Source organism: Desmodus rotundus, chromosome 3, assembly GCF_022682495.2.
Source record: "Desmodus rotundus isolate HL8 chromosome 3, HLdesRot8A.1, whole genome shotgun sequence".
NCBI lineage: Eukaryota > Metazoa > Chordata > Mammalia > Chiroptera > Phyllostomidae > Desmodus > Desmodus rotundus.
The window spans coordinates 182156401-182228489 of NC_071389.1; the positions used below are offsets into that span (position 1 = coordinate 182156401).

Genomic DNA, 72089 nt, shown 5'->3' on the forward strand with positions numbered 1-72089 from the left:
GGGGGTCTAACCTGCATGATAGCAACACGCCAGGGGAGGAAAAGTTGGGGGGAATCCAAACTGCATGACCAGCAACATGAAAGTCCAGGGGGACCAGCAATAGGCAGGGGAGGAAAGGTTATCCTAGGACGAGATCCTTGTTTTCCCACTTTTGCCTGTTGCTAGGTACCTGGGCTTTCCGCCCTGGTGACCTTCCGTACCTGGCCCATTGTCCTTGCTCAGCTCCCGTCTGTCTAACTGCCTGCCACCGTGGCATCCCGGAACCTGGGGGGTTGAACAAGCCCTCAGGTGATTCTGATGAATGTTAAGCTTAGGAAGCACTGACCCAGGGACACGTTTTACCAAGCAGGTTGTGAAAACCACAGGATTGGGACTAGCGGGGAGTCTGGGGCTGGCGAAACCAAAGCTCATGGGCCTGCTGGGTTTGCCATGAACAAGATGAACGCACACTGGAGGGCTGGGCAGCACGACAGTATCAAAGGACGGGGGCACCTAGAGGACTGAGTATTAATAATTATATTAATTTATTAATATTGTTATTAATAAAATTTTTTCTGAGGCTCAGACTTGACTAGCCCTTCCTCAAAGAGAAGAAGTAGGAGACTCTATTTAAAATGAAATTTGAGGGATACCAAAAACTCCTGTTATATATTTAAAAAACCTGAAATATAAATATTTCTATCTCATTGTCCTGCCACTGTTGCTAAACATTCTACTTTGAGTTATGGGGTTCAGAACAAGTCACCCCAAGATGTGCCTCTGTGGTAGGCAGATTGTTTTGAGCTAAAGGCAACTTTAGCCTCGGGCTCAAGAGAAACTTCTGCCCCTCCCTTAACTACCTACAAGAACTTGAATTAGGGCCTTGCCCATAATAAATTATCAGAGAGAATCTCTTTTGACCTACCTATAGGGAAGGACAAACTTATTTACTAAGCATCTGCTCTTCTTACTGTCTTGCCCCCAAGTCAGCCACCTCTTCCATAACTTCTATATATACCTCAATCCCCCTTTCTATCTCAGAAGCTCTCATGCATGTCGGGGTCTCTGACTCATGTATGTGTGTTTCCCATTCACATGTTGGTATTAAATTTGTTTACTTTCTCTTGCTAATCTGTCTCATGTCTATTTGGTTATTAGACTAGCCAGAATAACCTTGAGGGCAGAAGAAATTTTATCCTCCTCCACAGCTATAATATGATATACACATTTGTGAAAAACCACATATCCTAAAAAAATTGTGCACTAAAAATAACAGAGTTCATGGGAAAAGTAGGGTAATGGCACACCACTTAAAACTTCTGCTGCTTTGGAACCATAACACAAAAAGAAAAACAACTGTTACCTCAGGAGTACCTTAAACAGTCCAGATAGGCACCTGTGGTCAGAGCTGCTTCAGGGAGTAGCTCTGGCTGGTGTGGCTCAGTGGATTGAGTGCCAGCCTGTGAACCAAAGGGTCATCAGTCTGATTCTAGGTCAGGGCACATGCCTGGGTTGCAGGCCAGGTCCCCAGTTGGGAGCATGTGAGAGGCAACCACACAACGATGTTTCTCCCCTCACTTTCTCCCTCCCTTCCCCTCTCTCTAAAAATAATAAATAAAATCTTTTAAAAAATAAAAATAAAAACAACAAAGTAGAAATGCAAATTTATGGGTACTGAAATAATGTGAATGAAGCAGACCACTTTGCCGGTGGAATCGACGTAAAGGTGGGCATAGAAAAATAGTACCAAAGGAAAAGAAGCCACATGATTATCCTTATAGATACATAAAAAGTATTTGACTAAAACCAACACTTTTTATGATTAAAAAAAATTCAACAAACTAGAAATAAAAGGGAACTTGACCTCATAAAAGGCATTTGTAAAAAAAACAAAAAAAAACAAAAAAAAACCCCACCACAGATAAATTTTTAACGGTGAAAACCTGAAAGCTTTTCCCCAAAAACCTGGAGCAAGACAAAGACAAGGTCACTCTCAACACCTCTATTTAATATTGTACTAAAAGTTATTACCACAAGGCAAAAAAAAAAAAAAAAAAAAAAAAGAGAGAGAGGAGGGGGAGAGGAAGAAGAAGAAGAGGAAAAAGAAGGGGGAAGGGAAGAAAGGAAAGCAAAAAAGGGCAGGCCACGCTGCACCTAGCAGACCCCACAAGGTGGTGGCTGGTGGCCCCACATTCACGCACAGATAAACCGGGAGGAATGGCAGGGGGAACGAAACAGACTGCGCAACTCAGGGCTGCAACCCAGGGCTCCAGCTCGGGGAAATAAAGCCTCAAACCTCTGATTGAAAACACCCGTGGGGGTTGAGGTGACAGCAGCCTCACAGAAGAGTTCGTTGGAGAGACCCACGGGGGCCTAGAGCGTGCACAAGCCTACCCACTCGGGAGCCAGCATCAGAGGGGTCCAGTTTGATTGTGGGTTAGCAGAGGGAGTGATTGAAATCCAGCAGAGAGCAGAGCAAGCGCCATTGCGCCCTCTCGGCCCCTCCCCCACATACAGCATCACAGCGCAGCGACCAGCCCTTACCCCACCCCGAGGAACACCTAAGGCTCCACCCCTTTAAGTAACAGGCACGCTAAGACAAAAAAAAAAAAAAAAAGGGCCCATATGAAAGAACAGATCAAAGCCCCAGAAAAAATACAACTAAGCAACGAAGAGATAGCCAACCTATCAGATGAACAGTTCAAAACACTGGTTATTAATAAGCTCACAGAATTGGTTGAATTTGGTCGCAAATTAGTTGAAAAAATGAAGGCTATGCTAAGAGAAACAAAGGAAAATGTACAGGGAACCAATAGTGATGCGAAGGAAACTGGGACTCAAATGAACGGTGTGGACCAGAAGGAAGAAAGAAACATCCAACCAGAAAAGAATGAAGAAACAAGAATTCGGAAAAATGAGGAGAGGCTTAGGAACCTCCAGGACATCTTGAAACGTTCCAACATCTGAATTATAGGGGTGCCAAAGGAGAAGAGGAAGAACAAAAAATTGAAAACTTATTTGAACAAATAATGAAGGAGAACTTCCCTAATCTGGCAGAGGAAGTAGACTTCCAGGAAGTCCAGGAAGCTCAGAGAGTCCCAAAGAAGCTGGACCCAAGGAGGAACACACCAAGGCACATCATAATTACATTACCTAAGATTAAACAGGAGAGAATCTTAGAAGCAGCAAGAGAAAAGGAGACAGTTACCTACAAAGGACTTCCCATAAGACTGTCAGCTGATTTCTCCAAAGAGACCTTACAGGCAAGAAGGGACTGGCAAGAAGTATTCCAAGTCATGAAAGGCAAGGACCTACATCCAAGATTACTGTATCCAGCAAAGCTATCATTTAGAATGGAAGGGCAGATAAAGTGCTTTTCAGATAAGGTCAAGTTAAAGGAGTTCATCATCACCAAGCCCTTACTATATGAAATGTTAAAGGGATTTATCCAAGAAAAAGAAGATCAAAAATATGAACAGTAAAAGGACAGCAAACTCACAGTTATTAACAACCACACCTAAAACAAAAACAAAAGCAAACTAAGCAAACAACTAGAACAGGAACAGAACCCAGAAATGGAGATCACATGGAAGGTTATCAACAGGGGAGTGGGAGGGGGAAAGAGGGGGGAAAGGTACAGAGAATATGGTAGGTAGAAAATAGACAGGGGAGGTTAAGAATAGTATAGGAAATATAGAAGCCAAAGAACTTATAAGTATGACCCATGGACATGAACTATAGGGGGGGAATGTGGGAGGGAGGGGGTGGGCAGGATGGAGTGGAGTGAAGGGGGGGGAATGGGACAACTGTAATAGCATAATCAATAAATATATTAAAAAAAGAAAACAGTGGTAGTTCATCAAAAAATTAAACATAAAGTTGTTATATGACTCAGCAGTTATATTCATAGATATATGCCCAAGAGAAATGAAAATGTATTCATACCAAAATTTATACAGGAAAGTTCATAGCATTATTCATCATAGCCAACAAGTAACCCAAATAACCCAAATGTCTATCGATCGATGAATGGAAAATGTTCTCTAATTAGATAGTGGTGACAATTGAGCACTTGTAATTACTAAAACCCACAGAATTATACACTTTAAATGATCAATTTTATGGCATGTAAATTATCATAATTTTTTAAAGGCATATCCAGGAACCTCACCCGTACCATCCTAGAGATGTCAACTTCCAGAGATCAGGTCCGTGAAAATATGAGTGCCTTACAAAGTAGCTGTCTCCTGTCCCACAGCTGCTGCCCGTTCAGACCGGAAGCATATTACAGATCTACTGGTTGTGACCTCAGAGTAACTTTGTACCAGTGTTCCTTTCAGAACCTCAAGACTCGTTGATTCCGTTCATGTCTTTGTTTGTCAGTCATCCTCAGTCTCTTCGGATATATTCTCAGTAGTACTTTTGGGGGAGGGCTTCCTTCTCGGATGGTGGAACATCAGCAGCTATGTAGTGGTGATGCTTGCACAGCATCGTGAATGCACGTAATGCTCCTAAATGGCACAATTTATAATATAAACAATAACTTTTAATACTTCAAACGAAGCCTGCCGTGAAGAAAAAGAAAACATGGAAAGAAAAGAACAAGGGCACAAATGTGAGGTAAAACAACTGGTGGGAGTGGGAGAGCTGGCTGAATAAAAATCAGCCCTAGAACGGACTCTAGTGTATTTTCCAGAGGCAGCTCTCCCACCTTGGCAGGAACAAGGGCAGGATCAATGGAGGATTCTTCAAGTGAGCATGGTCGGACCTCAGTCTGGTCAGGAGATGAAGTTCAGGCTGAACCCGACTCCAGAGCTGCGGCAGGGATGTCTGCTGGAGGTGGGACTACAGCTGAAGATGGCACCTCTCCAGAACTGGAATGGCCTCCCCATCTGCCCCAGCATTCAGCTGAGATGTGCTACATAAGGTGTTGAAGCAAGACCTGGCTCAGCTTCCTGGGCTCCTATTAAAGTTGTGAAATGCAAACGATAAAACAGGTGCCTGCATTTCCAACTGTTCCTCAAAAGACAGAACATAGCCAGAGCCTTCCAGAGGAGCCTAGGCTCAGACACAACCCAGGACGTCCTCCCCGCAGACAGTCCAGCAGATTTGGTGGTCTGAGGCCTGTCTTCGCTCCTGCCCAGCTTCTGCAGGTGCTCCCTGAGTATCTGGCACCTCCTTTTCCTGATGAGTTTGCCAGCAAGTCCTCCACCATCCCACCACAACCTCCCCCAACTTCTAACTCTTTGGCACTGAATTCTTAATCTGTATGTCGTCAGGTCTGGTTTCTTTAAGGTTGGCGGGGAGCTCTGTGTTGGCTGGGGAAATCTCCCTCTTCCTGGAGGCTTTGAGGGTGGTGTCTTTTTCTGGGCTGGCAAGGGACCTGCTTCCCCAGACACCTCACTGTTGACAGTGACATCTGGCTTGTTGTTGCCTTCGGTCATTTGGTAACCTGCCCCTCACTCCTGGTGATGGGCTGGGATCTTCACTGATCAGCTGTTCCATCTGGCCAGATGCTAGAGTTGGGATAGGAGAAAATATCACCCGCATGCCTACATTTCCAATGGCCCAGCAAAGACAGAACACAGCCAGAGCCTTCCAGGGATGCCGCAGCTAATGTCCCACCCCAGGATTCCCTTTCCATGGCAAGTCCAGCAGATGGCTGGTTTGAGGGAGTTCTTGCTTCTTGGTAGCCTTTCTTGGTGTTCTGACACCATCTCCTCACCAAAACTCACCTCCAGGCCACTCCCATCCCACTCACAATTTCCATGATTTCCTTGTGTTATTTTAATGCAGTATAGCAACATTCTACATGTGAAGAAGTCACTCTGTGGTTACTTAATTTAAAATTGTTTTATTTTTAATTATGAAATACATGCTCATTAAATAAAGTATCAATGAAATAAAAAAAAAAAGAAAGCAAGTATTTATATTTCTACCAGTGGGAGATAATTACAGTTCACATTCTGATGTGTTTTTTTTTGTTTTGTATAAATAATCGCATTTTATGAATTTGAATTGTAATTAAGCTGTATACAGTTTTGTGTCTTGCTCTCTTTTGCTTACTAGTCGTGTAACTATTTTTCTAATATCCAGGAAGTAAGTTAAGTCACAAACAGTACCCTGGCTGCCTGCAGTGGTAAAGATACTGAAAGTGTAGTACTCTCAAGAAGCTAGTTATGCATCATGAAAGGAGGGGGGAGCTGTGTGTAAATCCAACGTGCTTCCCAGGGAAACTCCTTAGATAACATTTAGAAAAAGCAGTTTCACGTGCCGCTTCAAACTTGCTTTGTGTAAACAAACTACTAGATAGAAAAAAGCATTCCCTATACATGCAAAAAAGAAGAAGAGGAAACAACTTAGGGGGAAGTCCTTTGAGTCGACTGGGAGGCCTCCTCCGTGTGTATGGATGTGGTTTCTGGTCCCCCATACAGGGATGTGCCTGTCATTTATGAGCCATTAAGTTATCAATGAAATTCTGTTCAAAATCTGTTAGCTGCTCTGAACAATGACTCACTCGTCAAGTAAATAACTCCATCAAGGATGTGAGATCCAATATAAAATGTGTTAACTCCGTCTACCCTGCTTTACGTGACAGCCCCTGGCTACCTCCTCTTTCAGAATCTTACTCCCATTCCAGACAGGAGGTTGTCTTTCCGGTTTCCTAGGACTGCTCATTCAAATAATCCCATTTCACCCACTGGGCTCCCTGGGGATAATAAAGGAACTGAAGGGCTGCCTTAAAAATCTCAAGACCCTACTACTGTAATTCATCTTTTTTATCCACAGTGGTACCCAACGTAGACTGGCTGAACAATTCTCTCCTCCTGGATTCATACCTTTCCAGAACTTCAGAGTAATTCCTTTTCTTTCTCTCTAGTGGCCATTTTGAACTGTCTAAACTGTTGCCCATTTTCCTTGAACAACACTTTCAGCAGACGAATCCATCTCTTATTTTATAGAGAAATGGATGAAGGGGTCCTCAAATTGTTACTGTTTATGGAGTTGAACAGTGGAATAACTCTAAGCTTTAGGCCCTTGGGAAGTTGGGCTTAAGAACTCTGTGAATGATATAAATAGGCTCTAAAGATGTAACTTTACAAGAAACATACCCTTTATTAATATTTACGTTATTCTGTTGTCAATTATATGTTTTCTCATTTGCATAATGGTGATAATATTTATCTTTTAACATTGTGGGGAAGAATAAATTAGATAATGCATACAAGCCTTACCACAAAGCCTGATACATATCAAACACTAATAAATCATAGCTGAAAAAGATCCACTAAATACATGCAAAAGAACAGTGTTTCTTGGAGTTTTGGATTAGTTGACTGGAGACAACACTATACTGCAGACTTGAGTTTTCTAGGTATTTGGTAACGTGACGTTCTCAAGAAGTGACTTTAGAAATAATTGCCTTCCTGGTTAAAATACAGACATTTGAACTCCAAAGTTTATATCACTTTATGGATTTTCCCCCTATGCTTCATTATGCATAATTTTTTACAAAGTGACTTGTTTTATAAGCATGCAATCATTGCACAGTGTAGCTGACATATATCTGTTCACTTTTGGCAGCACCCACATTATTAAAAAGGAAACACTCTTTTCTTACTATGCAATGAATAATTAGTAATTCTAGAGAAGTACGCAAGTGATTGTATTCTTTGAGACATTTTCACCAAATTTTTCACATGTATTTTACCTTCATACAAGACCAAAACTGCACAGCTCTTTTGATTTCACTCTATGGTACTTTTCACCCACAGGCATGAGCCCAGTCTTCTTTGCCTCCTGATAAATGTTGAATTGGTGGGTTTGAAATTGTTACATCAAGCAGAAAAACATTGTTTAAAGTAGTTAATAACTACTGATATATACAAGCATTCACTGTGTCATATTTGATGACAGGGTCTAGTAAATAATTCCAAAGTGTATTTTATGATTGCAGTGGGAGAACAATAATATGGAAACTGAAGTGTGTCTAGGGCTGGTGGGGAGAGGAGTGAGGAGGCAGGATAATGAAAGGGAGAGTTCAAAACCATTGAGAACAGAACTTTGTGGGCGGACAGAGGGAGGGATGACAAAGCTGAGTTTAAGTTGGGTCACTGTGGGCTTTGTAATCACACAACTTGGAACCTGCAATGTGGTTATGTGGCCCTGGTAAAACTGTTTGACCTCAGGGTCTCAGTGTCTGTATTTATAAGCAGAGTATTCATGTTCCGAATAGCAAATGAGCATCCATGCTGCTAACAATAACTATAGCTTACTGAGTGTATCATATACCAGTTTTATACTAGATATTCAGACGCATTCTGAAAGATATTTTAAAGTATGTAAAACACAGAAAGTTTATGTTCTGTCCTTTCCCCTGTATGCTTTATAATGGGATACTATCTAACAAAGGAATACAATGCGAAAAATACATTGACAATAATTTTATTATAAGATAGAATCTGTATTTCTATTGAATTATTTTTAAAAGTTATGTTTTTTAACCAGATGCCAAAATAGCAGAGTCGAAAAGAGCAAGGGTTTTGGAGCCAGAATCCTAGCTGTGCTTCTGAAAAGCGGCAGTGCAGTTCCGAGCGTTCCTACCGCCAGCCAGCCCCGCCCCACCTTGGACCCAGCCCTGTCTACTGCTGGGATTCATGCGTGACCGGGGTTTGCAGGGAGACTGCTGGCAAAGGTTGTTAAGGTGTGCTCTGGGAATTGTCAAGTCGACAAGCCTGGCTCTGTGTGAAAGCTTTAGTATCTGAAGGGTGGATGCTAGAGGGACACATGGGAATACCTGGGTCTTAGGGAGGGGGAAGTCTGTGAATAAAAATGGAAAGAACTATTTTCATGAAGAACCTTGTAAGGCATTGGTGATGCAATGTAATAACCCCTGTGTGTTCCTCTAAGAGATTTATATGAAAAGGAGATCGAGGCCATTCTCTCCCACTTCCTGGAGCAATGCATGGCTTTGGCAGCTGAGAAATCCCAGCTGTGGTGAGTGGCCCATGTGGTGGTACTCAGGAGGCAAAGCAGGGGAGAAGTTCAAAGCAAGGTAGATGCCATATGCTAATTCACTGGGCTCCCTAGAAACATATAAAGTGTTACTGAGGATGCACAGAAATGGCTGAGAGCTTTGGCACAGAACTGAGGGCTCACATCCCAGCTGAGGTCAAGAGCAAGTAAAACTGAAGTTAAAACTGGTGGACAGCACTTTTTTGCATTTCTCAAAATAAATACTTTTGCTATATTAATAGAGACATGGAGCATATTGAGAAAAATTAAAATATTAAAACCCTTTTTTTCCCCTCATGGCTTTCTAAATTGAATCAGCTTTCCTGTCAAACTTGCTTATATGATGATCATTACTATCAAAATAGTTACTTATCCACACATTAATTCACATTTCTGAAAATTTGGACTGTGGGTAAGTCGGAGTTTGCTATGCATGGAACACAGTTTTAAAAACAGTATTACACGTGTTCAAAGTATAAATGGGGTGTATTTATGCTATAAGTATAGACTGGAGGAGAAATTACTGCAGTGATTTCTAATCAGTGGCCCATGCATGTATGCAGGCCCAACATTATTCCAAGCCATTAGAACATTTATAGACTTAACAAGCACATAATCTGCATGCATGTATATTTACTACTGTTTTGAATAATACACAAAGCTTGAAATACTGGTAATTAAACACAAGTTTATTTAAACTCTCTTGAATTGTTAATGGCTCTTTGTCATGAGGTGCTGAACTACATCAGTGAGTCCGAGAAGTTTGTTGATATTGGAGAAGGGGGTGTTACACTCAAAAAGTATAGAAACTAGTGATATTGTTGGGACTTGTACATCTCAGCTGTTGACATTATGACAAATAATAAAATGTCAAAATACCTTTCTTACTAAATTAGAGAAGTCTTAATCTCTCTCTGTATATATGATTATAGTTTTATGTTTCATATACACACACAAAGTATTGTTTATAAAACTATCCCAAATATTTAATTTCACAAGGCTTTTTAGAAGTAACTAAGTTTTAAAGATACTAAAAAATATGAGGCATTTCCTTGTCCTCAAGGTGTTTATAACACACTATAAGAAAAAAATGTGTATGACTAAGGACTAAGTGAAAGGTGACGAGTGCAGCATAAGAGTCCAGGAGGACAGAGTGGTTCACAGAGTCCACACTGATCTGAGCCTCACAGTGAAGGACAGAGAGGCTGAGCGCTGCCTGAGCTTCATCTCTGAAGTCCTCGGGACCATTCCCAAAATGACAAGCTGTCTGATGTGACTGGGGAATATGGCTAAGTATGGGACAAGAAAAGGGCATGAGCACTTAATTACTGACAAAGATGCAAAAGACATTCACTAAAAGAAGAATTTCCTTTCCAACAAAGGGGGCTGGAATAATTGGCATCCATAGACCAAAAAAGATAAACACCAACCTAAACCTCACACTTTATTTTAAAAACTCAAAGTAAATACTGTACTTAATATAAAATGTAAAACTAAAAAGCATTAGGAAAACATATAGGAGAAAATCTGTAGGACTTAGTGTTAGGTGAGGAGTTCTTAGACTTGATACCAAATGCACAATCTATAAAAAGAAAAATTCATAAATTGGACCTTCATCAAAATAAAAACTTTTACTCTGTGCAAGACCCTGAGAAAAGAATGAAAAAACTAGCTACAGAATGAGGGAAAATATTTGCAAACCAAATATCTGATGAAGATCTAGTATCTAGAATATATAAAGAACTCTCAAAATTTAACAGTAAAATGCAAATTATCCAATTAAAAATGAGCAAAGACTTTTCACCAAAGAGGATATACAGATGGTAAATAAACGCATGAAAAGAAGTTCAACATTATTTATTGATGTAAATGAAAGTTAAAACCACAGCAAGATATCACTCTGTAACTATTAAATAAAAAATAGTGATAACACCAGATGCTGGCAAAGATGAAGTTTCTACTGGGTCACTCATGCACTGCTGGTAGGAGTGTAAACTGGTATAGAAAAGTATGGCAGTTTCTTATAAAACTAAATCCGCCATTACTGTATACCCCAGTAATTACACTTTGAACACTTATGCTAGAGCAATTACAACTTATGCTCACACAGAGATCTATACATTAATATTTACAGCAATTTTGTTTGTAATAACCCAGATGTCCTTTAATGTGCGAATGGTTAAAAAGCTGTCCATGACTACTACGCAGCAGTGAAAAGGAATAAACTGTTAACATATGCACCTCCTTGGATGCATCTCTAGGGAATAAAAGTGAGCAAAAAACAACCCCAATCTCAAAATGTTCCAAACCGAATGATTCCATTTATGTAATATAAATGACAAAAACATAGAAATGGAGAACAGATTAGTAGTTTCCAGTAGCTCACGAGGTTGTGTTGGAGGGAGGGAAGCATCTCGGGCCATAATACAGTATGATATATTAGGGTGGCACCAGGAATTTTTGTGATGGGACTGCTCTGCACCTTGCCTGTGCTGGTGTCACACAAATCTATGCATGTGATGAGAATGATAGAACTAAACACACACATACACACATACACAAGAGCACACGTAAAAATGGTTAAATCTAAATAAGGTCAGTGGATTGCATTAACGTCAGCTTCCTGCTTGTGATACTCTACTATGGTCATGAAAGATGTTACCATTTGGCGGAAAATGGTTAAAGGGTATTTGAACCCTTTCTGTATTTTTTCTTCCAACTGCATGTGAATCTATAATTATCGCAATGCAATTTTATTTTTTTTAAAAAAGCTTATGCTCCAACAGAAAAATTAGAAAAATTATTAAGTCAAGTTTTAAGGTCTATGAATGTCATGTTTAGGATTTTTGACATTATACAGTAGGTAGTGAGGGACCTTTAAAAAAATTAAACAGGAGATTAATAAATATGAGTAGGTTTTGAAAGACATTTTAGGTAGAAATATGAAAGATCTCATCAAAAAACACAAGACAGGAGTCAGATTGAAGACCATCACAGTAGCCAAAGTCACAAGAACTTCAAAGAAAGAAAGGTAATGAACCAAGAGGAGGTGATAGGTTTAAGAGGCAGGAAGCCACACAAGTAGAACTGACCAAAACTGGTGGCTATTTGGACATGTGAGTGAGAGACAGGGAGATAGCATTAGAAATTATCGTTTCAGATGGTAAACAGAGGAGGAAAGCCAGGTTTAAAAGAGGCTAGGAGACATCCGATGAGCTCTTCAGTGATCAGGCAGAAGTGCAGGTCAGAGAGTTTGGAGAGAAGCCAGAGCTTGAAGAGTAGATTCAGACGCAAACTAAATATAGGTGATAAATGAAAATGTGTGGAACACAGGATAATCTGAGAGAATATCAAGTAGAGATAAGGGTAGACAGATGATGAGACTCCAACAAACAATACTATTTTAAGAGGAAGAATGTAAATGAAGAAAAATGAGGAAGTGGTTAGAGAAGATAGAGGGGAATTAAGAAAAGTTTGGACTCAAGAAACAAAAAGGAGGTCGCAAGAAAAAGGGCAAAGTCGACAGTGTTGCTGTGTAACTTCAGGGGAGGAGCGCCTGAGGGCTCATTGGATTTAGCAATTCACCTGTAGATACCACTTGAATAAAGCTCCATCAACTAAAGTCAGAATCCACACTGCAAAGGATTGAAGGGTGAAGAGGAGATGATGAAGTGAGTGCAGGAAATGTTAATTCTGTAAAAGTTTGGAGATGACAAGGAGGGAAAGAAAAATTGGATGCTTTAAAAACATTGAATTTGAAACATTGAGTTTAGAAACATTGAGGAGGTTGTAATGTGTGTGTGGGTTTTTTTGTAAGATTTCTGAGTCAAGGATTCAATGGATGAGACAGCCTTGAGAAGAGCAAGTAATCAACTGAGCAAGGTACAGAGAAATGGGAAAGAATGGAATCAAGAGAATAAATATAGGATTTGCCTTAGAAAGAAGTAGGGGTTTAGATGTTCAAATTGTATAATACAGATGAAATAGCTATTCTAGTATAAATGAACTCTAATTTAATTTGTATTTTGACTTATTTTTTTAGGTTTTTCAAATGTGATTTTATGAAATGTATTTTTATATATAGGTTAGACTATGATAAGATTATTTGGCAAGGAAAACAAGGTAAAGGAAAGGTTAGAGAAAATAAGATGAAGTCAGTGATAATATTAGTATGTGAAATAAATGCTGTATAGTCTAAGGCTCTTAATGGAGGCTAGCCACAGTTTGAAAATTGGTTCATAAACACTTTGAAAACAGTATCTGTATTTTCCAGTTTCCATGGCACCTAGAACAGTGATCGGCACACAGTGGCTATTTTGGGAAATGTCTACCACTTATGGAATAATACTACCAATTACTGCAAATTTTCCATATTTCATTGTTAGGCTGAAAAACGGTAAGAAAAATACAAAACTACTGAACAAGAGATGAATCATACTCACTGTAAGTGGGGTCGGTACATTTTGAAACAGATTTTGTTTTCCTCCTATGGACTTCACTGGCATGTGGTAAAAGATAAAATTGAACATGTGCACTGGGGATGGAGCCGTCTGGGAGATGCTGCAAAGGAAAAGGATCCTAGATATGAATGCATGTTGCTATCAAAGAAAACAAATATGTAGCTACTGAATATCTAGACCAAAGGCAGGATCAAGATTTATTACCATCACTCTGTTTATCAGAAAACGAGAAAACAATAAAAAAGAAACACATCATTGTTCAGAAACAATTTTAGAGTGCAGTTTAAAAGAATAAAATTGTTGTGCTCGAGCTCTGGCTGTGTGGCTCAGTGAATTGAATGCCAACCGGTGAACCAAAAGGTTTCCAGTTTGATTCCCAGTCATGGCATATGCCTGGGTGTCAGGCTGGGTTCCCAGTTAGGGGCATGTGAGAAGCACCCAATGGATTTATCTCTTGCAAATTCATGCACATCCATGTGTCTCTCTCACTTTTTCTCCCTCCCTTATCCTTTCTCTAAAATAAACAAATGAAACCATTAAAAAATTGTTGTGGCAGAGAACTGTATTTAAAAGCCCATTAAATATAACTTCCTTTTTATAGTAAAAACTAAATTTGCATTTTTGGCAGAAATGGTCAAGAGCAGAAATAATAATTAAGTGCTTCTGGATAACGTATACCATTTAAAAATTTAAAAATTCAATTTAACACACAAAATAAGACGTAGCATTCAACGACATGCATACGTACATTATATAATATTGCATTTTCAATCAGAATTTAATTAAAAGGTCTATTATACCTATAAGAGAGTCTTTTGCCAAAGCAGCTGTCTTATCAATACTATTTTTTTTTCTATTCTTACTGGCACCATATTCTGTTCCTTCAAGATCTCAGCTAATTTATTAAAGAAATCACTAGCTGGCTCTTCCTCAATACTTCTCATCTTACCCTTTGCTGTTATATTTATGTCAATTAAATTTTACTTTAAAATGATTATATAACCCCTACTTGCCTAAATGTCTCACCCTAGGATTTTTTACTCTTACTGCTTTTAGACCTTTATAAAGACTTAACACTTTGACCTGGAGACTCATAAGTCTTGGGGATACAGAGTTAACATTCTAAGCAACCAGAAGTTCCCTGTGTCGCTCAGAGAACTTTCTCGTTCACGGCGGACTGAAGTTAAGCAACACCACCACTTTCTTCCAGAGCTCTGGTAGTGTATTTACTGTGCTCAGAAGATAGCGTGAGGTCCTGTAAACTTAATTTTGTTGCTTATACTAACTTTGAATTATATATTTTTAGATTTTCTGTTAAAATATTGATCATTTTGTATGTTTTTGAAATAGTTCCATAAGTGTGTTATCTTCCTTATGAGATTAGAAGTTCTTTTCCATGCCTCCCTCTCCATATCTCCTTTGAGTTTGCTCTGTTGGTTACCCTCTACCCTGCTACCCCTCCCCCACACTCAGTTCCTTTCTCCTAAGCTTTCGATGTTTTTAAATCTCCAGTTAAAAATATAAAATCTTCACTTGAAATTGGGCTTTCCTTTATCATATTCTTTTTTTCCGCTTTCATAGCCATGTCTTCCTTTTCTGGCTTTTCTTTTCTTTTTCCATAGACATCCTGTCTCTAACAAAGTACTTGGCATAGAGTGAACACTAAATAAATGCTTATCAAATGACTGAATGAATGAGGTATATATCCATAGTATCTAGCTTTTTGGAAGTACACCATAGCTATTGGTTGAATCATTATTGATAACGCTATATAAAAAGTAGAAGTCTTTCTAACATTCTAAGATTTCATTTAAGCAGTGCTCTTATCTATTGCAGTATTTGTTGTTGTAATTCTAAGCAGTAAGAACCCACAGCAGGGTAAAGTGGATGTATCTTGGGTTGTGTTTTAAAGGTCTGTCCCAGGTGTTTAGCTTGAACACTTAGCAGTTTGAAGGCATCTCTCTGTTAGAGCTGATCTTCTCATGCACATTGTGGGGTTTTGTGGCTGATCAGGAGTGTTTGTGTGAAGGTCTGCTTACTAGGCCAATATTTCAATGTTCTGCTTCTAAAACTTTATCTCACCTCTTAGATCACATTAAACAATTAGATGCTTACTCTCCTTCTGTACCTCTTTCTGCCCCAACAGGAGCTAGACTGGATTGGTAACAAAATTATTTGTACTCATTCTCAGAATAAAACCCTTGATGACATCCTTATTTTCACCTGGGATGTGACCTCTAATTGCTGTCCTTTCTGAAGGCTTCCTCCCCTGTGGTGTTCTCCCCCAACTCTCTGGACTTCTCCCATTTAACTCCTTAAAAATCTTGACAATAAGTACAACAGGATATTAAAATCTTATAGAAGCCAATGATGACCTGATAATTTCCTGGAAGCCTAATAAACTGTGGAATATGATCTAAAGTCATATTTTTGTGCTGAATTCCCATATACTCTCTTTTCCTTATACAAGTTTCTCCCCCCATGCGCCCTTTTTTGGCATACATGGAAGAAACAGGAATAGTCCATTGAAATTAATTGGAGAAGTATTTTTATGGGAACCTTTGGGTGGAGGCAGGGAGATGGTCATTAGTGCAAGTCTTCCCTTGAGGTCTGTCCAAAAAGTATCCAGCCATGTACTATGAAAAATAGAGGCATTTATCGATGAAGAAACATTGTACATAAGACAATGATACCTCAGTCCCCTTCAGAGTAGGCACCCTGGGACCTCACACAGTTCTGTCAGTGTCATTGGTAGTGATTTGAATTAAGTCACTAACAACTGCAGTATGATGTTCCTTCTACTCTGGTAGCAGAAGCCGTAGAACAAACTTCGCCATGACATGTTTCATGACAAGATATTGTGTCACAATATCGGACACAGTAGTTTTTAGAATCCCCAGATCAGCTTCTAGCTCTCACACCATCAGTTGTCAATCTTTGTTGGCTGCAGCCCGTACACATTCAACATTATCAGGTGTTCTGCTTGTTGCAAGCCTTCCAGAATGTGGATCACTTTCAACAGATTCTTGACCATCTTTAAAGCATTTGTGCCACACTTTTATCTGCACTGCACTCATTGCATTGCCCCTGAAAGCCTCCGAATCATCTGAATAGTTTCCATAGAGGAATGTTCGAGCTTAATGCAAAATTTGATGCAGATTTGTTGCTCTCCTCGTGCAGTCATTTTGAATGTGACAGCCACATACATGCTCACTCAATGATGTCTACCACCCCCACTGACTAGTACAGCAAAGTTATCATTCTGGCATGTGATTTCAGTCCACAGTCTTTGGCTGTCAGGTTACAGGGATGGCATGCAAACCATTCTTGTTATATTAACAATGGTTGGACTTTTTCAGGACAGACTATAAATATATATACACATATATATCCAAATATATATATAATATATATTATATACACCCAGATACAGTCACATTGTGGATTAGGCCTTCAACGCATGAATTTGGGAGGGAAAACAATTCAGACTATAACAGACATTGCCAAATGTCCCCTGGAGAAGGGATCATGGAGAATTGCTCCTGGTTGAGAACCACTGGCATAAAGGCATGAAAGAATGTGATATGTTTAGGGGAAGTTCTTGCTGAGGAGTAAGTAAATTAAGACCAGATTGTAAAGGGCCTTCTATGTTACCATAAAAAGTGTGCCTTTTATTGTAAGGCTTTGAGGTGATATGACAAATGATATTTAAATTTTAGTATTTAAGAAAATGCCTAAAATAGAAGACCACAACAGACATGTCAATAGCATGTCAACACAATGCATACTATGTGACCATTACAAGACAGTAAAGTATGATGCATGTAGATTTTGTGGATAAATTTAAATGTTTATACAATACAAACAGACTTGCAAGCTAGGGAAAATAAGTCATTTTTGCTTTGCGAAAGATAACTCTAAAGGCAGCCTAGACTCCAGAACAGTAGTTTCCATCCAGCAAACTGTGTTTCATTTAAAAAGCCAAGTATATTTAAAGAGTTGTTTTCTATGGTGAGAATACGGTACTTTCCATTTTTTGAAGTTGATCAGGATTTTAAAATTAGTATTATGAAATGACAGTGAGAGTAGAAATGTTGGGTTTTTGTGCCCTGACAAAAAAAAATTTTTAAAGGCTTATGTCAGTTCTCAAAACCAATTTTTGAACTTTTCTCTATAGTGAAATCCCTACATCTAATGTCCTTAGCAAATAGGGGAGAGTTGCTAAGATGTTACTGTTGATAAATATATTGATAAGAACTTAGGTGAAGGCTTTTAGGAGGTTAGAGAGGACAGATTGAGTTGCAGAAACATTTCTAATGTAGAATTAAGGAAACTTACTTGTCAGCTGAGTGTGAAGAGGGAGGAGTTGAGGATGATACCCAGGTTTCTGGCTTGGGTTCTTGGGTGGATAGTGGTACTACTTCATGAGATAGGAAATAGAAAAGGAGGAGTGCGTTTTGGAGGAGGTGGAGGGGAAGATAAGCTTTGGGTATTTTGAGTTGAGATGCCTGCAGAGAATCCAAGCAAAGATATCTACTAGTCAGTTAAAAACATGGATCTGGAGATAGTGAGGATTATTAGGGCTTGCTTGGGTGTGGGGGAAGGCTATCAATGAGGTAGCTCAGGGAGAAAAGGACCAGAAACAGAACACAACATAGGACACTAATATTTTAGGGATTTGTTTGTCTATAATAAATAAGGGTGGGAAATTCTGTTAAGGAAACTACAAAGGAATCATAGAACAAGGAGAAAGTGCTTCAGAGAATGACCACATGAAAGTGAGAAGAAAAGTTTTACAAAAGTTTGTTCAGCTATATCAACGGTTGAAGAAAGAATAAATAGTATGAAACCTCAAACAAGACCATTTTCAGCCACTAGGAGCCCTGTGGTGATGTTAGTGAGAACAATTTTACTAGAGGGCACCATAAAAAGGATTCTCACAAGATGTTGGGATATACCATCCCAGGCACCAGCTCAAGGAGCAAAGGATCCTTTATCTGAAACCCATTTCCTCAATGACTCTTGAAATGCTCACTTCTTCTGTTCTTCTGGAGAGCACATTTCTTGATATTAAAAATGGCTCTCTTACCACATTCTCTTCTGTGATTCTTTCCCTATTTCAGTTATGTGCAAAGATATCCTAAGTTACCTAATATATCTTACAATATATTATTCTCTTCTTTTGTAACTGGAGAGTAGTTGGATAATAATACAACTTGTTTACCTTCCCCCAAATCTCTATGTAGCATCCATGTATTTAGGCTAGACTTCAGGAAAGACATATATATCACACTATCTCTATATTTAAAAGTTATATGTATAGCATTTTTTAACCATAAAGACATTAAAAAATCCTTGGTATTTCCCTTAATGTCAAGCAATCGAGTTTCCCTAATTTTTTTCTTAATATTTTTCTTGTTAACCCATTGCCAAATGTTATGTAATATATGTGTGTGCCTTAAAATATTTAGAGCATCATAGAATCCACACAAATGGAAAATTGTCAAGAGCATGGCTTACTAACAATAATGTTAGCTAACACAACACTATTGTGCCAGACATTGTACTGTCATAGGTGCTTTCTCTCCATTTTGAAATGTAATTTCCTTATCCTATGATGTGGCACTATTATTATTCTCATTTTATAAATTAGTAAACATAAATTTGGAGAGATTAAGTGACTTGTCCAAAGCCATACAATCAGCAAAGACTTCAGAGAAAATAAAGCTGGGGGTAATTCTGTTGTCCATTTTAAAATCAAAATTTTCTTGGCAAAAATATATTTTTGGACAAAATAATAAACATGTTTTATTACAGTGCATTGATTTTATGGTAGGAGACTATCTTTCTAATAATTTTTTTCTGTCCAATTACCTAGTTAACCATCTGAGACAAAATGACTTCATATAATTAGCTAGAAAAAATATTCCAGCAGGTGCTGGTATTGAGTTAAGTTATTACAGGTTCTTTTAGAGTCTTACTAAGTTTTTCAACATTTCTCATTCTTTTACCCCATTCAATTTTCTCTTGCAGAGAAAACCAAATGATGAAAATAGGAATGTCACAGGCTGCTATTTTAAGTATAGTTAACTTAGTAACCTCAAATGCTTTAGTCTCTGGAAAAAGATCACCCAGAAAATATCCATTACCAAACTGTTAAGATATGTATTGGTTTTTTTTTTACAACTCTATAATCATGTTTATTAGCTACAGTTTTGTCTGCATGTCTTTTGATCAACTCTTCGTATGACAACAATTTTATGTCAATCTTTCTTTTTTTTTCAGTTACAATTGTCTGCATTTTCTCCCCATCCCCCCACCCCACCCCAGCCAGTCCCACCTCCCTCCCCCACCTCTACCCTCTCCCTTGATTTTGTCCTTGTGTCCTTTATAGTAGCTCCTATAGACCCCTCTCCCCACTACCCCCCTCCCCATTCCCCTCTGGCTATTGTTACATTGTTCTTAATTTCAACGTCAAATGAGTGGATCCAGAAACTATGGTACATTTACACAAAGGAATTCTACGCAGCAGAGAGAAAGAAGGAGCTTATACCCTTTGCAATGGCATGGATGGAACTGGAGAGCATTATGCTAAGTGAAATAAGCCAGGCGGTAAGGGACAAATACCATATGATCTCACCTTTAACTGGAACATAATCAACAAAAGAAAAAAGCAAACAAAAGATATGTATTGTTTTTTATTACTACCTTAAAGTTTTCGTTTCTTGCCACTTTACAGCAGAGAGAGAGAAGTACAGTACAATCCCTTTGCAGCAAAGAAACAGTAATTTATTTTACTATTGCATTTTGGCATCTTCCTTTTTTTACTGAACAAACTTTATTTTGACATTGATAATTCTGTAGATCAATTTACACTTCACCTTTGTCAAAATTCATCTCTCAAGCCTATAGGTTTCATCCTCAGATCCTGTGTCTCCTCGAGTGGAGTCTAAGGCAGTATCCATGATTCAAGTCTTCCCAGAACTTGCAGAGGAACTGAGGAGATTCACCACAAAGGCTGAAAGCACTTTTGATGTAGCAGGTCTTACTTATAAGGATGTTCATAGCTTCTGGCTGCACCTTTGCACCACAACAAAAATGAGCTTTAATTCCTCCTGATGTTGACCAGCTACATCTTGCCTTCAATCTGACAATCTTTTAGACCCTTAAAAAAATCCCTCAGCTTTGTGATAGACTAATGTGGAATAGAAAATAATAATGTAATGAAAGTATTAGCACCTCATTTTATTATTTCTTTACATATATATTACATTGAATGCTAAACTTTCTTGATAGTAGAGATTTGTGTGTCCTTTTTTTTTCATCTTCCACCAGGAAAAATTACTTCTAGTCTACTGTCAATATTTACTGAACTGATTTGAAATTTCAGCTGGGAAGGCAGAATACAGAATTATTAATTTCTGGTGCCTGATGACCTACTTGGGTTCTAACTCTGTTTACTTGCTGTATGACCTGGTGCAAATTAACAAAACCCTCTAATTTTCTGAACTCAAAAGTGGGTTAAATGAGATAGATTGTAAAGTAGTCAGCACTTCACAAGTGCTATTTATTCACACAATGTGTATTTACTAAGCTCTTATTACGCTCTAATTTAGAGGTAGGTGCTGGTGATAAGAGTATAAAATATTTAGGATTCTTGTCTTCATGAAGCTGGGGAGATAGACATAAAACAATCACACAAAGTTAATTACAAATTGCCAGGAAGAAAGGGTTAAGAACTCAGAGATTCTAAGAGCAAGGCCTGATTTCGGTTATTGAGGAAGGATTCTCTGCAGGAATGGCAGTTAAGCTGGAACTTGAAGGATGAGGAGATTCTCTGTTTCCTCATGCTCCTTAACTTTCTTTAGTCTGTTGCCTATACACGAGGGGGCGACCTGCCCAAAAGTGGAATTTGGCGTGGGGGGGGGGCAGGCCCTTTGTAGTACAGGCCTCCCCTGCTACGTGTGTTCCAGGAACCCATCTGTATCAGTGTACCCGCTGGCATTAGTGTGAGAGGCTGTGTTCCGAATCAGTGAGTTTTTTTGGAAGACTCTTTCATTTCAGGAGGGCTGATTTACCAGCGCACCTGCCCACACTGCACAGTGTTCAGCAACTTTTGACCAAAAAAAATGGCATGACGCTGTGCCCCACCCTCTCTATACACCCGATCTCTGCCCCCCCAAATCCCCCGGCAACTAGTTTCTCCAGATGAAAAAAAAAAACCCTTAAAGGAAAACATTTTGCTGAAGCAGAAGTGGTGAAACAGAAAACGGCAGAAGCGCTAAAAGGCATTAAAATCAACATGTTCAGAAACTGTTTTGAGCAGTGGAAAAACATCTCGATAGGTATATTGCATCAAATGGAGAGGACTTTTAAGGGGACTGAGTTTAAACATGTAAGAATAAATACACAATTTTTTATAAACAAATTCCTTTTTTTTTGGACCCTCCCTCTTAGCTCTTGCTAAGGTCATCAACATCTTCCAGGTGACTATATACATCTGACATTTTTCAGTCCTTTCATTTGACCTTTCAGCAACACTCATCGCAGCTGATCACTCCCTCTTGAGACGCGGTCTTCCCTTGTATCTTCCCTGATCTTCAGTCCCTTGGCAGGTTTGTGTCCTTGACAGCCTCGCGGGAGCTAATTGTGAGTAACAACGCAGTCCTTTTGAGCCATAAAAAAGGAGTGTGTACAAGTGAGTACATTTGCAACCCCTTTCCTAGCTTCCCAGACGCTTTATAAAACCTTAAATATAAAGCTTTCCGGTTGCAACAGACACTCCCCTCTCGGGAACGCCGCCTGTCCGCAGACACGGGCATTCAACACAGCGCTAGGAGGGCAGTTTTGCGCCCCGAATGCCAGAGGCGCGGGAGGAGGTAGGGGTCGGGTCGCGCAGCAGCAACGACGGCCAGGCAGACCTCCGTGCGGGAGACGAACCCGCCACGCAGCCGCGAGCGGTCCCCGCAATCCAGTCCTCCGCGGTCCCAGCATTCCTCGCGTCCCACCACCGAGAGCGACTTCCGGTGTCGCTGGTGTGGGTGGGTGAAGAAGGAGCGGGCGCCAGCCGCTCGCTCTCACTCCCTCGCGCGCTCTCGGGCAACATGGCGGGCGTGGAGGAGGCACCGTCCTCCGGGAGCCACCTGAATGGCGACCTGGATCCAGACGACAGGGAAGAGGGAGCTGCCTCCACGGCTGAGGAGGCAGCCAAGAAAAAAAGACGAAAGAAGAAGAAGGCTAAAGGGGCTGCCACAGGTAAAGGGAGTTTTACGGCTTTCCACGGATGGCCAAACGGCTCGGCTCAGGCCCGGCGTGGGTGACAGGGACCGGGGACTCGGAGCCCCCGGGCCGATTCCCAGGACTGAGTGTGCGGCAACGCCGGGCTACCGATTCTCGGTTCCGGGGAGAGGCGACGTCTGTGGGACTCGAGAGTTGGTGGCAGCGGGGGTGGGGGAGAAAAGGGCACCTCCGCTTCTCGGGAGGTGGCTCTGGGGTCGGTAGGCCGGAGCCCCTGTACGGCCACGGGCTCAGCTCCCACAGAGGCCGTGCGCGGAGCCGGCCCTACCTTCCTCGTGCTGTGGCCTCTTCGAAAATCTGTTTCTGACCCCTACAGCCGCCTCTTCGCCGGAGCACCCTGGGGGGCTGACTTTCGACGAGGGTGGCGGAGAAGTGACCAAGTCCAAGTGCCCGGACCGCACCTTACCCCGCCATCCCGGGTTACGGAGGGATTTTTGTGACGGGCTGCGCTTTTGGGGGTGTGTGTGTGTGCCCACGCGCTCGTGTCCCTGAGTTGTAATTGCAGAGTGTTGGGTTGGTGGTGCAAATTCTCACCTGTGTAATCACACGGCATCGTCAAGCTTTAGGGGTTGTAGGCCAGAGTTGGGATGCCATTGCGGGCAGTCCAGGTGGGATATTCTGTGCTCGGAGTGGAACTTCTCCAAATCCTCTAGTAAGGCAGGGAAAACAGCTAAAAATCTATGCTTGGATTGAGCTAGGAACGTACACGTTCTGTTTTGACAAGTGAGTGGTGGTGTTGCATTTTAGGAAAAATTATTTCTACCTGTTAAAATCAGCCACAGAAAGAATGGAAGCTTTGATGAGATGGGAGTTGTAGGTGCTGGGACAGTTCCAGAATAAAATTTAACCCCAGGACATAGGCTAGTGGCTCTTTCTGGCTTTCAGGTGAAGAAGTCCAAACTCTTCAGTTTGGCCTTTCAGATGGTCGGCAGACTTTAATGTTTTTCTCAACTGAAAATGAATATGAATCTCCATATGAATCTTGTACAAAAAACAGAATATCACTTCATTGTGCACTATTTGGTGATATAATTTCTTTCTACACACACATATTGCTCCTCTAGCTAGATTGTTAATCACTTCCAGAGCTTATGCTTAGCTCTTCAAGAATTTTGTTTTTTAGTAATGGAATATATTTTTCTATTTGTTTTGATTTTACCTAGCCCAGCTTGACAACTTCTTTCTTCCTGAATCCCTGAAGCTCCGGTGTCTCATAGAAATCCCTTCTTAACTGAGGCCTTCAGCATTTTATTGCCTGTCTTAAGTACCCGTTTGGTTACTAATGTGATTTTTGTAGTCAAAGTGTTAAATACTTTAGAAAGTTAAACTACTTAAGGGTAGGGATCAACTCACACTTCATTCAAGCTTTCACAGAGAATGTGTAATAGATACGTTGTTGAATGGCCAATACTACTTAGATTTGGGAGACTTCTCTGTCATTAAATACATTTTTTTTATGTTCATAATAATGTCTCTGGGTTTTTTTAAAGATTTTAAAGATTCTATTTATCTATTTTTAGAGAGAGGGGAAGGGAGGGAGAGAGAAACATCCACTTGTAAGACAAACATTGATCGGTTACATTGATCAGTTGCTTCTTGCACGTGTCCCAACTGGAGACCGGCCTATAACCCAGGCCTGTGCCGTGATCAGGAATTGAACTGGTGAGCTTTTGCTTTGTGGGGTGATGCTCAACTAACTAACTGAACCATGCCGGTCGGGGTATAATGTTTTTGTTTTGTAAACACTTATCAGGAAAGGACTTGTGTGCTGTCCAGTATCCTTACAACTTATGCTAAAGGGGAAAGTATATTTATTAGAGTTGATTTATGTTGTTATATTTCATCAGCAGGGCAACAGGAACCTGATAAAGAACCAGGAGCCTCAGTTGATGAGGTAGCAAGACAATTGGAAAGACAAGCGCTGGAAGAGAAAGACAGAGATGATGATGATGAAGGTAAATGGTTAATTTGATGTTTGTGGTTAGAAAAGCAAGAAAATATGACATTCTTTGAACAAAATCTACTTACTTGCCCGTATGGCCTATTGTTTTCTGACTTTTTTCTTAATTGACAGTATAACCTCAGTGTCCCAGGTAAAAAGGAAAAGGAATTTATTAGCAACTCTTTAAAAAGTTGGTTATGTTGAATGATGCTCAAGTAACACAGCTCTCAGTTTTAAAAATGTACTTGGTAAGAGGCCAAGTAGTGGGTGAGTGTTAATAAGATAAAATGGAAGGGCTTGTTTATTTAACTAACATTTATTGAACAACTGATATCTATTAGGCACACTCTTAGGGTACTTTCACATGCATTCTCATTTTACCCTTGCAAAACCAAATAAAGTAGGTACTCTTCTCAGGAAATGATAGTTAACGGGATTTTCCCAATGTGACACAACTAGTATGTGTAGAATAGAACCAGAGTTTCAAACCTAGCTCTTGATTCCATCCAAGTCTACTGCTTTTACTCTCTGTACCAGAGCTACCCTTTTTTATTCTCAAAGGAACACATTGGAGTCCTTCTGAACTCTATTATAAATTCCCTGATCTTAGCTCTTTGTGGTTTTTGATGCTATTAGATTTCTGTAGAGATGGCAACCCTTAGAATCCTAGGGATCGATGCTATCAGTGGGTCAGTGGGGGAAGTGATTGAGAGAACTACTCTACAGCATCTTTTGGCAGAAGGGGAGATGGGGATTTCCCATTCTCAATTATCTGCTGCTTTGACCTTCTGCTCCGCCATAGGCACTGCCAGCTTGGGCTCTTGCCTTTCAACCCTTAACAACAATTACATGCTGTATTAATTATTATATTAGTAGTTGCAGAGTAGTTTTTCCTTTAGAAAGATGAATTTTGCCTTCAAGAAGTTTACAGTAAAAATTTGGTTTTAAAAAAAGGTACTAAGATTCAAGGGAATAATTAGCTTTTTGACTTCCATAAGCAAACCTTGTTCATTCTACCTTTGGTTATACTTCAGATTATGAACATATTTTGAGCTCTTAACAAGAAAGGGGGTTATGAATTCAAAGTAATGTAATAGGTTTCTGTAGACCTATGGGTAGACCATCCAGAGCAAAGACTATCTTGTTTACTAGTCTGTCTTGATTACCTGGAACTCAGCAAACATTTATTGGATGAATGAAGAAGGTTACAGTAAAAATTAGAGTGCAGAATATATGAATTAGATTATATGACACATGAGGAAAATGAAGGTTGCGTTTTCCAAAATTTTTTTCATATTATTTTTCTTTGGCTTTTGAATCTAGAAACCAATAATGAGTAAATCAGCAATATTTGTTTCTACTGTGTTCTTACTCTTTTATAGAGTAAGGCTCAAACAAAAGAAGTTGGCAATTTTGTGAGTCAAATATTGGCAATATCCTATCACTCAACCCATTTAAAGCCCTAGATCATACTACCTCCCTCTTTGTTAAATTGCTGTTTTCCTATTTCTCCTTTAGGTAAAAATAAATAGAAACAAGATAAAATAAACTAAAAGAATATTTATTTATTGAATAGACTGAAAATATTTACCACATGCTTAATTTAAGAAATGGTTTCTCTGATCCTTGAGGAACTTAGAGATGAGTAGGGGTCAGTGTAAACTAATGATTATAAATTTTTGTGATAATTACAATAGAAGAATATAGTAGGTAGCATTGTAAGAGAATTTCTGTTATGGCTCCTGCCTATCATTCCAGAAATAAAAATGGAGCTCTTTGAGCAGAAAATGTAAGCAGACATTTGTCATTATTTTATGGGTATGGATTTCACTATCTAAAATTATTGGTGCTAGCTGTGAGTTATTGCCACTAGGTGAAACATTTAAAGAATACAATATGGGTATCATTTTATTAAACTGTCAACTTCTAATTGTGACAGCATCCTGTTCACCTGTTTCATAGTGGTGTGATATGTGGGTAAATTAGTGTACTTGAGTAATCATTGTTGAAATTTATTAAGTAGCAGTTTTAGAAATTCAGACACTTAGGTCTATGTTTGAAATCTTTATTTAAAATGTTTTGCTCTGGCTGGTGTGGATCAGTGGGTTGAGCACCAGCCAGTGAACCAAAGGGTTGCTAGTTTGATTCCCAGTCAGGGCACATGGCTGGGTTGTGGGCCAGGTCCCTAGTTGGAGGCATGCAAGAGGCAACCACACATTTATGTTTCTCTCCCTCTCTTTCTCCCTCCCTTTCCTTCTCTAAAAAATAAATAAATAAAATCTTTAAAAAATAATAATAAAAAATTTTTTTAAATAAAATGTTTTTAAGTCTCTATTTCATCTTGGTGATGATAATATCTTTTATCACCCCAGTTGGTGGAGCATCTGTGTTGCAGACTGAAAGTTTGCTGGTTTGATTACTAGTCAGGGTATCTGCCTGGGTTGTGGGTTTGGTCCCCCTTCTGGGGCACATACAAGAGGCAGCCAGTCAATGTTTCTGTCCCTCTCTCCCTCACTTCCCCTCTCTCTAAAATAAAATAATAATAAAACTATCATTTCTCAGATGTCAAGGGTATGGGCATGGGCTTCATAGAAGATTGTTCTAAACATGGAGAAGCAGATCTTGGCTGCTTTGGGTACTCTTCTGCCAACTATTTTTCTTTCTTTTGTTTTTTGTTTTTAAAATTTTATTTATTTATTTTTAGAGAGGTGAAGGGAGGGGAACATCAATGTGTGGTTGCCTCTCGCATGCCCCCTATTGGGGACCTGGCCCGCAACCCTGACTGGGAATCAAACCAATGACCCTTTGGTTCACAGGCCGGCACTCAATCCACTGAGCCACACCAGCCAGGGCTGCCAACTATTTTTCAAAGTAGTTCTTAACCTTCATTTTTGGATATCAGAGAATCTGAGAAGCTCTGAAACTAGGAAAAGTATAAAAATGCCCTTCGATTTGTGCATACAATTTGACCCAGAAAGAGAACACTTTCTGTAGTAATAACTGTGTAGGAGGAAAAGATATTTTAAAATGTGAGACCCCCCCAAATACCCACACTGGTTTAGGGATCACATAACATATTCTTAGTCCAATTCTGCCATATACCAGTTGGGATTATCTTGGACATGTCTCTTAAATACTCTTTGTTAACTTACAGGTTGCTTTGAGGATCACATGAGGTCATGAAGTACAAGAGTGTAACTGCAAAGCATATGTAAATTGTAACTAGTATTTTAGATGAAGGCACACAGTTATTGGTATTAAATTAACACTAGTTATTTTTCCTAGTTTTTAAAAAAGAATGTTATTTGATACATTTTTATTCTTTTTTAAAAAATGTTTTATTTGTTTATTTTTAGAGTGAGGGGAAGGGAAAGAGGAAGAGAGGGAGAGAAACATCGATCGGTTGCCTCTTGCACACTCCCACCCAGGGACCTGGCCCACAACCCAGGCATGCACCCTGACTGGGAATTGAACCTATGACCTTTCAGTCAGTAGTAGGACAGTGCCCAACCCACTTAGCCACACCAGTCAGGGCACATTTTTTATTCTTAAAAATATCTTTTTCAACATTTCTTTTATTAGAGTAAGTCCAACTAAAGTTTAGTAGTGCTTTTGCTTAGACAAGTAAAATTCTAAGAGTATTAAGTCAACTTTGTCCTATGCTATTCAAGATGCAGTATGTGTGTTTACAACTGTCCATTTGTGCTTGCTTCATCTCTGTTTATGAGGTTTAAATAAATAGGTATTTGAAATTGTCTTTTCTTAGATGGAGATGGTGATGGAGATGGAGCAACTGGAAAGAAGAAGAAAAAGAAGAAGAAGAAGAGAGGACGTTAGTGTCTTAAGTTAATCTTACTTGACAAATTAGAAGTGGTTATTAACCAGTAGGTTTGAAAGAGGAGGTTTGAAGTTGCTTAAGATCCTGATATAGGTCAGGGAAATACATTTAGGCTTACTAGAGGTAGGATTTAGTGAAACTCATAATTATTTTGCAAGTACTTTGGTTTAACAATTTTTGTGACTTTTTTTTTTTAGCTGGTATTTAGCTCAGGGATGTTAATAATAAGTTGGTTGCATTTTTGCAAGTTAGGGATGAGTTCCTAAAAACTTTATAATTTAAATCTTGAATAATTCAAATAAGTCCGTTGGGGATGACTAAAGTACCACTGTGTGGTAGTAGGGTAAGCAAAGTTTGCAGTTCACCTGTCAGCTTTGAAATTATGGAATTCTTCATGAATATTGAAAGAGGAAGCTCATTATTTAAAATTTGTGCATATGGTATAATTTTATTTTAAAATGTTTATATTGCACTATTTCAGATTCACTTAAAATATGATCCTACTTGTATTCTGTTTTTACAAATGGCATGACCAAACATCTTCAGGAACCTAAAACTATTAGGCAGACTAAGGGGGAAGACTTCATAGTATTGGGGACTAAAGGTTAGGTTGAGAATCAGAACAGCTTTTATGTTGGAGGCCACTTGCACTATTGAGTGCCACTGAGTTCTGGTTATATCTTCCTTTAAAATCTTTCAGGCTAAAATTTATGAATCAGAATATTGGAGGCGTGACTTCCCTTGTTATCTCTGTGTTGAGAGAAAACTTAAATTATTGTTTAAGAAAGATAGTGGCTCTGCCATCCATTTCCCTAATATGTCTCCAGCTAGAGGTGGGATAGCCTTCTTTCTATTTAGGGACCTATGTGTGTTAGATCCTTCTACTCTTAGGATTCTGTTCCTAGCATAGTCTGTAGTTAATAAACATAGGTTACTTGTGATCCAGGAATCTTCTCTAAAAATTATGATGTCATATTTCTTCCATTCAAAAATTGTTAAAAGTGTGCCTGCGAGACATGATATTACCTAAGAATGGCTTAAGAGACAACCTATTTCTCTAAATAGTCTAAAATTGTTCCCTAATAAAGGTAGATAAGCAGGGAGGAGTGTTAAGGCACTGCCTTGTATTTACTTTTGGTAGAATTCTTCCACTGACAGGTGTTCTAGCATGATGTCACCAGCCTTTATTGTGCCTCCTCCGAGGATGTTGTTGAACTTACTGTTCATTATATTTCTTTAGGAGCAGTCTCAAGAGACACTCTTTGGTCTTGATGTCAAGAATAATTGTGCTTTTCCGGACTAGTTTTAGATCCTTAGAGTAGAAGGATCTTACACAGATAGGTCCCTAAATAGAAAGAAGGCTATCCCATCTCTACCTGGAGACATAGTGTGTTTTAGCTCAGAAACGTCATGAACTATGCAAGTAAACTAGGGGTTTTTTTGGTTTGTTGTTATTTTATTTTTGATCCTGGAACGCTTAGAGCCAAATCCTTAGTTTTGTGTTGGCCTTATTGCAGGTTCTATGTTGTTTTCCATGTTTTGATTTTTTGCTCTCTAATTTACTTTGAATACTTCTTATTTACGTCTTTTAGGTATACTTGTAGGCTATTGTAAATCACTTCTGGAATAAGCCAAATAATGTACATTGGCAGTTAACTGCCCTTGTTTTCCTCATCTGTAAAGTGAGAATTATAAATAATAGTTAATGATAACTGCAGTACAGATTATTATTATAATTGTTCATAGTTTTAGATAATTGAATATAGTACATTGTAATTTTCAGAGGTCATCCAAAATTTCTTCTTGTTCTTCATTTTGTAGATGAGGCAACTGAGGCTTGGCACATTAGCCAATTGTCCAAGTCACAGCTGATAAGTGGTAAAGACTGTACTTCAACTCTTGATATGTTGATTACAGATTGTTTTTTTCTCTAGTGATCTTTTTAAGTCTTTTAATTTGTGGATGATATAAAAGGCATCTTTATCACATTTGTACATTAGATAAAGCTGAGGGCGATGAGATAATGCTTTAGTTCACAAAAAATGTTTCAAAAGATTAGTTGGCTGATATTAACAAGCTGAAATTTAATAACATATATAAAGTTAATATAGGATGAAGAATCGTAAGGATTTGGGTTCTAGTACATTGGTAACCTAACCAAAAAGCAAGGTGTCTTAACTTTTTAATAGCAGTAGGATATTTAGAATCAGCAGTATAGTCTCACATTAATTATATTATCTTGTTTGGACTATTAATATAAGACAAGTCTAGTACGAACTTAAAAGGAGCATTGACAAATCCAAGGTTGCAAATATGAGTGAAAGTGTTAAGAACAATACCTCTTAAAGTGATTTCTCATAGAAGGAATTAGTAGAAATGAAAAGTAAAATATTTTTGACTACAGAGAATAAATCTAGAACTAACAGATGAAATGAACAGGGAAACAGATTAATGTAGGAAGAGCTTTCTAAGTTACAGCTCTCCCTAAATGAATGGATTAGCTTGGAAGATAGTGACTGCCTTAATTGTCAGGAACTCAGTGCCAAATGTCAGGGGTTTAAAACAGAATTCTTAAATTTGAGTGTGAAGCTAAATTAGATGACCTCCAAATAAGTTTAAAAAAGAAAATTTAATTTCTAATATTCTCTCTTAGGAGGAACCTATAACAGTGTTTTTCAAGTTTACCTGCCCATAGAACACTTTTAAACCAGGTGAAAGTGTTAAGAACAATACCTCATGATTTTGAGCATTTGGGTTAAAGGAGGAAGCCAAAAAAATGGTTTTTATGTGAACGATTTTGCTCAGGAAACAATCACATTTTTATTTATTTGTGTAACAGCAAAATATGTGTTAAAGTTTAAGACAAAATTAATAACATAAGATCAGTAATCAAAAAGAAACCACATACTTCAACTTATTTGGTAAATGCTGCAATACGCATTGAAAGTCATAAAGTAACCTGTGCAACCTCCTGATGCTCCTTGAATACAGCATTTGTTACGAAAAGGCAGTTCTTCATACAATAAGAACTATACAACTAGTTCTTACATATTTGGGGGAAAAATTGAGAAGACATTTCTTAGGTACCTTTTAAAAGCATTTTGAAACATTGGTGTTTTAGAATATAGTTTGGGAAATAATGTCCTTAAAACATGCCAGAAATTGTTAACTTTTTTCAAGTATCTGGAAATTTGTGTATTGCTACCTAACATCTTTTAGCACTGAGTGTGTATACTTTTAACTTTTATACTTAATATACTCTTGAAATACATTTGTTAATTTGTTTTATTAATATATAATAGCTTTATATTTTTACTTTATTGCTGTAAGATTCTTTATTTTCTTGTTGCTTCTTTGATTTTTATTTGTGAAAGTCAACCTCTATGTGCTATTCCATTTCCAATATAGTAAATGAAGACAAAAACAATAGAAATGTGCTTTCTGCCAAGGTATATCCTGTTTAAATATATAATGGAATCCTGAAGAATTGAATATTTTTTTAAAGATTTTATTTACTATTTTTAGAGAGAGGGGAGGGGAGGGAGAAAGAGAGGTAGAGAAACACCAGTGTGAGATCAGTCGGCTGCCTCTTGCATGTGCAGTGTGCTGGGATTGAACCTGCGACCCAGACATGTGCCCTGACCGGGGATCAAACCAGTGACCTTTCATTTTGCAGGACAACACCCAACCAACTGAGCCATACCAGCCAGGGAGGAATTGAATATTTTTATTCCTAAGCTGTAGTAACTCTAGAGGAGGTGACCAGCATGGGGTTTTTAACTATAAGGCGACAACAAGAGGTTTGTTAAAATCAGGACATATTATAACCATTAGGAACTGAGAAAAACTGTAATGATTGCTTAGTTTTATTTTTAACTGCAGAAGTTAATGCTCTATTTGTATCTCACAGCAAAAGTTCAGACTGACCCTCCCTCAGTTCCAATATGTGACCTGTATCCTAACGGTGTATTTCCCAAAGGACAAGAATGCGAGTACCCACCCACACAAGATGGGTAAGGATCATAAAATAACCTCCAAGTTTGACTTTTGAAAGTTGTGGCCTAGCAATAAAGTAGATTTGATTTTTCTCAGAACTCGCTCCACTACCTTATAAAGCTTGTGAATTTGTTGCAGAGAAAATACAGTAGAAGCCCTCTTATCCAAAATGATTGAGACCAGTAGTTTAGTTAATCAAAAAAAATAGGTTAAAGTGAGGATCACGAAACGTAAAAACCTTTATTGATAAAAGTTAACTTACACATTTGTTTTTCATCACTTTTGAACATGAGTTTGCATTGAACTCCACTTTTTCCTTCATAAGCTATACATAATGCCTTGTCTATGAGTCTGCTTCATATTGAGTTTCTGTGAAGAACTAAGTCATCTGAGGGCTGATGCCTATCCATACCTTCACATTTTTTTCCCTGAAACCATTTGTAATTCTTCACTTAATTTGACAAGTATTTTTTGAAGACTTGCCTTTATTGAGATTTTTCTGAGTAGTGAATTCGTTTTCTTAGAGATAATTACTTTCTTGTAATATTTAATTAAATCACATAATTATAGTAGTAAATACAGATGACTTTACACAAGTTTGGGAACAAATCACCTGATTTCTTGGGAAGTGTTCTGGTCAGCAGACACTCATGGTAGCATTATGTGTACTGGTTAAAAGCACGGAGTCTGGGACTAAACTATCTGCATTTAGGTCCCAGCTCTAACACTTATTACTAGCTTTGACTTGGGCAAGAGATTTATCATGTCTCATTTTGTTTCCTCATCCATTAAAAAGGCACTTTATAAGGTTATTGTGAGGAATAATATCTGTAAGGCACTTAGAAGAGTGACACATAGTAGTCATTAAGTAAGTGTTAGCTGCCATTATTATTTAGAATAAGAACCTGTCACCCACCAGTACTCAGAATACAGTGGGCATTGGTCAGTGTGTTTTACAGAGGGAATCCAGAGCATTGGTTTGTTGAGTGGTTGCAATAGTTGGTTAAGAAAGCTTCTACTGTGGCATAGTTTCATTGACCTGTAAAAGCAGCATTGTTTTTCTTCTAATTTAGAAAAGAACATGATGTTGTTATATTTTTGCCACCTTCCTCATTCCCATTACTCTTAGGGAATAACTCTGTAAAGTTGTGGAGTTTTTTATGGGATGTGCATTTTTTTCTTTCAATTGAATTCATCAGTCAGTATTCCTATCTTGAAGCATCTATTTTTAAAATGTCACAGACATGTAATTTTATAGTAGTTACATAAATTTTCATAGTACATATGATGTGATCACATTTATTTTTAAATATAATTTTTTAATTTTTTTTTTTTTTTTGCTTGTTCCCTCTTCCTTCACTTCCTTCCAGACCCATGTAAGCACCTAGCAGGTAGCTTTCCATATTTTTCTATGCTCATACATGTGTAACTTATGTCTGGTCATGTAAGGAGGGTGTTTTGGTCATTGTTTGTTTTACAAAAATGAAATCGGGCATACTTTCCTCCACCTTGCTTTCCTCACTCAGCACTACCTGTTGAAAGTTCCTCTAAGTCAAAATAACTCTTAATTCTTCTGAATGGCTTCATAATATTCTGTGGTGTGAATATATCACTTTATTCCACCATTTTCTAATTGATGAGCATTCACTTTGTTTCCAATATTTTTTGCTATTACAAACCATTCTACAATAAACATCTCTCTCTCCCTCTCTCTCTCCATATATATGTATATACACATACACACACATACATATCTGTTTATGTGTTGGCAGTTTTATTATGTGATGGTTTTCTAGGAGCAAGATTGCTGAATTAAAGAATAGTGTAATTCCAGATGGCTAGTGATTTTGAGCGTCTTTTGCTTGGTGGCTTTGTTCTTTTGCTCTTCTGGAAGTTTTAAATATTTGTGTACAGTATATGTTTATATTTTATAATTCTGGGTTCCTGGCAGTCTTAGATTTTCTCTAACTCTTTATTTTGTGTTTTATTACATTTATTTAAGAATTTTACTTATCTATTTTTAGAGAGAGGGGAAGGGAGGGAGAAAGAGAGGGAGAGAAACATCAGTGTGTGAGAGAAATAACAGTCGGTTGCCTCTTGCCTGCCCCCAACCAGGGACCTAGCCCACAACCTAGGCACCTGCCCTGACTGGGAATGAACTGGTGACCTTTCTCTGTGTAGGACGACGCCCAACCTGCTGAGCCACACTGGTCAGGGCTGTGCAGGGCTGTGTTTCATTACATTTTTAATTGATCTGGAATTTTCTATGTAAGGTTGGGAGCACTAATTTTATTTCCACATGGATAGCCACTTGTGTTAGAATTGTTTCTTAATTCATCCTACTCAATTGGATGACCACCTTGCCACTTATTTTCTCATACAATGGAACTACATGTTTCTGATCACAGTTGGGAATCTGCGTATGCAGAGGGTGGACTGAAGTTTTACATGGATTTTTGACTGCTTGGTGGTTGGTCTCCAACCCCCATGTTGTTCATGGGTCAACTATATAGTCTCATGTATTGTATAATGGAACCAGTTTCTGTATTATTTATTCTGTTCCTTTGATCTATTTGTCTATTCCTATGCTAATGCTAGTTTGATTTGATATCAAACTTTATACTATTTTGATAATTTGATAAGACAGTCTTTTTCCTCTGCCACATATGCCCAAACACAGTTGTTTTTTGTACTTTTCTCAGGTATTAATATTTTCAGTCATAAAGTCTTAATATACATACCCACAGAGAAATGCGCTTGTTAGAATTCTCGTCAGAATTGCATTAATGTGTTTGTTACAGAAAATTGACAATTATGTCACATTGTCTTACCTAGTGTTGTGGTGTATATTCCCACTTACTCTCTGTTTTTTTGTTTTTTAGGTAGGTCTTATTATATGTGCTGCCAAAACAAGCATGCTAAATTTATTCTAAAGTGTTTTCTGATATTGTTACTGATATGAACAAGGAATTCTTATTTCTAGTTCCATTTCTATATGGTTTTTGCTGAAGTGGAGGAAAGCTGTTGATTTCCTATAGTTTTAACAGATTGTTAATATTTTTAATACTGTGAATTGGTGGAATGATGGAACATTAGAAGTAATGTTTAATACAAGAGGAACAGATTTTTTTCAGTCTTAAAAACTGTCTTTCCCTCGTTATTATTTTCTATTCCAAGTTGAACATAATAGGTAGAATAACTTCTGGTTTTGAAACAATAAAAGAAGATATTATATGTTATAATATCTCTTTGGTTCATACTTTTCTTAAATTATTTTTAAAATTTTTATTTATTGATTTTTAGAGGTGGGGAGAGAGAGACAGATTTGTTGTTCCACTTATTTATACATTCATTGGTTGATTCTTGACTGGGACTGAATTTGCAACCTTGGTGTATTGGGACAGCGCTCTAACCAACTGAGCTATGTAGACAGGGTGTCTTTTTACATATTGAAAGCAATGCAGTATGCTGTCCTAGAGAAATGTAAAAGAAGTTAATATATTGTTATATTTGCTTTTCCACTAATTTCAGTATTTTTTGACATTCATACAAACAGTTTTGACTGTTTGCAAGTAGATGAAAATAAATATTCTTATAGATTTGGTAAAATATTAAATATATAGTTCTGTACCTTGCCCTCATTTTTTTTAATAAACCGAAAATTGCATGAATTATCACAAAGAACTCACATGTGCACCCATGTTGAGTACATTATTTTATTTTAACTTTTGATTTTGTCTGTCAGTTGTATAATTTCATACATAACAGGAATAATACCATACTGTGAGAATAGTACAAAAAACTCCCCCATACCTTTTACACAGATTCTCTTTAACATTTTGCCACTTTTATTTTCCCTCTGTCAGGGGACTGTGACAGTTAAACATATTATGACATAACATTTTATTTTCGCCTTGGAAGATAGAAGGCAAATGTGGAAAATGTATTGGTGAATCTGTATACATATTCTTTTTTTTCTGAAGTATTTGAGAGTAGGTCGTACAGTTTTGGATGGGATACTAGATAAGTAGGTATTTGTCCTTTTTATGGTTGTCACATCTAGAGGCACACTATCATTTTTTATCACTTGGATATGGTATTATCCAGCTTTTCTAGTGTATCAATACTATTTTTCCTCTTGTAATTACTAATTTGTAGAAAATTACCTTGTGAATATGAAAATACCAACTTTTATGAATGTCCTCCTCACATGTAGCATCCATTGATGTTCTCTCTCTGAATCAGTTTTTACTATAATGGTTGTTGCCCTCTTAAAAAATAAAACATTCTGCCCTGGCTGGTGTGGCTCATTGGGTTGAGTGCCAGCCTGCAAACTAAAAGGTCGCCAGTTTGATTCTCAGTCCAGGGCACATGCCTGGGTTGCAGGCCAGGTCCCCAGTTGAGAGGCAGCCAATCGAAATTTCTCTCCTTCTCTTTCTCCCTTCCTTCCCCTCTCTAAAAAGTAAGTAAATCCTAAAAAAATAAAACATTTTATGTGCATTTCCTGTGTTGTTAAAAGGTTTTGAAACCAATTTTAAATGGCTGTGATGCTGTTTTATTCTGTAGCTAGCATAATTTTATCATTTTCCTATTTTTGAATATTTATACTTTCAGCATTTTGTCATTAGGATAATTTCTGTGATGAACATTGCAGTATGTTATTTGGGTCTGATTTTTCTCTTATTCTGGATCTCTAGAAGTAGAATAAAGAATTATTTTGAAATTCTTAATGTCTGTTTATAAATTTGATAGACAATTTTATGGGCAAAATGGTAATTTTACAAGCATACATAGTCACTATAGAGCAGTTAGTAAATACAGATACTAGCGAAAAGAAGAAAATAAAACCTCTTAATTCTGTCAGTGAATTATAAAACCACTGTTAACATGTTAATATTTTTTCCTTTAAAGCCTCTCTGTATAAATGTCTGTTATAAATACCTAGAACTCTTTTTCAAGGTAGAGCTATACTGCAGCAATACCCTCTTTTAAAATTTGTTTTCATGTTAGTAAAGAAGCCAACAGTATTTCTGTTGGTTAAATAATTTTGTGCATCTGTGTGCGTAGCATAATTTATTTGTCCAGTCCTCTCTTATTAGGACATACAATTTATTTCTGGTTGTTTACTATTATAAACAAAGTTGGAATAAATATCTTTATGTTGTTTTCAACTTTTATAGTGAATTCCAAAGAGAAAGGTTGAAAGGTAGTGAACTCACTACCCAGAATGAACAACTTCAAGCATCTCCCTAGAATTAAACTTTCTGTAAAGTATCACAACTATGCACATTAACAGTAATTTTCCAGTATCATGTAAATACCTAGTTCATATTTCAGATTTTTTTCCTGTTGTCCCTGGAACATCTTTTTAATTATTTTTTCCCACTAAACCAGGATCCAGTCAAGGTTCATACATTGCACATGGTTAGAATCCCCACCTTCTTCTCTTCCATTGCACTGATTTTTTGAAGAGACCAGGTAATTTTTAAACTCTCACATTCTGGGATTTCTCCAATTGTTATTTTTTTTGTGTTGTCCTTAAAGTTTTTTTCTCTATTTCTGTATTTTCTGTAAACTAGAATTAGTTGTAAAGGCTTAGATTAGAATTAGAGTAAACATATTTGACAAGGATATATTATAAGTGATATTAAATACTTCATATTAATCATAATTATCTGTTGCATCACATGTAATCTCAGGTTGTTTATTAGTTTACCTATTTTTGATCACTAGGTTAATGTGGTGACCACCAGCTCTTAAGTACTTTTTTCTTTTTGTGGTTATCTTGCAGTCTGGAGGGTACTTCGGTACCATTGGAATATTCTTGTCTTCAACAAGTTTTCACTTAACAATTTTAATATTCGTTGATGATCCTTGGTTTATCAGTTATTTTATTGGGGACCACAATACAGTGAATTTCTAATTACGTTATTCCTTTTTTAAGTTTCAGTTTTCAGAGTAAGAAATTAGTGACGTATCTACAAGCATTCTTAATTATTTTGGGGTTAAGACATGCATTTTAAAATAGTTTTTATAAAAGTGGCATATAGTGCTTTAAAAATATTGTACATACAAATATAATTATCTTTTAAGTTGTCCATGCAGTGAGTTCAGAAATGTTTATGACTGTTTCAAATTAATAATCAGATGCCTTTGTTTGTATCTTTTGGTTTTACTTTTATTTTTCTGCTCTTAATACTTCCATTGGTAAAAATGATGGAATATTGAAAAGACTCAAAAATATCAAAGAAGTGTGAAGAATTTTCATACTCTGTAAATACTTCCTATAGTGAGTCTTTTCCGAGCAGTTGTTTTGACAGTTTTGTTTTACAGACATAATATATTTTGAAAGCACTTCTAACCTTCCTCTGTCAGTTGGATGAATTGTCTTTTGGAATAATTGCTATGAGCTCAGAATATTTTTTCATCTTATTCTATATATTTTTGTTAGATTGAGTGAACATCAAAAGAGCAAATTAAGAAAATAGACTGCATAACATTCTTTGTCTTTCATTTGGGCCTGGAATTATGATTATAGACTCTGGTATTATTATAATTATAATACGTTTCTCAAATATTGTTAATGACTTTCAGTTTGAACTTAAGACTTAGCAGAATGTCTTTAATCTAATTTCTGATTGATAGTTCTTTACCAACAATGAAGAATATTTCATATTTTGTAGGATCCACTGCTTCTGAGAGTCAGCCTTCAGAAATGAGATATTCATGCAATATCTGCTGGTTTCAGTATTAGGGGTCTTCATTGTGTCATGTTCTGATTCTAAAATACTGTCGAGTAGCATGTGAAATTAATTGTAATTAAAGAAGTGGATTTGAAAAACCTGAGGGTTGGATTGACATCAGTCAGGTCCCTGTGGACAGTCTTTCATCTTGCCACTCTAGAGTAAATATTGGCTGATATTTTTACATTTCACAAAATCTCTGGCTTCTGAGGCAGAGTTGCATCAGCCTTTGCTACCAGCTATGGCTGTGGTATGTTTGCCAGAATTATGGTGCATGTAAAAGTTAAAGAATTGTGATGTATTTTGTTTAAAAACTGATCCGTGAGTATAACCACTACTCTTATTCTTGGAACATTAGGGTTCTTGGTTCCCAGGAAAGATTTTTGTGTTCATGGAAGAAAGAAGGACTGTAGTTAAAACTAGAGGTCTGAAAATCCATGGGGTGATTGACTGTAAGTGTACTGCAGCTGAGAAAGGTTGAGCCCATCTTCAGAATATACTTTTTAAGGATCTTCTCCTGTTACCTTCTACTCTGAGAAGGTTTGTGTGACTACTTTGACTAGAAGTTGCCTCTTGAGTTTTCACTATTTCTATAATAGTAATTTATATGCATCTGGGTACTTACAGAGTTTAAAACTGACCTGAAATTGATGGTACTGTAATATTTTGGATATCTGATAACATCAGTTGATTAATCCAAAAAACATTCCCAAGCAGAAAACAGGCCAGAGAATCCTCTGTGATGCTTTAGTTCACACAGGACAGCTCCTTTGGGCCTTTGTAGCAGATTTAGAGGTGCTAGATGTTGGCACGTAGGTAGCTGCTGCAGTAGGAAGTAATCATAATGAACTTGATAGTGAGATACAGAAAAACTCAGTAAGCACTTTAGGACCTTAAAATACAGTTCTGTAGTTTAGAGCAGTTGGGTAAACTTCTATAAAGGGCCATAGTGTAAATATTTCAGTCTTTGACTGTTAATCACTTCTGCTGTTGTAGCAAGAAAAAAGCAAAGCACAGTATGAAACTAATGGGCATGGCTGTGTTGCAATTAAATTTTATTTACAAACAGGTGCCAGGCTGGATTTGCCTGCAGGCCATAGTTAGCTAGCCACTAGCTTTGAGGCCATCGGAATAATTCCTTGACGGCATCATGTTTATACTAAGTATAATTTATATACCTCAGTGGTCACTGAGTTGCAGACTATATATTCATTATTTCTTAAGAATGTGTGCAAGTATAATAACTTTAAAAAAAAATCCTCACCGGGGGATATATTTATTGGGTTTTTTGAGAGAGAGAGAGAGAGAGAGAGAGAGAGAGAGAGAGAGAGAGAGAGAAACATTGATGTGAGAAACATCGATTGGTTGCCTCCTATACGCTCCTTGACTGGGGATCAAACCCACAACTTAGGTATGTGCCCTGACTGGGACTTAAACCCGCAACCTTTTGATGTATGGGACAATGCTCCAACCAACTGAGCCACTGGCCAGGGCTATAACAACTTTTTAAAAAAATTTTATTTGGAAACAGTTGTTATTTTCCAAATGTACTGCTTAAAGGGAGTTAGTGGATCTCCACTCCCAGATACTGAAAATAAAAATCTTTTTGTTACTCCTGGCAGTTTTAAAATGTGAGCCATGTCCTTCAAGGAAGATTACCTCATGTATACAATTAGAAAACTCCTGCAAAAGCCATATTTTATGCTTTGAGGAAGGTATATGCAGATTTCCAGGCCAAGTCTTTGTATTACTACTTGCCCTGTTTGTGACATTAAATGCTAATTTTTGGTGTAGGCTCTTTTGAAGTCTCTTAAAGTATTATGACTATGTTCCCACAAGTAGAAGGATGACTTGTTTTCTCCCACATGCTCGGTATCTAATACTCTTTTCTGACTTTCCTGGTTCTCTTGTTTTGTGTTATTTTCTGTGGCATGGTATTATTCCCTCTGACTATGAATGAAATCTCACGTGAAGATTTTCTTTTTAATATTCTTAGAAAATATTTATTATGATTTGGCTTGATTGCAAGTGTTTGACTACTTGTATTCAGAAGTTATCCTGGCATTTAATGAAAGAAACGAAATATGTGATATTTTTATCTAGAATGTTGTATATTAGTATTTTTTATCTCTTTCAGCTTTTGTGCTTATAATGCTGTTTCTTAAATAACTAATACTATGCTTTACAAACTATAAAGGCGAACAGCTGCTTGGAGAACTACAAGTGAAGAAAAGAAAGCATTAGATCAAGCTAGTGAAGAGATTTGGAATGATTTTCGAGAAGCTGCAGAAGCACACCGACAAGTTCGAAAATATGTTATGAGTTGGATCAAGCCTGGGATGACAATGATAGAAATCTGGTAAAAGAAATATGTTTTTCTAAGAACATGAAAAACAATTTTGTTTTTAGAGCTGACTTTTCCATTGTAATGTTTGTCTTTCATTACTACTTTGTAGCTAAAACTTCAAAGGAAGATTCTAGACATACCTTCTAAATTCTTGTAATGTTGATGTCACAAGGAAACCATTAGAGGATATTCGTACTTTATCCATCCTATTTTGTACTCATGTACATTCAAATGTGCAGATGCATACATTATTATTTCCTAAAATCTATTATTTTGCTATCTAGCAGTTCATATTATATCAAAATTCTTGTACACAAACATTTATAATGCAGTGAAGAAACCAGTAAAATAATTATTTCTCCAGTTCTCCCCTTGCGAAATAATTAGCAGTGAAAGTTAACCTAATTCTCTGATTCATATTTCAAAATACGCAGTATTGAGGAAATAAAATGTAATCAGCATTTAAATTAGTCTAGGTCAAGAATGTTACTTCTAGAAAACTAAGCCACATTATTTAGCTTCTCTAGATTTCCAGTGGAATTAAATTCTTTATCTTTCAGAGATGAGCTACTATTTTCATAGCTTCAGACAACTGTTCATCACATTCAGAAAGTCCTCAGATCACTCCTAGAAAGTAATTTAAGAGTTTTGGTTAAGTTTCTGAACACGATGAGCTGTAAAATATATAAGGTTATACTTTATATAAAATGTAAAAATAAATCTTGTTTTTATTTTTTAGCGAAAAGTTGGAAGATTGTTCACGAAAGCTAATAAAAGAAAATGGATTAAATGCAGGCCTGGCATTTCCTACTGGGTGTTCTCTCAATAACTGTGCTGCCCATTATACTCCCAATGCTGGTGACACAACAGTATTACAGTATGATGATATCTGTAAGATAGACTTTGGAACACATATAAGTGGTGAGTTCTTGGAAATAATTTCCACCCCACCCTCTTTCTGCAAAACTAGCCTTGTCTCTGTTGCTTGGGGTTATAGCTACTGAACTCCCAAATTTTTTTCTTGATGCTTCACTTTTCAGTAGAGCTGTATTGAGGCAGATTTTGAGATTTGCTTTAAAGCATCCTACTAAATAGAGTATAATGAAAACCTTCAGATAATTGAAGTTTATCCTTTGTATCAAGGCATGAAAAATGTAATCTTATATTTCTTTAGATCATTATTTCAGACATCATTTATTCATTTAATAACAAACATTTACTTAGAGCCTTTAAGTTTACCAACATTTATATACTTGTTGTTAGCTTTTCTAAATCCACCCTGCCCCCAGGCCTGTTAGATAAGTACCTTTTTATCTCACTTAACAGGTGAGAAAGCAAAGCTTAAATTAAGTACTTAACTGAGCTTTTAGTAAATTGAAGAAGCTGGACTGATGGTCAGCATCCTGTGGACCTACACATATTCTTTTCCTGCATTGCTGTTTCTTAGGTTCCCCAGGCTTTTCTCATCTGATTTGTTTGTTTATATTTTTGCATAACTGCCTCGGTGAGTACTGAGTTGAGTTAGTGCTCTCTTGAAGTAATAGACACTACCCCTAGAATTAATCTTTTCATTCTAAAACCTTTATATTTATTGTACTTTTTTCCCCTTTAGCTATGAATGCTATCTGGGTACTTGGAGTGCTGCTTTCTTTTAAGCCCATCATTTTCCTGTTAATTAGCAAGGATAATCAATAGAGTAGGTGCTATAAAGGGGATAAATTGACTAGCTGATAAATAAACTTAAAGAATTTTTTTTTTTTTCAGGTAGGATTATTGACTGTGCTTTTACTGTCACTTTTAATCCCAAATATGATACATTATTAAAAGCTGTAAAAGATGCCACTAACACTGGAATAAAGGTATGTGAACCATAACTGCCATTTCATTCAACATATTGTGAGCATATTATAAGCTGTTTAAGGTCTTTCAGTTATGTAAAACTAGTCCACTGCCCTTGGGGTTTTAAGTGGATAATTATAATGTATTAAAGGTGTTTATAGAGGAAGTTATAATGTACAAAGCAGTTTTTCTGATTGTCCCTTATTTTAAAATACTGAGTTGCTGTAAAATTTTGCACTTTGAGTAACAGTATACATTATTACATCCTCAGTGTGCTGGAATTGATGTCCGTCTATGTGATGTTGGTGAGGCCATCCAAGAAGTTATGGAATCCTATGAGGTCGAAATAGATGGCAAGACATATCAAGGTATGTTCTTTAAAAATGTATCTCACTGAAATATGTGTGACCTTTGCAGAATTAATTTTTAAAAAATTGTGTTGAGTGCTTTCTTTGGGTCAGCTGCTTTATCTTTATCTCTTGGGAATATAAAGAGGGAAAATGGGGAAATGACCTGCTCGTGGTAGGAGGAGTATGTGGTCACTAGCGGGAACTGTTGCCATTCTTCTCTAGTAGCGAAGAAGACACCTGGGGATTTATCCCAGAGTTACCAAAGTACATACTTAAGTTTTGTGTGACTAGTCAAATCAAGGCCCAGAGAGACGCCAGAGGTTCTCTCTGTTGATGACTCCCAATTTTTTTTTAAGTTGAATACAAAATTTAGAGGCCCATTTATTCCTTGTCCTTCCTTTAATCTGTATTCCCTTTGCCTCCTGCTCTTTCCCAGCCACTGCCTTAGGTACACAGTCCCAGAGTCACCTGTGCTTTTTTAAAAAGTGCTATTCTCAGTACAGCCTTCCTATGACTCTCAGCATCTATTTGACCACTCTTCAGCCACTGACCTCCTGCCTAATCTATGCTCATTGCTCCCTCTATCTCCTGTCCTTATAACTTTCTTAGAGAATATTTTCTACATTTCCTTTAACCATATCCTGTTTCTTCCTTTATAGTCCTTTGAGTGGCATCTGTCATACTTCCTTGCCCTTCAGTAAATTCACGTCAGTGAGCATTCTTTATATTACCCTGTTGATTCTTACAGACTATTGTGTTTCTACAAAGTACAGAAGGGGTTCTTTTCTTTGAGACCAATCAAAAACATATTTAAATAAAAAAGATTTTCTTAAAAAAGTTTTTATACAAAAATACATTTAAATAAAATAACATATAACCAAGTTACACAGAAGCAGCAGGGTACAGGGATATCCATTTTCATATTATACAGGTTTTTGATAACAGCAGGCTACTTCTGGGACCAGTATCTAAAAAGGTAACTTTCTAGATTAGAAATACCATGTAGATTTCTAATCCTGTTTACATTGGTATAAATCAAAAAACTCTTTAAGGCTGTTCACACTTGGTGGTATGAGATAATGAAGAAAACATGCTTTGGCGTTGAGTTCAGGCAGGACTATCTATGAGCATAGATAAATCCTATAACCTTGAAGAACACAAGGTGTTTTTTTTTTTTTTTAATTACTATACTAATAATGTGAGTTTTGGTTTGTTTTGTTTATGCAAATTTTATGATAGTGCCTGAAATTTATTAGTATTCAATGATTATTTGACATTTCCCATCCCAGTTTTGAGATTGGTGCCACAACAAATATTGCACAATCGAGTCCCTCTCAAATCATCTTTTCTTTGTCTTTTCTCCTAATTCTATGGATCTTTCAAGGTATATGGGGTGGGGTGACAATTTGACTTAATGGTTCTATTATTTCAGCACCGCTTCTCTTATATCAGTTATTGTATTGATTAGGGTTCTTAGTTTAAGGTGATAGAATTCATTTTTACTAGTTTGAGCAGAAAGAGGATAGACAAATCATTGCATTGGGAGTTGAAGAAACCGACTATAGGCTGAACTTTCAGAAGCAATTCCCAAAAACATGTTGACAGAGCTGGGCCATTAAGGGTGGTTTTTTTTTTATTTACCTTGAGCAGGAAGATAATCGAATTAGAAAGCTACCTTTACAGCTATTGGTCCCAGAATTAGCCTGCCACTGTCAAAACCTATATGATAAAAATAGATACCCCTGTTCCCTGCTTCTTCTGTGTAACTTCATTATATGTTAGGTTGGTTTTTTTTTAATTTAAATGTATTTTTGTTTAAAAATCATTTTTTTTAAAAAATCTTTTTTTCTTTAAATGTGTTTTTGAGCCCTGGCTGGTGTAGCTTAGTGGATTGAGTGCTGGCCTGCGAACCAAAAGGTCACTGGTTTGATTTCCAGTCAGGGCACGTGCCTGGGTTGTGGGCCAGGTCTCCAGATGGGGGCGTATGTTTCTGTCCTTCATTTTCTCCTTGCCTTCCCTTCTCTCTAAAAATAAACAAATAAAAATCTTTTTTTTTTCAAATGTATTTTTGATTGCCTTGAGGGGTCAGTTTGTCAGGTCTCAGAGAAATAGTAATGCTGGCTGAATTTTAAATACATTTAGTTTATCATACATGTGTAAGAAGAAATATTTTTTTTTGAAGAGCTAATTGAGGGTTTTATCTTTCTGTACCACCCCCTAAATTTGTAATATACTTGTCATTGTTATATTGTTACAGATTTGAAAAAACCTTGCTACCTAATTTTGCCCTAGAAGAAAAGTGGCTCATACTGAGGATTTCTAGCACTGTAGAGCTAGATGTTTTAAAACCTTTTTTATTGTGGAGTATAATAAACACTGAAAATACAATATAAAACTTCAACTACACAATTATTAAAATTATGTAACCTCACCTCTCAAGAACTAGAATATTGCCCGCATTTTAGAAGCCCCAATTCCATATCGCCCTTCTCAATTACAGCAGCCTTCCTCTAATAAACCAGTCTTGAATACTAAAGTGTTTACATTTGCTTCTACCATTTATCATCTGATTACACATCCCTAAACAGTAATACAATTATGCCTAATGTTGAAATGTAAATGTACATGTATACATATATATTTCATGTTATATATGGAATTGCACAGTATGTATATCATTGTGCCTCCTTTTGCTCATTTTTTCTTTAGGTTTTATTCAGTCGTTCATTGTCCCTTTTTGTTTTTATTGTTGAGTTGTGTTCCATTGTGTGAATATACCGCAATTTGTTTATTCTATCACTGATCTCAGGACCTTAGGATTGTTTAGATTTTCTTTTTTAATGTTTGAAATGTTGATGTTACAATAAAATTTAAGGTTTTATAGTCTTACCATTTTCATACAGAATACTAATTTTTATATTTTTAGTCCATAACCATAAAAATATGTTTGTAATCATTGTACATGTGTCATTTTATGGTATTTTTATTGATGAACCCCCATTATGTCCTCATCACATAGTTTATTTATTTATTTTGTTTAATATCTTATTTAATTTTAGAGAGAGGGAAAGGGAGAGAGAGAAGCATCGATTAGGTTGTCTGGCATGCACCCCAACCGGGACTGGACCTGTAACCCAGGCATGTGCCTGAGGAGTCCAACTGGAGACCTTTTGCTTTGTAGGGCGATGCTCATCCAACTGAGCCACGCCAGTCAGGGCCACATAGTTTATTCTTTTTCCACCGTCTCCCCTTACTTGTTTTCAATTAATAACATTGTAATAAATATCTTTCTATATTACACTAGTTTTCAGTTTGTATTTTAACTAACTTATTTAGTAGAGCCATATTTTGTTTTAAAATAAGCACTTGAACTAAAGTTGTGCTTCCTGAGACTCTGCATAACTATTTTTTCCCTTTTGTACCAGTCAAACCAATCCGTAATCTAAATGGACATTCAATTGGGCCATATAGAATACATGCTGGGAAAACAGTGCCCATTGTGAAAGGAGGAGAGGCAACAAGAATGGAGGTCTGTATGTTCTTTGTGAAGCATTTTGATTTTTTTTACCCAGCAGAAGTTAGTGATGGTTGAGTGCATAGTATGTTGAACAAAATTAACTTGCCATCCATACTCACCTTGACAGGAATTGGGCCATGTGAGTGTGCAAATTTTGTTTTGTTGGATCAGGGCTCAAATCAGCTGTGGAAATTGAGTATGGCAAAGGATTGTTTTATTCAACACTTAGTGAATATTTACCGAGCATCATGGACGTGCCAGTCTCTTCAGTGGGCACTAAGGATATAGTAGTGAACAAAACAAAATTACCTGTCCATGTTAAAGCCTACATTCTTAATAGGACACAGAAAGACCAAAAAGTGCTAAAGAGGTAAAAAGCAGGGAAAAGTAGGAGGACTGCCAGGGGTATTTCATGTAGTATTCTTACCTGAAGTAGGGAATACCTCAGCCTGAAGTTAAGTTATGGTCATTTTGATTAGTTCTGAATTTTTCTTATCTCCCCACTCTAATATATTTTTTAGGAAGGAGAAGTGTATGCCATTGAAACCTTCGGTAGCACAGGAAAAGGTGTTGTTCATGATGATATGGAATGTTCACATTACATGAAAAATTTTGATGTTGGACATGTGCCAATAAGGTGAGAGTCTTATTTCTATATTACTAGCAAGTTTCTCTTTCCAGTTACTAGCATTTTTAAAAAATGTGACAGATACCGGTGGTAAATATACAGTTCTGTAGCCTAACAATAAGATCTGTGTATTTCTGTAATACAGCAAAGAAATTGGCCTGTTAAAAATTTAAACTGAGCCTGACCAGTGTGGCCCAGTTAGGTGTTGTCTTACAGAGTGAAGGGTCACTGGTTCAATTCCTGGTCAGAGCACAAATAAACTCTTCAAAAAAAATTTTTTTTAACTGAAATGAAAATGATATGTTTTCTTCAGGTCCAGTTTCTAATAATCATAATAATTTCAAAGATTCTCATTTTGTGGCATTTCTAGACTTTTGTTACGTTTGGTAAACTTTATATTTTTATTTACTTTTTAAGAAATTCTTTTGGGGTAGGTTGAAAGCTGTATTTACACCTACATTATATGCAGGTCTTTCAGCTTGATGCACAAAAAAGGAAGTTCCCACCATAATGTTGGTGAGGGTATGCCAGCAATATGCAATTTCACACATGCATAGACAAAAACGTGTTCAGATAGCCTTCGTGGCTTCCTATTCAGATGGGCTATTACACATTCTGGCTCTTGTAGGTTGAAACAGGCAACAACAAAAGTTTTTTGAACTTTAGTTACTTAAAGCCATGGTTACTGTTTGAGTTTTTCCTTAACGGAGGAAGTGAATTTAGGTAATTTTTTAGCTGACTGTTAATCTTGGATTTTCTCCTCTTAGGCTTCCAAGAACAAAACACTTGCTAAATGTTATCAATGAAAACTTTGGCACCCTTGCCTTCTGCCGGAGATGGCTGGATCGCTTGGGAGAAAGTAAATACCTGATGGCTCTGAAGAATCTGTGTGACTTGGGCATTGTAGATCCATATCCACCATTATGTGACATTAAAGGATCATATACAGCACAGTTTGAACATACCATACTGTTGCGTCCAACATGTAAAGAAGTTGTCAGCAGAGGAGATGACTATTAAACTTAGTCCAAAGCCACCGTAATGTCTTTTATTTTATAAGCTTTGTGGGAATATGTTATACCAGAATTAATTTTGCAATATGTCTCTTTAACAGTGGACCTATGTAATACTTTTATTCGTGTTTAAAAAGGAAGGAATCTGATCAAAGGCAAACCATCTATGTAATTAACCACCAAAAAAGCTTTCAGGACTTTAAAATGTCAACTGTTTTTCTCCTGTCTAGAAAATGCTCAAATGTTCAAATTAGGAATGACTTAAACATTGTGTTTTGAACATCTAATAGATGCTTTTCAAATATTTATATTGCCATATTCTTATTTGAATGCTTTGAATGACTACATCTAATTCTGCACCTATACCTTCTGGTAATGCTTTTTAACCTTCCTGGAATCCATTTTCTAAAAAATAAAGACATTTTCAGATCTGAGAGCTATATTTCAATGTCTGTGGTTATAATTTTTTGCACAGGGAATAACAACTTAATGTAGGGAAATGTAGAGCCTTTTATATGATTGTAGTCTTCTACACTGAAACTTTTTTTCCTGACATAGTGGCCAAATAATGTCTATACATATATAAAGTGGGAGGAGAACTTCATAAATTAATATACAGCTTTATGAATATTTTGTTTTTCTTTTTAGGACCATATTAGTCCTTGTCTTTCATTTTTTCCCTCACATTGGAAAGATGTATTTGAAATATGACTTAGTAGGAACATGGTACCAACTTGAAACCTTGATTTAGTAAAATTTCAACATTTAGATCATTTGTGCAGTGATACATTTATCAGGAAACCAAAAAGCTTGCTCAGTAAACCAAAAAGGCATCTGAAACCACAAAACAGGAAAACTTACCATGATTGGGCCTTGTTTTAGTCAGACAAGTTAAATTTAATTATTAGGCTTTTCATTAGCTGCCTCTGCCTGGTTTGGATTCATAACATTATGGGTGATACTTCAGGAAGTGAGGTTACAGTGACTCATTATAGCAGCTAACTGCGTAAGTTGAATGTAAGATGCGTAATACTTGAACTGAGCCCCGCTACCAGTTCTTGAACAAATTGCTTAAATTCTATGTAAATGATATTTGGGGAATGTTCCAACATAATTTCAAAAGTTATGTACCAAAGTAAAGCCATAATTTGTATGTTTAGCACAATAACATTTTTTGCCTCTGGGATGCTGTTTTGTATTTTAATGTATTTCTCATAGGAAGAGAAACCTGACTTCTGTACTTAGGTCATTTATTACACATTAAAGTGGCTTTCAGAATTGGAACTATAAATAAATGTTATCTTGTGGGATAAGCACTCTAGTTTAGCTATATGAGCCATGTTTACTGATGGTGCTAATGTTCAATAACTACCTTTGAATAAGTTCCCTATTTTCTGTATGTGGTAGTGGCAGAGCTTACTCGTGTGTTCCTGGACACATTAGAGGGCTTGGGCCTTTCAGCTAGTTCTTCTGTAGTTTTGAGTCCATACCATTTTGATGTGCGTTGATCTAATAAAGTTATCTTGAATTCCAAGCTCAATAATTTTAGAATTGACCCTGTGAGTGAAGAATTCTGTAGCTTCATAAGACTTCTTTAGCAGTAGTGATCTCAAACCATTTATGAGATCCAAGCTCCCTTCCCAGGTAACTGTTGGGAGCAGTGCTATCATTTGTTTGCCCCTGGAATGGCTGGGAAAGCTGTCACCTAAGAAAAAATTGTATTGTTTATCCACTAGCCATGTATCTTTTGAAATCATTTTGTCATGTTTATAATGATGTACCTTATTGGTAAACAGTTCTTAGTTTGAATGTTTAATAATAGTGCCTTTAGTAAATTATTTTATAACCAAAATAACCGTTGTTTTTTGTTAGATCAATGTAGCAGAATGTGGAAGTCCACATTGAGATGTACAGTGAGAAGTCTTAAGTTTCTCTGCATTGTCTAGGTTTTAGTTTTATTTTAATAGGCTTTACTTTTTTAGATCTGGTGTAGGTTAGTAGCAAAATTGAGCAAGAGTTACCACATACTCCCTTGACCTCACACATACAGCCTTCTACGTAGGTTTTAGTTTTAAGGCATTAAAAAGAGCTAAGCCACGTTCTTTCTTTCTTATCATATATTACATTGAAATAAGTACTGAAACAAGCAACTATACCATTATAAATAACATAGCTTCCAGAGTTTATTTAAAATATCCTATTAAAATTAGGTGTTAAAGTGTATAGCAGTTAACCTATCCTTGAGATTAAAAAAGACTATATTCAGGTATCTTGACCATGTAAATCTTTAGTGAGGTATAATTAACAGTTGAGATAACAACTTGCATAGATATTTAATGAATGATTTTAAACCTTAGCCATTTAACACTCAAGTTGTATTTTTGGCAATAAATGATTTGTCTGTACAGTGGTAAATTCTCATTGCACTTCACAATCGGCTGCCCCGGATGACCTGCTCTCTGAAATTGGAAAATTTTCTAATAGATGTCCTTCTCAAGCTTATACTTACAGATGATCACTGGTGGAGAACAGCATTTAACAGGATATTATCTTTCATTAAGATTTCAACCTGCAAGAAAACTCAATTAAGAAAAAAAGAAATGATCTAGTGGTTAACACTGACCTAAGATCTTATATAGCTGATCAACATTTGTTAGCGGGTTCTTCTCTTTCTGAAATAAAAGTTAGCAACAGTAGGATTTTAAAGAGTTCTAGAAAGATTAGGAAAGAACAAAGAATCATACTGTATTTTTAACAAAAGTGCAAGATGAGGTAATTCTTTTTAAATATGAGGGCCCAGAGCTTGAATATCTAAAGAGGCTCCTAGTATTCACATAATCGTAGCAAGAGTGAGAAATCAGGCTTTAGTTACTTGGAAAAATGAGATGCATGTTGCTCAGCTGCCATTTTTTTAAATCCTGAGGTTGTATTTGGCTTGAGAGAGGAAGAAAGAAGAAACAGACGTGAGAAACAGCAATCGGTGCCTCCCGCGTGTGCCCTGACGGGATTGAATCCACAACCTTTTGGTGCACAGGATGATGCTCCAGCCAACCAACTGAGCGATCTGAAACCAGGGTCCATCTGCCAATTCTGAAGTTATTCTCTGCCCTGTAATTTTTTTTTTGCTTCAAGGCTTATTTTTATTCATTTAAGGATCTCAAGATACGTGGTACAAAGGTTTAAGAGATGCAATGTTTAGTCATAAAAAACTCATATCCAAGTTAAATTGTGTAACACAATATACTGTTTGGTAAACTCCAGTTTTTGATATGACTGCTTTATTTGAATCAGGACAAACCTATTTGCTGCCAGACAAATCCTCATAAGTCCAAGCCATCATTGTTTTCATGTCCATAGTAATGAAGTCATTTAACATACTATTTATAAAGCTGCCATTTTCCTTTGTATAGTTTGACTATGCCAAACGAGGAACAATTATTAAGAATAAATTTGTGGAAAAAATTAAGTTCCATTAACAACGTCTTCTGAGCCCAGTAACACAAAGCTTCAGAAATATCAGAGTGTGATTGATGAGTATTTAGATGATGCCTTGATATTTCTCTTTGAAAGTAGTAGTTTAACTTCCTTCAAGGGGCAAAGGTAACTGCAATATACAAGTGGCCTGAAATAAATTACTTTTGCAGGGAAAAATTGTTAGTGAAGAAAGTGTCTAATTTTCTATCGAATAAGAATTTGTATAGAAAATAGCTGTTGAAGATAAGAAATGTATAAAATGATACCTGAACTTCAGTATAAGATTGCACAAATTCATGATCTGAGCCAATTAAAACTAAATATAAAAGGGGTAACACCAGTGTGAGGTAAACACTAAAAAATTAAAACTCCCAAGTACTTGAAAAAAGTTTAGTTACCCACTATAATTGATATACATGTATTTATGTTTTATCTTTGTAAAAAGACGTAGTTAGATAGAAAATGTATACACATAGTATGCAATGATTCAGTAAGTAAAAAATAAAAATGAAGCTCAAAATTTTAAGTCAGCCCTTTGAGAAAAAAAATACATATAAAAATAGCAAGAAGCCCCACTGTCTTTGGATCAGCTAAGCATTTCATTAGAGGTATCAGCTTCTTCATTAGGAGGTAGGATACCAGACAGCAGTTCTGGAGGCAAGAGTTTAGCATGTCCATTCTTAGTAACTTGCTGGGTATAAAACAAAATATAAGCTTGGGCCTTGCATACTTCATCCATAGTGCACATGCTTAGCTTGGAATCATTGCAGTGTACCCAGAACCCTAGAGTGAAGCACAGAAATATACCTTAAGTTTATAAAGGAACGTTAGAAATTTCTAGTATAAGTTAAAATATGGATTTAGAAGCAACAGTTTCATTGAGAGTTAACAGCTTTTTTTAAGTTTCTTCAATTATAGTTGACGTACAATATTATATAAGTTTCAGGTGTACGACATAGTGATCAGACATTTATATGCCTTACAAAGTGACACCATGGTAAATCTAGTACCCATCTGGCACCATATACAATTACAATATTATTGACTATATTACCTATGCTGTACTTTACATCCCTGTGACCATTTGTATAACTGGCAATTTGTACTTTGTAGTCTTTCATCTTTTTCATCCATTCCCCCCTCTACCCCAATCCTACGTGGGAGAGAGCAATTTGTTCTCTGTATCTGAGTTTGTTTTATCCCTTTTTTTTTTTTTTAGATCCCATATGTATTGGTGTAAGTGAAATCATATGGTACTTGTCTTTGTCTTACTTACTTCCTTTAGGATAATACTGTCTAGGTCTATCTGTTGTTGCAAATGGCAAGTTTTTGTTCTATTTTATGTCTGTGTAATATTCCATTGTATTTATGTACATCTTATCCATTCATTCATCAATGGATACCTAGACTGAGTTAAGCTATTTTTGAAGAGAAAGTAATTGTCTAGCCAATTCACTTCTTTTAATGAGAGATACAACTTGGTCTGTATTTACTCCAGAATTACCTGCCTTTATCCTAGAAGTAACTTGAAGTTCCTGATTAGTTCACTTGACAGTATCTTCTTTTTTTCAATTTTTATTGTTATTCAATTACAGTTGTCTGCATTTTCTCCCCATCGCTCCACCCCAACCTCAGCTGAACCCACCTCCCTCCCCCACGTCCACCCTCCGCCTTGATTTTGTCCATGTGTATCTTTAATTTTTGGTATAGTCTTACCAGTTAATGCTTTGCTGCTTATCATACTATAAAGCAAAGAGTATGCAACTTACTCTTGGTACTTCACTGCTAAACTACCTTCCTGGATTAACTGGGCTTTTTGTCCATACCTCTGTTCCTTTTTATGTGTGTGTGTGTGTTGTGAGAAGAAATGGGCATGGGCGGGGGAGGGTGCTCATTCTTTGTTTTACAGTAGGTTGGGAAAGGGAAAATAAAATATGAAACCTAAATTCAATCACTTCTGACCATGGAGGCAGCAAATTCAAGTGAGTTTTATAACCTGAACTCAAAGTTTGTTCCAAATGTCTGTGATCCCTCAGTTTATTACATACTCTGTTCTTGAACAAAAAATAAGTGCATTCAACCAGTAAGCAGAGGACCTGCTCTTGGAAATGTGCCTTTAAGAAAAGATAGCACACTCTTTCTGACATATAATTAATGAGACCATCCTTATTATCCTACCCCTATAGCTCTTAGAAGTCAGAACTACTGCAGTCCCAAAGAAAAATACCCAATTTTCTGCATAGACCTTCAGTATTTTCTATAAGCAATAATGCAGAAACATTCTTCTTGAAAGAAAACAAAAGGTCAAGTGGCTTTGCTTATGATAATTTAGCAGCCAATTTAGAAATCATTAGAGCCTAAACTCCAGCTGCCAAGTCTAACCCGAGATAAAGTACTTTCCCCCATCTATACCTCCTTCAGAATTATAGCAGTAGGCAGTGTAGTGTCCTGAGCCAAATTCTTTCCCATGGTGCATTACTACAGCAGATAAGTCATAGATAAAACATTCTGGTCTGAGGGATTTCATGGACTCCCTGCAGCAGTAGGGCTCCATGTTTAAGATTTCTTTAAAGTCAACATGAACACCAATCTTCTCTCGGATATTACGTCCTGACCATCTGTGAATAAACCAGGGTAAAATCATTAACAAAATTAAGGGAAAATAACCAGGTACTAGGTTCAGATAGTTAAAAAAAAACAAACAAAAAAAACTCCTCAGAGTATGGAATACAAAGAATAATGTATAATAAATAATATAAACATAAAATCCTTTTAATGCTAAGGTTGGTCATAAAGAATTTAGCCCTGGCCAGGTAGCTCAGGTGGTTAGAGCATCGTCCTGATATGCCAAGGTTTAGGGTTTGATTCCCAGTCAGGGCACATATAAGAAACAACCAATGAATGCATGAATGGTCCTTTCTCCCTCTCTGTCAAATCAATAGATAAAATAAATTAAATATATGTAAATATATATATACACACACACAAAGTAAGCATATATATATATATATGCTTATATATATATAAGCATATATATAAGCATATATATAAGCATATATATATATATATATATATATATATGCTTATTTACTAAACAGGCCCAATCAGGTTTTAAAATAAATGTTTGCCTTCTGTAATTAGATGATATAGGAAGAATTAACTTTCAGAAAAGAAAATTATGGTCCTATGACATTTTCCGTTTTCTAACATAAATTCAAAGTACCAAAGGGTTTTAATTTTTTATTGTCTTGTCACACAGCATGAGAAGAGTATCTCAGAAGCTAGAATTTGTTCTTAGGAAATACAGTCCGGACTGTACTTAGCCAGGTATGGAGAAGAAGCAGAACTAAACTAAACAGGGCACCTCTAATTTCATAATATAAGAAGAAATAGGAACTGTGCCCCTTCCCTGTGTGTGAGTGGGCATAACTACCCATTAGTAACAAAAGTCAAATAATGCCCCTGTGCTGTCATTTTCTCAATGTCGCCACGCTTCTCAGTACTGGATCTAGGTTGCATGGCAAGCAATGTTTTTGTCACATAAATAGTATGAGCTGGTGCTATGGGGGAAAATAATGTAATAATATATGTAGTTCTTCTAAGAGATTATAATCCATTTAGGGTGGAGTTGAACAGAGATAAAAGACAAACTTCAATGAAAATGACAGTATTAAAGTACTAAGTAAAACATGAAGTTAAGACAATAGCAGAGAAGGGAGAACGTAATATAGACAGGTTTATGAAGGAAAAATATGAAAATGGGGTGATGGGGTGAGATCAGGGGTGGGAGGTGGGGATGGCTGGGGTGGGAGGGAGTGGTGAGGGGAACATGGAGACAACTGTACTCGAACAATAATAAAAAAATTTTTTTTAAATGTGAAAATGCTTCTTAGTACAATGTTAAAATGGTATGGAGCTCAAGTAAGACTTGCACATTATATTATCTACTGGACTAGCAGTCATATCCCAGTCCTTCCTCATGAACTATACAAAAGATGCTATATCCAATGTACCTTTAACTTTAGTCAAGATGGAAGAGCAAGCCGTGAAATAATGGGACATACTTAACATGAGACATTCCTGTCATTCTCACTTTACCATAAAATTCAAACCTTATGTTATTTAATTGTGCTAAATAAACACTTGTAAGCCATCTACATAGAAAATATTCATTCCTATTGATAAATTGGGTACCCAGTTACTTCTGCTGAAATACAGTAAAATGACAAAGAACAAGATAACAATTTACCCAGAATTCATAATGGTTTTACTTCTGAGGAGAGAGCAAGAGAAAAAGACTAGGAGGTGCACACAGGGAACTGCTAAGCTGTTGGAAATATTCCTTTTCTTATGTTTCTTCAAAGAGTTTCTGTGTGCCAATCCCATTCTCCCTTTTGTCTTTTATTTACCCTATAGACTTTATACACTGGCAAATACAATAGTACTTTTTTAATAGATAAAGGAAAAGATAAATGTGATAAAAGCAGTGTAAACAAAGTCTCTGAATCAGACAAATCAAGGCATGAAAGATTAAAAATGTTTTGGGCAGAAGATAGAAGGAAATGGAGTCAAATGGATTTATACTAAGGAAATCTTAAAATGCCAGATTAAATAGCAATTATGAAGAACAGGAAGTTCTTCAACGGTTTACATTAGCCAATTAATTATCAGTTTAAGTAACAAAAATTTAAATCCTTTTAATTCTGTTTGTCACAGAATCTCATTTATGTTCTCACTTCCCAGTGCTCCCTGACCCTTGTTACCTGAACCTGGAATACAGTATTAACCTCCTAACTAATTTTCCCGTTTTTATTCTACTTGATTTTACGCACAATGGTAGGTCTCATCTGACGTTTCACTAAACTATTTGTTGTAGCCACCTCCCTATTCCTTCCTCCATATCTTTAATCACGTTGCTCCTCCTTCTGTCTACACTCCATTCATTCACTTAAATATTTTGGGGCATCTACTATGCACAGAGCTTGTTCCACTGGCAGAAGGAGGGAAATAACTAAACTACTAATTGCAGACAGTGGCTTTCGTTATACCCTGTGTTAACAACACAGGGTAATGTGATACCGAGGGCTGGGTGGTGCTACTTTTAAATAGGATGGTCAGGGAAGTTCTCTCTAAAGAGAAGGCATATGAACTGAGACTTGAATGATATAAATCCCTTATGTCATTAGGTTTGGGGAACATTTAGATATTAGCTAACTTCCTCCTCCAAGTCTCAGATTAATCAGTTTGTTTATAGTTTGTGATATTTAGTATATCTACTTCATCATTATTTCTGTGCATGTCTTAACCAGAATTTTGTGAAAAGGATCCTACTTTATATTCCTCAAAGAATATAGAACATTTTAAATTAGAAAGCACTCACACGATGTTTTCCAACTATACCTAACTGAAATAGCTGAGCACAGTTAACAGTGATTACCTCTGGGAAGTAGGACTGAGAAGAAAGGTGATTTTAATTTGGGCTTTTACTTTACCTTCTGTAATGTCTGAAATATTTAAAAAAACATACCCCTTTAACTGTTAAAAAATTAAGCCATAGTCTCAATAGTTTTCAAAGCATAGCACATAAAGTACTTCTCACTCCTTAACAGTAAACCCTCAGATTAACATGGTCATTGCAACGTAAGAAAGCGTATGCTTTGATTAAACAGATTTGCCAACTTATTCCCCTGACTAGATATATTTTTGAAGTTTGTTTTTGTTTTTAACTGCTTTGAAATTAAACTGCTGTACCTTTGTTCAATTGAGCCAAATACTCTAAGTTATAGATTTAAAAAATGTTACATCTATAATATGCTGAATATTAAACAATACAAGCAGAAACTTACAAGGAGAATAATATCACTTAGCCAACCAGAATGTGAGGGGGTCTGCTGAATAGCAATGCATTCCACAGGGGAAGCTAACCAAGTTAGTTACTGAATATGGTGTCCGCTGGTAAAGGCTAGAGACAATGACAGATTTTTCCCCCTTAAAATAAAAGGCAGAAGTAGATGTAAGTCATCTACTAGCCAAGTGTAGAGTATTAAAATTTAATTCATCAAAAGTGAAGTTCTGAAGCACTGTAAGAGTAAGAAATGGTAAGTGTAAGTGTATAGTCGGTAGGCAACCGCTACTACTGCTACTAACCTGAATCGTTTGAGATGCAGTCTAAGAATTTGAGGTAGGTGGCAAATCATAAGCTGCTTTTGGGCTTCTGTGAGTACAACTGGTTTTGAAGAAAACCTCCTACGCTTTGCTGTGATACCAAAGAGAATGAAAATCAAATTTAAGGAAACAAGGAAAAGCTGAGTATCAGCAATATATTATTATTGTAAACAAATAAATAACATAATATAATCTTGTAAATAAGACTGTAATGCTGTAATATTTTTAAATGCATTTGGCTATGTCAAATAGGATAAGTTAAAACTCTCCCTAAACAGACTTTAATATACTCTTCCTAAACTCTTAATTTAAAAGTTTCATAGTCAGTTCATTGAATGAAGTTAATTAAGATCTTAGAGGGCATGGGTCCTTACTGCCCAGAACACCCCTCCTGAGAAGGCAGGCCTTCGCTAGCTCTGCAGCTGAGGCCTCCCTCAGGGTCTTGCTTTTGCTATTTTAGCACCAGCTCTTAAATAAGTGGAACTTAGGATTTGTTTTGTTGTCCCCTATGCTTCTCTAGAGGTCTACCTAGTCATTGTGTCCTACAGCTTCCGGCTGGAATATCGGCTACCAAAGTTCACTCTTGATGTCCGGGAGCTGTCCTGCAACTTGTACACCAGCTCTGACTGCAGCCATAGCAACACCTGCTTTTCATGTAGGAGGTAGAATCAGTCCACCATAAAACTGTCCTCTAAGCCGGCTCCACTTGCCACCAGAAACCTTCCTTCAAAGTCTATGCCCCTGAGAACAGGTATCATCCAGCTGCTGATGAATGTCCTCGACCTATGCGTAGATCATCTCCTAGAACACATGATCCAAGTGTAGCTATACAAGGATGTCAACTCCTTGACTTACAACTTTAATCATTTGCTTTCATGTATTAAGGCAACTTTTTTAGGCCCTTATTGGTAGACCCAGCAGATATACATAAACATATAAAATCATATTCTGCATGCATTCATAATAGTGTTCTACTCCCAGATTTGGTGATGAAAGCATCGAGGACCACTCACATTTATGTCCAAGGGAAAATGTACATCATCATACAAATTTGATAAAGATTTATGTTTTTCTCTAACCATACAAATCTTAGGCTCCTTATTAACAGTTTATATTAGAAGCACTCAGAAAACAATGTTAGTATATGTTGTTTTATAAAATCACCAATTGATGTGATATTTCTTCAATGCTAGACCATCCAATGTTTCCTTTACATTACCTTAGAAGTTTAGTATCTAAAGCCCTGGAATCATTTTTTTCAGATGTGAAAATTATGGAGAATACCTGAAAATATAAACACTAAAATGCCATGTACACGTTGATAGAGGAGATAAAGACACCACATAAAGACACAACAGATCTGATGTGCTTTTATACACCATTCCCCTGAAGGATAATGCTTCCCTTTAACTGAAATGGCTATTTTGTCTCCCAGTGTTGGGTGCCTGTACCCACCTCCATGAGAGAGTACTGTAGTAGATCTTAATTGTCTACCTATTTCCTCCATTAGTAATGTGAGCACCTTAAAAGTGCCTTACCTCTATCCACAGCAACTAGAACAATCACTAGTATAGAAAAAATAGTAGATGCTTTTAAAATAAATCTTTGTTTTTATGAAGCCAATCTCCACAGAAGTTCAGCAGTATATTATTATCTATTACATAGATATGTATACACACACATACACACATGTATTATCTATATCAATGTTTTGGTGGGTAGCAAAAAGACTTAAAGCAAACATTTCTTTCAGTACTAAATAACATGCTTTCCTTTTACTATACCTCTTTGCTATGTAATTCTGCCTCACATATTAAATTTAAACTTTTTAATTTTATGAATCCATTTCCATAACTGCAACTTAAGGAATTTTTTCCAGCTTCATTTGTGTTTTTCTTTGCTAATTTCAGAAAAGCAAGGAGAATAGAGAGTCTCTACTTACAGTTACACTGGTCACATACGTAAATTTTTCCTTCTAAAGCCTCTGTTCCTGTGAATTTGGCCAACATTTCAGTAACCAGGCATGGCTGAGAAACAATATCTTTTCCACTACATTGGTATCTTTCAGGAAAGTCCAGTGATAAGTCCCAGAAAGGTTCTATGGTATTTGATTTGTTGTCACAGGCAAGACATGTAACCTGCAAACAAAAATATTAGTTTCAGCTTACAATCTTCCTGTCAAAACATTTACTCCTTTCACTAGAAGTCACTGCCAATAAAAAAGCTTTTCTTTTGAAAATACAATATCAGAATTCTGAATAACCTGCTTTGTATTATTTTTAGGCAATTTTTTATTGTAATTTTTCCTTCTAAAACACTGTCATTAAACTAACCATCATACATTGGTGGACTTTAACTACTAGGAATTCAAAAAGCTCCAAGGACTTTAGTCAACTCTGAATTTAGGTAAAAAAGCAGACAAACTGTGGCTCATTTAATCAGATATACATTATATGTGTGTATATATATACTTATATATATGTATCTAATTGAATGTGTTTAGATCATTAGATTTGTAGTTCTTTGCCCTTTTTCCTTCTTCATCTTTCACTAGTTGATTTTCTTTCCCCAAATCCTTATAACCTGTTAACCATGATACAAGTAAAATACTGTTAGCACATTTTTATATACAGAGTTTTATGTGCAGAGGTATATATACAGATTTTGAAGCCCTACCAACTGAACTTCAAAAGCTAGTAATATGACAAATAATGAGGTCATACTCCCACTTAAAGCAAACATTACTACATTAAAATCCTCATCAAAATGCAGGTTCCAACATAAATAACACTCCTTCTTTATTACAAAATCTTGTATTACAAAATCATAAGCATGTAATTCTGTAACATAACAATATCACACTCAAGCATACCATATGACATTTTAGGTGAAATGTTCAAATTAACACTATAAATTATTACACCTATATTATTACCTTACCAACCATACTCAAGCAGGCATTACTTCTGCCAGACTCTGTACAGGAACCACAAAGAATATGGGCAGTTCTAACAGCTTATATAGGAAATATAGTAATCGGAAAGGGAAAGAATAACTACTTGAAAAAGTGAAGAATTCAGCAGGATTTAATGCCAACGAACACTGAAAATATTGAATATAGACAGTATGAAAGACAGTTGATGCTTGAACAACATTAGCATCTTCCAATTTGTCCCCTATTGGATTAAACCCTCCTTAGTTCAATCTCTCAGAAAATGAATATAATATGGTTAACTTAAGAAGTTCTGTTTCCTAACTTCTCCTCCCCACAAAAAAAGCTTTCACACAATAGACATAAAACTACTTTCAATGATTTATGAAGAGCACTGTTAATAAGTGAACTTTTACATGTTTGTGAAAATGATTTTGACCTCAAAACAGTATTAGGTCCAACACACTAGACAGAGAATGCACATTTTTTAGGCTTCACTGTATGAAGTCCCCACAATGAAAATGATATTTTAAAAAATCCATACCTGACTAAGAAGTTGTCCATGAAAAATGTTATTCACAACATTCAAAACCTGTTTGATAAGTTTCCTTTGAGAAGTGGGGATGAGAGCTAGTAACCTGGTACCAGTTGTCTCTAGTTCATGTTGTACTTTATCCAAAAGTTCACAAAGAAATTCCTGAGCATCTTGTTGGGCATAACCACGAAAAGCAGGAATTAGTCTCCACACCGAGTGTAGCATAGCAAAAGGTGAGACCAAGGTCCACTTTCCAGACCACATGACTTGGAACAAAGTATGCAATTCATGACAGAGAGAAATGTATTGTGAACTTGACTCCCTTGGCTGAATAAGTTCCATCTTTCTACTCTTTGATGCTCTAGCACTTAGTCTAGACGATAAACTTAGGTGTCTGGAGTGGACAGAGCTTTTAGCTTTCTCTTGGCATTCATTCATTTGATATACTGCATCTGTGACTGGTGGATGCTTATAAGATGATTTTGTCTTTTCATTAGCTGTCACAGCCAGCCATTGGTTCAGATCAAGTTTTAAAAAACATTGTCGAAAAATAAGTAAATGACTCAACACTTGAAGAACAGAGTTCATATAGCAAGTATTTCCCAAATTTCTTAATCCTGTTACACCAGGAGTTAAAATTGGCCTTCGTTTAATTGAGGGGTCACTGGCTTTTTTTAATCTTACATCTTCTGAGGTAGATACCACTTTATCTTTTGTTGGAGATGCTGGGGTTTGGAGTGGTTCTTCAACAGGAACTATTTCTATTGTGGACAGAGCTAGACCTTGCAAACGTAGGCTCTTTCTTGGGAGCATATTTTCCAATTCTGCTTTAATTTGATGCTCTAATTCTTGCCGTCTTTTCTTAACTTCTCTTTTTTCTGTTTTTTCCTGAAATTGTCCTTCTTGCCTTTTTCTTCCAGTGGGTGACTGTTCAAACCAAATTCGAAAAATTTTACCCATCAGGATCCTTCTCCTGTGCCAAAGAGCAGTATACATTTGATCTTCATTTTGAAGCAGGGATTGGGCACCATCATGTAAGAAATAAGAATTATTACTTATACCCATAGATCGTAAAACCCTTCCACTATGAGTGGTGCGGTGATAATTTTGACTTTTGATCGCACTTAATGTACTTCGTAGTAACTTCAGGTCTCCACTTGCATTATCATTAAGAACATAATCATCACAAAGGTAACAAAAAACATACATATCATTCACCTCTAATGCAACAGGATGACTGCTTTCTTGAAAGTGCTTGAGTGCATGTTCCTCAATATATCTGCCACAGGCAACATGGGAGCAGCTGAGGCAAGCCCAAACTGACTCCGTTGTGTTGCAGTCCACACAATGCCATTTCTGAGGGTTGAGAATGGAATGGTCTTCAGCAAGCTGCAGCTGCCCAATGTGTTTGCACTTATCCATTGCTAACGTTTATTTAGTCTAGCTGAGAAACACATAATCCAAATAAGTCTCTGTTCACACGTGAAGCATCTGAAAACTAAGCAGAACACTGTCAATTTTAATAAAATAAAAACAAGAAGCCAGTAGTTTTCTTTTTTATAAGTATTTTTTCAAGAATAATCTTATAAATTTGTTTCCTCTGTTCAATTTCTGGGCTGCCTGTCATAATACCATAGGCAGTTCTCACATTTCCCTCACTGTGGACTTCTCCAATTTCTCACGCACCTTACTATGAAAGAACATACACTTCATTTTCCTTTCTGAGAGGGTTCCCTCTGAAAACTTTTAAAGTTCTCTGCCGCCCTCTACTGGTGAAGAATGGGTAGTGACCACTTTTCACTGAACTAGAATGTATCTGTTACCCAATACTATGAGGGCAGGCTAAGAATGGGACTGGCAAGACCAAACTATATCTCACTAATGTCTATATTCTGAGATGCTATGTGGAGTTACTAAATCACACTCCTAGTTTCAAAGCATGAATTTTGAAGCAAAACAATTTAGGTTTGAATTCTACCTCTGCCACATACCATCATATGTCTGATTTGAGCAAATATTTTAATTTCCCTAAACTTCATCTGTAAAACAGGGAAAATCATACCAACTTTGAATTGTACAAGAATTGAAATAACAAGATATCTGACCCACAGTAAATCCTCAATAGATGGTAGCTATAATCGTGGCCATAGTGAATAAATCTTAATATTCTTTTATTTATTTAAATAAATCATATTTCATAGCTTACTTACCTTTTTATATTTGGTTTTACATTAATAAATAAATAATGACCTTTATTTCGTGGCTCTATAACCTGCTCTGATTTGATAGACTTGACAGTTTGCCTTAGGACCAGAGAAAGACAGAAGGGGAATGCCTTTGTGTTTGAATAGACCCCAAGGAATGTTCAAGAACACGTAAACAAATAAAGAGAAACAGGAAAAATACAAAGTGGATGGCAATATAATAAACTTTTACATTCTGGTAGGTCTAAGCATTATGCTAACAAACAAACACACACACAAAGTCAATATAATAAAACAATTAAAACCTATATAATTTTGACATCAAAACTTGTTCCTTTATCAGATAAACAGAGGAACACTTTATCAGAGGAACACTTGTAACAGATTACAAGTACCTAAAAATAATGAACTGAAATCTAGTTAAAAGTAGGGGTCACAAGACATTTTCTTTATTGATTTAACATAAACTGAATGCAAATTTCTGGTCACAAGTGGAAACCTAGTTACAAAACACTCAAAACATTATATGTAGCATGATGAATACTTTAATTTTTTAGGGATCAAGACAATATAAATTTTAGTGGTATTTGTGGGTGCCACCTACAGAGCCCTAGGAAAACTATGAAGGTAAAGTTGATTTTTGGTTCCTTTCCACTTTTTCTTAACTTTTACATATAGGGTATCACTGAATATGGACTTAAGATTGACCAGTCCAATATTCACATGTATACACATTTCAATGACATATTTTAAGTTTGCTTACCTTCCCTCAAAATTTCCTGAGGTCCAAAATCTGGACAAAAACAGTATTTTATTAGAACTCCTAACATTCAACAATAGTTGCTAATGGCAAATCAAGACATCAGTGATTAATATCCTTCATGATCTGAAATATTTCTAAGTACTTAGGCTAAAAATCTTAGGCATTTTTGACTCCTCTTTCACTCTCCCCACACCAATTGTTCATGAAAAATGGTTGGCTCTACCTTCAAAATCCATCTAGAATATGACTACCTACTACCTCTACTACTCCCAGCTAGTCCAAGCCACAAATGGGTCTCACCTGAATTACTACACTAGTGCTCCTAAGTGGTCTCCCAGCTTTGATACTTGCTGCCACCAACCCTTACTCTCCACACAGCAGATGCACACTCTGCCTTTAGACCCAGACAACGAGGGTCCAGACCTAACATCTCAGGGGGCCCCTGTTCTGGCCCTATGCCATTATGCGAAGTCAGCAGTCAAGGGTATGTGGCCACCTGGAACCTGCACATACCCCCAACTTGCCTTTTAGACCCACTCACTGGTACCTGGAACCTGGAGAATTCCCTGCCCCAATAATCTGCAGGCCTGCCTCCAGGACCTATGGACAATAAAAAGCCACTGAGAGTTCTATAGAGGAGAATCACACGATCAGAAAGTAGGCTGCAGCAGGATCTGAACTGCAGATCTAGAGGAACAGGTGATTAAAAGAGACTCTCCTACTCCACATATTATAAGGAAATGAATGCTGTAGCAGTGTTGAAGCAAAGATGTGAGCAGAGGTATATTAGTGCTGAACAAACATTGGTTGAAAAAACTGACTTTTTAAAAAAACTGATTCAATATAGAGATTAAGAGAAGGATCTAGGGCTCTCTTCTTCTTCTATCTACTCTTATTTTAAAAGGATTATATAAAGAACAGACATAATTTAAACAATTGTTTCTGGCAAGTCAGAAGATAATTTAACTACTTGAAATGACGAAGAGGGAAATTTTGTTGATTTACACTCAAGGAAAATTATTTCATTCTAAAACTTTAAAGAGGTGGTATGAGTCAACACCTTGAACAACATTCAGAAAAGAATCAAAAGAAAAAACCTAGAAAGAATATTTTATATACATATAAAATATATATTTAAAATATTAACATATATATTCTCGGATTATCTCTCAGTAGTGGGACTATAAGTTATTTTCTTTTTATTAATCCATATTTTCAAATTTCTAAAAGTAATAAACATGCTACTTCTATAATGTTTTAAATAAGAAAGACAATGCTATGTACATGCTAAATTATACACTAGCCTCTTTAATCCCTTTTCTATATTCTACATACATTCCCTTGGTTACAAGGAATTTGCCTACTTCATTGCATTTGTTACTAAAAATATCTATTTAGATGATGTCAATGTCCCTGACCTTCCATAGAAATTGGCCTATAATTGAAGAGCATGATTCCATTCAATGCAAAATTGTGAAAAGGGTGGAACGTTGATCAGATGCCATCTCTCTGACAGGCAACACAGCAGGAGGGTGGCATCATAGCAAATGGTTAGGGAGCACACCCTGGAATCCAAATGCCTGAGTTTAACACTGGGTTGTGTTTACTATGTGACCTAGACGAATTTATTTATGCTCCATATACTTCAGTTTTTTATCTGGAAAATAACAGTGATATCAACACCAATAACGTTGTTGAGGGGATAAGAGAAACTTATATTTGCAAAACACTTAGAATAATATGGCCCTCAGTACATCTTAGCTGTCAATAATTATACTAACAATGATGATAATAATATCTTGTTAATTTCTCACCTTTAGTCAGGGTTCCTTCTCAGACAAATGTGTACTAAGCTCAACTAAGGTGCTGATAATTAAGATCTTAGCTGAGAATTAAGGTCTGACCTCTCCCAGGGGTATTTGCATTTTAAAAGGGGAGTCTCTCAAAAATAAATTCTTAAAAACTCAGAGAAGTGAAACCAGAATGGTGGAATGACAGATCATGAGATTAATATTTTTTAGAGCAGGGGGCCCACTTACCCTGTCTACTTAGGAAAGAAATCAGTTGAGGATGGACGGCCAAGGGAAGGCAAGGAGGAAAGCAGGAAAGAGCTACAGAGGCAGGCTGCCGGCACTAGAGATCTCCAGTTTGTTCTGCTGCTTGGAGCCACAGCTCAGAGACAGTCACTAGGGTATCTCCAAAGGGGCTTTATCACACAGATATCTACAAGCTTGGAGGAAAAAGGAGGTGGGGGTGCTCAGAGTATTTTCTTTACACTTCCCACTTTCCTCTACAGAGTTCAGAGCACTTCTTTTCATTTGCTAATCCACTGCTGAGAATCTATTAACTCTGGCTCTAGCAGATTAGGTTTGTGATTTTGGCAGTATACTCATTTTAAATAGAAATAACAACATTTTTGTATTCCCTATGTAGACTCTGATAAAATGTCACCTATTCCTACATTTAACAGCAACATAAAAATAGTCAAGATATTTTGTTTTCTTTTTAAAAATATTTTATTTATTTATTTTTAGAGAGACGGGAAAGGAGAAAGAGCTAGAGAGAAACATCAATGTGTGAGAGACATATTATGATCAGTTGCTCTTGCACGCCCCCAACCAGGGATTTGGCCCACAACCCAGGCAGGCTTGTGCTCTGACTGGGAATCAAACCAGTGACCTTTCAGCCCACAGGCCAGTGCTCAATCCACTGGGCCACACCAGCCAGGGTTCAGCATATTCTGAATGAAATCTATATATACTATTAAAATTATTCTAACATTTTTTCATATATTGTAAAAATGTCCCAAACTTGAAATTCTAATATCTATGAAATGGCCTTTTAAAAAAATCAAGTATACTAATCTGTATTTTAAAGACAGATGATTTATAAATATTGTAAAAGTTTTTTTGTCATTTTTTCACTTCTTAAAGACAATAAAAAATTTTAATTTTTTAAAGAATCTATTCAAGCTGTTCAAAATTACCATGTCATAGAGCTGAGCAAACATTTTTAGTTTCAAAATTCCCTTCAGCAAATTCCTAAAGTTTAAGAAAATAACTGTATTGAACTTATTGAGTTAGCTTATCATTAAAGCAATTATAAAATAGAAAGCTAAAATGACTGGAAGAGAAAAAAGATGTAAGACTAATTATACATGGTATTTTTAGTTAAATGTTTATATCACACACAAAAATCAAGTAAGATCACAGGTAAAATATTTAACCTATTAAAGTTCAACAGCACAAAATTGCTTATATTTACCACCTAGTGAGAATTCTCTGACATAAATCTTTATTTACTCATTGCAACATAAATCCGGTCTTTAGCATGTAGCAATACCTTTCTGATCTGATATAATGGCTTTTCAAGCCTGTTGTCATCATGAACTTACTTCAGAAATCAGATCTGGATAGCTCACTACCAAGACTTTATCCTTAGCCCTAATCTTTCTGAATCAGCCTCAGACACACTTCAAGCTCAGCTTACTATATACATCTTACCTTCACAGAATTACCTTCTTTTCCAATATTCTCTTATTAAAGATACTGTATTATATCATTTAAGTACCCAGGCTAGACATATTTAAAGTTTTGGGGTTTTTTAAAAGATTTTATTAATTTATTTTTAGAGAGGAAGGAAAGGAGAAAGAGAGGGAGAGAAACATCGATGTGTGGTTGCCTCTCGTGCACCCTGCACTGGGGACCTAGTCTGCAAACCAGGCATGTACCCTGACTGGGAATCGAACTGGTGACCCTTTGGTTTGCAGGCCTGCACTCAATACACTGAGCTACACACCAGTCAGGGCATTTTTGGTTTTTTTTTTTACATCCTCCCTCCCACATTGTTTGTAACCAATGTATATTAGGTTATCATTCCCCAAGTCTTTATTCCTTTCCATTTCCAGAGTTATTATTCTCATTATGGACTTCATTATATCATTCCTGAAGCACAGCAGAAATCTCCAAATTGGTCTTCCATCATCTGAATTCTCTGTTTTGGTAGTACAATTACTATCCTACCAAAAAAGACTTTGAGCATTTAACTATAGCACTTAAAAAAATCCTTTGTTCTCCTATAGTCCAATAAAGCAGTAGATTTTTAACTTTGACTAAGATTCAAAGAAATTTTACATCAGGTTATAGTAAATGTGTGTATATACATCACACACACACACACACACACACCTGGAATAAAAGTTTCATAAACAATCTTTATAAGAATAATGTATTCCAATATTTCCTATCCTATTTCATTTTTTAAAAAAATACTGATCATGATGGCAGTTTGACAAATACTGCAGTAAAAATTATACATTCGTCAGTCTTGCTTTCAAAATTCTCCAGATTCCAACCTATCTTCTTTGTTTTCTTATTACCTCTCTGTGCACTCCAGCCAAAAAAAGAATCATTTCAGCTCATTTCCTAAACTCATCTTCATCATTCTCTCACCTCCATCTTTTAAAAATTTATTCATCCTCCAAGGCCCAACTTCTTCATAAAGTATTTCTAGTTAAAAAAATAATCTTTTCTTCTAACTTCCTAAAGGACTTGGGTGGTGCCAAATACGAATCCCTATGTTTGTATATATATACATCTTTATTCTGCCACCTAACTGTCGGGTAGGTTCTCTATGGTCAAGGAGGGACAGATTTCAACATTTTTATCACTTTAATGAAAAGGAAATAGTGCTGATTGGTGCGGCTCAATTGGTTGGAGCATCATCCTGTAACCAAAAGGTTGTGGGTTCGACTCCTGGTCAGGGCACATGTCTAGTTAGCAGGTTCCATCCTTGGTCCTGGCACCTACAATCCCTGGTCCTGGTGCAAATGGGATTCAACTATAGATATTTCTCCCTCTCTCCCTTCCTCTCCCCTCCTCTCTGTCTCGAAGCAATGAAAAAAAATGCCCTTGGGTGAGGATAAAAAATAATAAAATAAAATAAGGGCTTTATTAAGATCTTATGGGTTTATAGCCATGTTGTTTCAGGCTACCAAATTCTTGGCACAATCAATCAACTAGTATTAATTGCAGGTCTCACTTCAGTTATCTTTATTACATTTGTATCAATGGATAAAAATAGGAAGTTATTGATCACTAATGGCCAAAACTGCCCTTCACCCTCAACCAAGTGGTTATTTTTCCTTCATGGTCAGTTAAGTCAGTTTCCTGATATTTTGTAATATCATTATCCTACCTTCTCTATCCTTAATCAGAGACTACTATGTGTCTTGTCCCGTGTTACATGCTTTCAGATACCCCAAATAGATTTTATTTATTTATTTTTTAAAGATTTTATTTATTTTATTTTTAGACAGAGGTGAAGGGAGGGAGAAAGAGATAGAGAGGAACATCAATGTGTGTTGCCTCTCATGCACCCCCTACTGGGGACCTGGCCTGCAACCCAGGCATGTGCCCGGACTGGGAATTGACCCAGCGACCCTGTGGTTTGCAAGCAGGTGCTCAATCCACTAAGCCACATCAGTCAGGGCTAGATTTTATATAAAAGCAAACTGAGACATATTTCCTCATCCCTAATTAGGTGTAGGTTGCTTTGAAATTTGGTATTACCATTTTTTGCCACGTACAACGTGTTCCCATGTATAATGCGCACCCATGTTTTCGGCTCCAACTTTCAGGAAAAACATCTTTCATTTTAATTTTTTAATTCAATTTTTTATTTAGTTATATTTAAAAACAAAACTGATTATCGTATTCCAGGGTATTACTTTGCATACAGACATTGTTATTATTTTCTAGAGTTATACTTTTAACACATAAGCAATTAAAAATATTTATATAGATACAAAGTTAGTACAACCCATGTATAACGCACATCCTCATTTTTCCCTCAAAATTTTGGGTAAAAAAGTATGCATTATACACTGCAAATGGTGACCCTTTAAATAAATAGTCAAGTTCTAAATATAAGTATATCTAAGATCTACAAGAATCTCTGAAAAAATTAGAAGGGTAGCTACTTCAAAAATTAACATTCTACTATAAATTTTAGTTATCTTCAACATAATGATCTTCTGAGCTGAACACTCCTTTTCTACCTCAGTTTCTTAAGAAGACACTTAGAAAGAAAGCGTGGAAAGAAAAAACATAGTTTTAAACCTTAGAAGTTCCTATGAGAGGTCAGGTACCAAAGTAATCTAGATCCTGTTATCAGTGCAATTAGAAGCACAATTTTCAGATTTTTTGCTTTAAAAAGTATTTTTTATAAAAGAAAGTTACTATGAAAAACAAACACATGAAAATAGCTAAATTCATACTAAATTACTACTTCAAAAAATGACACAGAATGAGGGAAATGGCTAATAATAGTCTTAAAAATTAAACTATTTTAAAATCTGAAGACACTAGTATAACATCATGCTATATATTATTCCCCCTTTCACAGCTAATACTTAGTCAAATAATCATCACAGAACACTTATATTTCATACAATTTCTAGTGTGTCTTATAAGCATGGTTTTATAATTATTAAAGGATTGTTTAAAAGTCTTGACCACAAGATAAATCTAAACTCCTTAACATGGCATGTAAGATCCCTAGAAAGGCCCTAGGTATTCTTTCTTCCTTCAGAGATCTTGTTTGAATCTTCTCATTAAACAATAAAGGATTCCCTTTTTTCTCTGGGCCTCCTTCATGTCTCTAACATGCCTCTCCTGAAACACAGATTGAATCTATTTCATGAGGTTCTAAGAAAAACCTCCTGGAAAGCAATTTCTGCTGCCAGATTACTATATTTGATGTCCTCACCCATCACTACTTACAAACATTCATATGCAATTTTGTTCCAAAATATTTAGCATTAGTGTCACATCATCATACTAATACATCAGTCTACTGCTGCTAAATTCATACCAATGGGGGAAACATTCACAAAGAGATTGAACATTCTATTATGGGTCTAGTAAGTTGAGTTCAAATACTTTATTTTGTATAAAATGCCTAGAGTCTCTCTCATTCAAGTGCATCCACAACTTGGCCTAACCAGTATATTCTTGGACTATAGATAAATTAGTTTTTTCCTATGGCATGTA

General features: G+C 36.6%; 2 protein-coding genes across 5 annotated transcripts in view; one reads left to right on the top strand and one right to left on the bottom strand.

The window, feature by feature from the left end:
• Positions 1-22484: 22484 nt before the first annotated feature.
• METAP2 (methionyl aminopeptidase 2) lies at positions 22485-49406 on the top strand. Of its 2 annotated transcripts, none has more exons than XM_024579278.3 (11): positions 22485-22709; positions 24602-24706; positions 28460-28525; positions 32442-32544; positions 41468-41629; positions 42357-42538; positions 43382-43476; positions 43728-43824; positions 47232-47335; positions 47845-47960; positions 48719-49406. In XM_024579278.3, exons 1-11 carry the CDS (start codon positions 22559-22561, stop codon positions 48969-48971), a joined length of 1434 nt encoding a protein of 477 aa, XP_024435046.1. In that variant the 5' UTR covers positions 22485-22558; the 3' UTR covers positions 48972-49406. The 2 variants fall into 2 exon arrangements, with proteins under 2 accessions (XP_024435046.1, XP_024435045.1); XM_024579277.3 differs by having other exon boundaries at positions 22486-22709; positions 24599-24706.
• Positions 49407-52629: 3223 nt separating this feature from the next.
• USP44 (ubiquitin specific peptidase 44) overlaps positions 52630-72089 on the bottom strand; it is a 21967-nt gene continuing 2507 nt past the window's right edge. For 2 of the 3 annotated variants that reach the window (XM_053921899.1, XM_024579529.3), the window contains exons 2-6: positions 62080-63568; positions 60546-60741; positions 58586-58694; positions 54851-55056; positions 52630-53221 (exon numbers count right to left, since the gene is read on the bottom strand). In XM_053921899.1, the coding sequence (XP_053777874.1) occupies positions 53025-53221; positions 54851-55056; positions 58586-58694; positions 60546-60741; positions 62080-63492 (2121 nt within the window). In that variant the 5' untranslated portion in view covers positions 63493-63568 and the 3' untranslated portion in view covers positions 52630-53024. The remainder of the gene's footprint in view (positions 53222-54850; positions 55057-58585; positions 58695-60545; positions 60742-62079; positions 63569-72089) is intronic. The other variant, XM_053921900.1, reaches the window with a different exon arrangement.

Coding starts and splice junctions, on each gene's coding strand:
- METAP2 (XM_024579277.3), top strand. CDS start 22,559: ATGGCGGGCGTGGAGGAGGCACCGTCCTCCGGGAGCCACCTGAATGGC. Junction 42,539..43,381: donor CTTTGGAACACATATAAGTG/GTGAGTTCTTGG, acceptor TTTTTTTTTCAG/GTAGGATTATTGACTGTGCT. Junction 43,825..47,231: donor AGATGGCAAGACATATCAAG/GTATGTTCTTTA, acceptor CTTTTGTACCAG/TCAAACCAATCCGTAATCTA.